Source organism: Schistocerca piceifrons, chromosome 8 (assembly GCF_021461385.2).
Source record: "Schistocerca piceifrons isolate TAMUIC-IGC-003096 chromosome 8, iqSchPice1.1, whole genome shotgun sequence".
In the NCBI taxonomy this organism is placed as follows: domain Eukaryota; kingdom Metazoa; phylum Arthropoda; class Insecta; order Orthoptera; family Acrididae; genus Schistocerca; species Schistocerca piceifrons.
In genome coordinates this window covers 132,492,991-132,565,079 of record NC_060145.1, presented here as the reverse complement: position 1 = coordinate 132,565,079, position 72,089 = coordinate 132,492,991, and the positions used below count along the sequence as shown (strand labels likewise).

At 42.3% G+C, this 72,089-nt stretch overlaps 1 protein-coding gene across 1 annotated transcript; it reads left to right on the top strand.

The window, feature by feature from the left end:
* Window positions 1-13,045: 13,045 nt before the first annotated feature.
* On the top strand, window positions 13,046-71,850 carry LOC124711410 (D-arabinitol dehydrogenase 1-like). The gene is made up of 8 exons (XM_047241468.1): window positions 13,046-13,183; window positions 29,378-29,535; window positions 39,935-40,059; window positions 41,557-41,723; window positions 48,499-48,696; window positions 59,140-59,326; window positions 69,109-69,216; window positions 71,588-71,850. The coding sequence occupies exons 2-8, from the start codon at window positions 29,383-29,385 to the stop codon at window positions 71,703-71,705; spliced, it is 1,056 nt and encodes a 351-aa protein (XP_047097424.1). The 5' UTR covers window positions 13,046-13,183; window positions 29,378-29,382; the 3' UTR covers window positions 71,706-71,850.
* Window positions 71,851-72,089: the final 239 nt, after the last annotated feature.

The window sequence follows — 72,089 nt, the reverse complement described above, 5'->3', positions numbered from 1 at the left end:
TACCACATCTCAACAAGACTCTCCAATATCACATCTCAGCAAGCACTACCTACTAGCTCATCTCAACAAACACTCTTCACTACAACATCTCAGCACAGACTGCCCTGAGTCCTCGATAGGCACTGACTACTACGAGCTCTCCCCAAGCACTGACTACTACGAGTTCTCTCCAAGCACTGTGGAGGCGGCTTAATAATACTCTTTGGCGCAATCTCTGGCGCTGTGGCTCAGTGTAGCCACCTTTCAACCTGCTCGATTAAGGAATCTAACATTCCACGCTCCGGTCCGTGAAACGCCAGTTTTATTTCTCCTGATGACAATATCCTCCTGAGTAGTCCTCTCCCGGACATCGGAATAGGGGACTATTTTACCTCCGAAATATTTTACCCAAGAAGATGCCATCATCATTTAACCATACAGGAGAGCTACATAACCCTGCGAAAAATTACGGCTGTAGCTTCCCCTTGATTTCGGCCGTTCGCAGTACCAGCACAGCAAGGTCATTTTAGTTGATGCTACAAGGCCAGATCAGTCAATCGTCCAGACCGTTGCCCCTGCAACTACTGACAAGGTTGCTGCCATTGTGCAGGAATCACGCGTTTGTCTGACCTCTCAACACATACCCCTTCGTTGTGGTTGTACGTACAGTACGGCTTACTGTATCGCTGAGGCATGCAGGCCAAGCTACCCCACCGACGGTTAGGTCCATGATTCAAGGAGCAGTGAGGGGGGGGGGGGGGGAGGAGGAGGGGGGACGGAAACACGGCATAACCTTTAGCCTTGCTAATGGAGCAAAATCAGTGACGGATAGAGTTCACAAATTCCTTTAAGTATGACATAACCAGCTGAAGCCACTCATTGATGGATGGATTCTGGAGGGATACCAAATTGCACAGATGGCGATTGTTACGTTTCATCTACCGTTCCAAGTAGTACCAACACTTCATGGCATTAAGATCGAATGTTTTTGTGGACCAGTGAGGTACGAGGGTAATCTCAAAAGTAAGGTCTCCTATTTTTTTATAAGTACATAGACCTGTTTATTTCTACACTGGTTTACATCGACTTACAGCTTGAACATTTAGCTATTTTTCGACATAATCACCATTTCTGTCGATGCATTTTTGTAGACGCTGTGGCAGTTTGTGTTAGCCCATGTCATACCAGCTCGCCGCCATGCTGTTCAGAAAGTTATGAACCTCTACTTTCACCTCGTCGTCGGAGCTGAACCGCTTTCCGGCCAAATGTTCTTTTAACTTAGAGAACAGGTGATAGTCACTGGGCGCCAAGTCAGGGCTATAGGGTGGGTGGGTGATAATATTCCACTGAAACTGTTGCAGGAGAGCAACGGTTTGCCGAGCGATGTGTGGGCGAGCGTTGTCATGGAGAATGTGTACGCCCATGCTCAACATTCCTCTACTCCGGTTCTGATTTGCCCGTTTTCGTTTTTTCAGAGTCTCACAGTACCTGTCAGCGTTAATTGTGGTCCCAGTGGGCATAAATCCGACCAACAATACCCCTTTCCGATCTCAAAAAACCGTTGTCATGACATTACCAGCAGCTTGTGTTTGAATTTCCGCTGCTTTGGCGAAGAAGGATGCTGCCACTGGCGTGATTGTTGCTTGGTCTCAGGTGTAAAGTAGTATGCTCAGGTTTCGTCACCCGTGACAATTGAGTCCAGAAAGTTGAGATCGGCTGCAAGGCGGTGAAGAAATGCACGGGAAGCATCAACTCGCGTGGCACCCATCTTGCGCACACCTTCCGGTAGTTCAATGTTTCCGTTAAAATTCTGTGAGCAGTGCTTCGGGAAACCTCAGGAACCAACGTGCAGAGATCATCCAGGGTGATCCGCCGATCTTCACGCATGCTTTGCTCAACCTTCTACACTGTCTCCTCAGAAATTGACGGTCTTCCGCTCCTTTGTTCGTCCTGAATTTCGGTCCGACCAGCTGCAAACTCTCTATACCACTTACGAACATTTTTGACATCCATGCACGATTCACCATACACTTCCGTCAGCTGGCGATGGATTTCAATCGGCGCAGTGCCCTTTGCGTTCAAAAACCGAATAACTGCGCGCAGTTCGCACTTGGCGGTTACATCCAACGGGAGCTCCATTCACAACGGCTGCCAAGCCAAGACTGAGCGCCTCAGCGCGGCGTGCGCATGTTTACACACAGCGCGTGAAGCACTCTTCATAGCAGTGTCACCAACTGCCACACAAACTGAGTAGTGTACTTATAAAAAAATAGGAGACCTTACTTTTGGGATTACCCTCATATAATAGTACCTAAATATTCATCAAACCAGGAACGTGAGCTCACCACTTGCAGCATAGTCGACAGGACCGATTGCGGACCTTTGGTACAGAGCCGAGTGGAGGTTCTGAATCAGAGGCTCAGATGGTTCTGCGACTGTGCTCGCTGCAGGTTCCTCGATTTGCGCAATAGGGTAGTTGCGTTTTGGGTTCCGCTGAATAGGTCAGGAGTCCACTAGACGCAGGAGGCGGCTACACGGGTAGCAAGGGCTGCGTGGCGTGGACTGGGCGGTTTTTTAGGTTAGAGGGTCTCAGGAAAGGGTTTCAGTCACAAAGGGCGCAGGCCGAACACAGGAAGAACGTAGATACAGGAACCGTCGATATAACAGTTGTAAATTGCCGTAGCTGTGTGGGGAAACTGCAGAGCTCCAACCGCTAATGGACAGCACTTAAGCTGAAGCCGGATATACGTTCAGCCGAAATGTTTGCGAAGAATCGGAAAGGATAGGTTACACACAGTTGGCGGTGGCGTGTTTGTTTCTGTTAGAAGTACTTTGGCTTGTCGCGATATTGAAGTAGATAGCTCCTGTGCGTTAGTCTGGGCAGAGGTCATTCTTGACAACCGGAATAAAATAATAATTGGATCCTTTTACCGACCTCCCATTTCAGATGATGCAACTGCTGAAAGGTTAAAAAAAACTTGAGTTTGACTTCAAACACGTACCTGACTCATACAATTTTAGTTGGTGGTGACTACTTTACCCTCGATATGTTAGCGAAAGTACATGTTTTGTTCCGGAGGTAAGCATAAAACATCATCCGACATAGTGCTAAACGCATTCTCTGAAAATTATTTCGAGCTGTTAGTTCATGAGCCCACGCAAATTGTAAATGGTTGTGAAAACACACTTGACCTCTTAGAAACAAATAATCCTGAGCTATTAACGAGTATCAAAACGGATACAGGGATTAGTGAACACAGAGGTCTCATAGCGAAATTGAATATTGTAACACCCACATCTTCCAAAAATAAATGAAAAATATACCAATTCAAAAAAGCAGATAAAAACTCACTTGACGGCTTCCTAAGAGACAATCTCCACTCCTTCCAAATTAACAATGTAAGTGTAGACCAGATGTGGCTTGAATTCAAAGAAATATTATCGGCAACAATTGAGACATTTATATCAAATAAATTAACAAACGACGGAGCTGATCCTCCTTGGTACAAAAAACGAGTTAGAACGCTGTTGCAAAAACAACGAAACAAACATGCCAAATTTAAACAGACGCAAAATCCCCAAAATTGGCGATCCTTTACAGAAACTCGAAATTTAGCGCGGACTACAATGCGAGATGCCTATAACAGTTTCCACAACGAAACTTTGTCTCGAAACCTGGTAGAAAATCCATAGAGATTCTGGTCGTATGCGAAGTATGTTGGCGGCAAGAAAAAATCAATGCCTTCTTTGCGCGACAGCAATGGAGATACTATAGAAGACAGTGCTATCAAAGCAGAGTTACTAAACACAGCCTTCCGAAATGCCTTCACAAAGAAGAAGAAGTAAATATTCCAGAATTCGAATCGAGAACAGCTACCAACATGAATAACGTGGAAGTAAATATCCTCGGAGTAGTGAAGTAACTTAAATCGCTTAATAAGAGCAAGTCTTCTGGTCCAGACTGTATATCAATTAGGTTCCTTTCGGAGTATGCTGATGCATTAGCTCCATACTTAACAATCATATACAATCGTTCGCTCGAAGAAAGATCCGTACCCAAAGACTGGAAAGTTGCACAGGCACACCAATATTCAAGAAAGGTAGTAGGAGTAATCCATTAAATTACAGACCCATATCGTTAACGTCGATATGCAGCAGGATTTTGCAACATACATTGTGTTCAAACACCATGAATTACCTCGAAGAAAACGGTCTATTGATACACAGTCTACAAGGATTTAGAAAACATCTTTCTTGTGAAACACAACTAGCTCTTTAAACAGACGAAGTGTTGAGTGCTATTGACAAGGGATTTCAAATTGATTCCGTATTTCTAGATTTCCAAAAGGCTTTTGACACCACCACACAAGCGGCTCGTAGTGAATATGCGTGCTTATGCAATATCGTCTCAGTTACGTGATTAGATTTGTGATTTCCTGTCAGAGAGGTCACAGTTTGTAGTAATTGACGGAGAATCATCGAGTAAAACAGAAGTGATTTCTGACGTTCCCCAAGGTAGTGTTATAGGCCCTTTGCTGCTCCTTATCTATATAAAAGATTTTGGGAGACAATCTGAGCAGCCGTCTTCGGTTGTTTGCAGATGACGCTGTCGTTTAGCGACTAATAAAGTCATCAGAAGATCAAAACAAACTGCAAAACGATTTAGAAAAGATATCTGAATGGTGCGAAAAGTGGCAGTTGATCCTAAATAACGAAAAGTGTGAGGTCATCCACATGAGTGCTAAAAGGAACTCACACTAATCTAAAAGCCGTAAATTCAACTAAATACCTAGGTATTACAATTACGAACAACTTAAATTGGAAGGAACACATAGAAAATGTTGTGGGGAAGGCTAACCAAAGACTGCGTTTTATTGGCAGGACACTTAGAAAATGTAACAGACCTACTAACGAGACTACCTACACTACGCATGTCAGTCCTCTTTTAGAATACTGCTGCGCGGTGTGGGATCCTTACCAGATAGGACTGACGGAGTACATCGTAAAAGTTCAAAGAAAGGCGGCACGTTTTGTATTATCGTGAAATATGGAAGAGAGTGTCACAGAAATGATACAGGATTTGGGCTGGAAATCGTTAAAAGAAAGGCGTTTTTCGTTGCGACGGAATCTTCTCACGAAATTCCAATCACCAACTTCCTCCTCCGAATATGAAAATATTTTGTTGACACCGACGTATATAGGGAGGAACGAAAATGGTTCAAATGGCTCTGAGCACTATGCGACTTAACATCTGTGGTCATCAGTCCCCTAGAACTTAGAACTACTTAAACCTAACTAACCTAAGGACATCACACACATCCATGCCCGAGGCAGGATTCGAACCTGCGACCGTAGCAGTCGTGCGGTTCCGGACTGAGCGCCTAGAACCGCGAGGCCTCCGCGGCCGACTAGGGAGGAACGATCACCACGATAACATAAGGGAAATCGGAGCTCATACGGAAAGATATCGGTGTTCATTCTTTCCGCGTGCTATACGAGATTGTAATAATAGAGAATTGTGGAGGTGGTTCGATGAACCCTCTGCCAGCCACATAAATGTGATTTGCAGAGTATCCAAGTAGATGTAGATGTAAGTGACGCCTCTTCTTCTATAGGACTGTAGAACATTCACGTGTGTCAAGATTTTATGGAGACCGAATACCCCCTCAGTAGGAGAATTCCGCAAGCGTTCGCCAGTTTGCTCTGTTCGTTCATGTGACCGAGAGGGCTGTAAGTGGCGGAGCCCAGGGTAATGCGTTCCTTAACATTCGAGAAGATTTTGGTACCGTACCAAATACTCGCTTCGTAAAAAATATGACCTGCTAACATAATATCGAAAACATTTTCGACTAGATTGAAAACCACCTAGCAAACACAATGCAGTATGCCATTCCTCAACGTACATGAAGCTAGTGTAATGCGCGTAAATCGCCAAAAGCGGTATTTTTAAGTTACTCGAGCGGTGGGCAGTCTCTGGAATCACTCATAACCGTCAAGAATCTACACTCCTGGAAATTGAAATAAGAACACCGTGAATTCATTGTCCCAGGAAGGGGAAACTTTATTGACACATTCCTGGGGTCAGATACATCACATGATCACACTGACAGAACCACAGGCACATAGACACAGGCAACAGAGCATGCACAATGTCGGCACTAGTACAGTGTATATCCACCTTTCGCAGCAATGCAGGCTGCTATTCTCCCATGGAGACGATCGTAGAGATGCTGGATGTAGTCCTGTGGAACGGCTTGCCATGCCATTTCCACCTGGCGCCTCAGTTGGACCAGCGTTCGTGCTGGACGTGCAGACCGCGTGAGACGACGCTTCATCCAGTCCCAAACATGCTCAATGGGGGACAGATCCGGAGATCTTGCTGGCCAGGGTAGTTGACTTACACCTTCTAGAGCACGTTGGGTGGCACGGGATACATGCGGACGTGCATTGTCCTGTTGGAACAGCAAGTTCCCTTGCCGGTCTAGGAATGGTAGAACGATGGGTTCGATGACGGTTTGGATGTACCGTGCACTATTCAGTGTCCCCTCGACGATCACCAGTGGTGTCCGGCCAGTGTAGGAGATCGCTCCCCACACCATGATGCCGGGTGTTGGCCCTGTGTGCCTCGATCGTATGCAGTCCTGATTGTGGCGCTCACCTGCACGGCGCCAAACACGCATACGACCATCATTGGCACCAAGGCAGAAGCGACTCTCATCGCTGAAGACGACACGTCTCCATTCGTCCCCTCCATTCACGCCTGTCGCGACACCACTGGAGGCGGGCTGCACGATGTTGGGGCGTGAGCGGAAGACGGCCTAACGGTGTGCGGGACCGTAGCCCAGCTTCATGGAGACGGTTGCGAATGGTCCTCGCCGATACCCCAGGAGCAACAGTGTCCCTAATTTGCTGGGAAGTGCCGGTGCGGTCCCCTACGGCACTGCGTAGGATCCTACGGTCTTGGCGTGCATCCGTGCGTCGCTGCGGTCCGGTCCCAGGTCGACGGGCACGTGCACCTTCCGCCGACCACTGGCGACAACATCGATGTACTGTGGAGACCTCACGCCCCACGTGTTGAGCAATTCGGCGGTACGTCCACCCGGCCTCCCGCATGCCCACTATACGCCCTCGCTCAAAGTCCGTCAACTGCACATACGGTTCATGTCCACGCTGTCGCGGCATGCTACCAGTGTTAAAGACTGCGATGGGGCTCCGTATGCCACGGCAAACTGGCTGACACTGACGGCGGCGGTGCACAAATGCTGCGCAGCTAGCGCCATTCGACGGCCAACACCGCGGTTCCTGGTGTGTCCGCTGTGCCGTGCGTGTGATCATTGCTTGTACAGCCCTCTCGCAGTGTCCGGAGCAAGTATGGTGGGTCTGACACACCGATGTCAATGTGTTCTTTTTTCCATTTCCAGGAGTGTAGTATTATCTATCTGAAATGTTTTTATTCAAAAATGTTCAAATGTGTGTGAAATCTTATGGGACTAAGGTCATCAGTCCGTAAGCTTACACACTACTTAACCTAAATTATCCTAAGGACAAACACACACACCCATGCCCGAGAGAGGACTCGAACCTCCGCCGCGATCAGCTGCACAGTCCATGATTACAGCGCCCAGACCGCTCGGCTAATCCCGAAACGTTTTTGATATGGAACGACTGCCTGTGGGGAAGGACTGTGATTTACCGACGAAGGTCGCTTAGAGAGATCTCATTCCTCATTTCGCCAATTATTCAGTATTGTTCGTTGAACTACCAAGTTGGAGTAATCGAACAGTGATTGAGAAATTCTAAGAAGAGCTGCTGGTTTCGTAACTGATCTGTTTAGTCGACTCAAGAGCTACACATAAATGCTCAGTGCACTCTAATGGGAGACGTTACAAATGCAGGGCCTGTTTAACGCCCAAATGACACAGGTAGCTTCTTGGGGCGCCAACATAAAAAGGGCTCCAGCGACACGCAAGTGCAAAAATTTTAAAGGTCTCGCCAAGACATAACATTACCAATAGGCAATTTTCCTTCGGAATTTCTAAAATCTTTGGGGGAAGTGGCAGGTAAACAACTATTCGACCTGATTTATAGAATCAATGAGTCCACAGACATGTCATCCGACTTTTGGAAACATATCAGCCCGACAGTCCCGAAGAAAGCAAGGGCAGATAAGAGCGAGAACTATCAAAAAAATGGCTCTAAGCACTATTGGACTTAACATCTGAGGTCATCAGTCCCCTAGACTTGGAACTACCTAACCCTGATTAACCTAAGGACATCACACACATCCATGCCCGAGGCAGGATTCGAACCTGCGATCGTAGCAGCCGCGTGGTTCCGGATTGAAGCGGCTAGAACCACTTGGTCACCGTGGCCGGCCTTAGAACTATCGCACGATCAGCTTAATAATAAATCACGCATTCAGGTTACCGACAAAAATAATATACAGAAGAATGTAAAGAATCTGTTAGATGTCAGTCAGTTTGTCTTTACGAGAAGGCATCAGAGAGGCAGTTCTGACGTTGCGCTTGATAACAACAGTAAGATTTAAGTAAATTCAGGACATCTTCATTGGCTTTATCAACCTAGAGAATTCGTTCGACAATGTGAAATGATGTCAACTGTTCAAAATTCTCAGGATAGCTAGGGAAAGTCGGGTAGTAATAGTATGCACGAGAAAGAGGGGAAAATAGGAATGCGGTACCAAGAACGAAGCGCTCGGATTCGAAATAGCGTAAGAGAGGGATGTAATTTGTCGCTTCAGCTGTTCAATCTGTTCATCGAAGAAGGAATGACGGAAATAAATGAAAGCATGAGGAGTGTGATTAAAATTCAGGGCGAAAGGATGTCAGTGAGAACATTCGCTGATGACATTGCTATCCTCAGTGAAAGTAAAGTAGACTTACACGATATGCTGAATGGAATGAACAGTCTAATGAGTACAGAATATGGATTGAGTGTAAACTGAAGAAAGGCGAAAGTAATGATGAATATCAGGAATGTGATTAGCGGTAAACTTAACAACAAAGTTGAGGGCCGGGAGGTAGATGAAATGAAGGAATCGGCTACATTGGAAGCGAAATGAGATATGATCGACGAAGCAAGGAGGACTTAAGAAACATATTAGCACATAGAAAGGCGGCATTCTTCTTCATCGCCCGCCGGTGTGGATGATCGGTTCTAGGCGCTTCAGTCTGGAACAGCGCGACCGCTATAGTCGTAGGTTCGAATCCTGCCTCGGGCATGGATGTCTGTGATGTCCTTACGTTAGTTAGGTTTAAGTAGTTCTAAGTTCTAGGGGACTGATAACCTCAGATGTTAAGTCCCATAGTGCTCAGAGCCATTTTTCTCTTCTTCATCTGAGGAAGAAATTTCCGAGAATGTACGTTTGCAGTGGAGCATTGTTTATGGACGTGAATCATGGATGATAAGAGAACCGAAAAAGAATCAAAGCATGTAAGATGTGGTGTCAGAAGATAGTGAAAATTAGGTGGACTGATACAACATACGAGGATGTTCTGCACAGAATCGGCGATTAAACACGTGGACAAGAAAGAACAGGATGCTTAAAAAAGTTATTAGGAAGGCAAAAAGTATGTGGTATGCAGATAGAATAGCTAAGTCTCAGGATAAAATTAAAACCATATGGTCAGTCGTAAAGGAAGTGGTTGGTCTGCAGAGACAGGTCGAGAATATAGAATCAGTGCGTAGTGGGGATGTCCGTGTTACTGATAAGTCGCATATATGTACAGTACTTAATAATCACTTTCTGAATATAGCAGGTGAACTAAATAGAAACCTAGTCCCAACAGGGAATCATATAGCGCTCTTAGAAAAAAGTGTTCCGAGACTTTTACCTGAAATGCTCCTCCATGATACTGACAAGAGGGAGATTGAGTTAATAATTAAATCACTAAAGAACAAGAACTCTCATGGATATGACGGGGTATCTAGCAGAATACTGAAGTATTGTTCCACGTGTGTTAGCTCAGTACTTAGCCATATCTGTAACTTTTCCTTTAGGAGTGGTCGGTTTCCTGACCGATTAAAGTACTCGGTAGTGAAGCCACTTTATAAAAAGGGAGACAGGGATAATGTTGACAATTATAGACCTATTTCTATGCCATCGGTGTTTGCTAAAGTTATCGAGAGGGTTGTATATACAAGGTTAGTGCAGCATTTAAATTCACATAATTTGCTGTCAAATGTACAGTTTGGTTTTAGAAATGGCTTAACAACTGAAAATGCTATAGTCTCTTTTCTCTGTGAGGTTTTGGACGGATTAAATAAAATGTTGCGAACGTTAGGTGTTTTCTTTGATTTAACGAAGGCTTTTGACTGTGTTGACCACAGAATATTACTGCAGAAGTTGGAACATTATGGAGTAAGGGGAGTAGCTTACAATTGGTTCGCCTCCTACTTTAAGAACAGAAAGCAGAAGGTAATCCTCCGCAATATTGAGAGTGGTAATGATGTTCAGTCCCAATGGGGCACTGTTAAATGGGGCGTTCCCCAAGGGTCGGTGCTGGGGCCACTGCTGTTTCTTATTTATGTAAATGATATGCCTTCTAGTATTACAGGTGATACAAAAATATTTCTGTTTGCTGATGACACCACCTTGGTAGTGAAGGATCTTGTGTGTAATATTGAAACATTATCAAATAATGTAGTTCATGATATAAGTTCGTGGCTTGTGGAAAATAATTTGATGCTAAATCACAGTAAGACTCAGTTTTTACAGTTTCTAACCCACAATTCAACAAGAACTGACATTTTAATCAGACAGAATGGGCATGTTATAAGCGAGACGGAACAGTTCAAGTTCCTAGACGTACGGATAGATAGTAAGCTGTTGTGGAAAGCCCATGTTCAGGATCTTGTTCAGAAACTAAATGCCGCTTTATTTACCATTAGAACAGTATCTGAAATAAGTGACATTTCAACACGAAAAGTAGTATACTTCGCATATTTTCATACGCTTATGTCATATGGTATTATTTTTTGGGGTAATTCTTCTGATTCAAAAAGGGTATTTTTGGCTCAAAAACGGGCTGTTCGAGCTATGTATGGTGTAAGTTCGAAAACCTCTTGTCGACCCCTATTCAATAGTCTGGGAATTTTGACATTGCCCTCACAGTATGTATTTTCTTTAATGTCGTTTGTTGTTAGCAATATTAGCTTATTCCCAAGAGTTAGCAGCTTTCACTCAGTTAATACTAGGCAGAAATCAAATCTGCATGTGGAATGCACTTCCTTGACTCTTGTGCAGAAAGGAGTGCAGTATTCTGCTGCATCCATTTTCAATAAGCTACCACAAGAACTCAAAAATCTTAGCAGTAGCCCAAACACTTTTAAGTCTAAACTGAAGAGTTTCCTCATGGCTCACTCCTTCTATTCTGTCGAGGAGCTCCTGGAAGAGCTAAAAAATTAAGCAAATTCCAGTGTTACATTCTCGATTTTCTTTATTTAAACTAACGACTTGTCGCCTGAATATGTTTCTTGTATTTCATTTTATCTGTTTCTACAATCGTGTTATAATTTCATGTATTGACTCGTTCCATGACCATGGAGACTTCTCCTAAATGTGGTCCCACGGAACAATAAATAAATAAATAAAGAAAATCCGACTTGAATTCAGACGTCAAGGTATAATTTCCGTGGTACTGTACTAGCGGAAGCCGTATAATGGGAAAGCTGCAAGGGGAATGTAGATTGGAATAGATCCAGCAAACAAAATACTTTGGGTGATAGTACTACTCTGAGAAAGGTTGGCACAGTAGCAGAAGCGGCTCGTGAGTATACATTTTGAATGTTCAGAATTTTTTTTATTCATATAAACTGTAAATAAAAAGTGAACAGCAACTGCTTTATAATGGTTATTATAGCGAACAAATTTATAGACTGCAACTGCAGCCACTGCCAATAATATTAATAATAGTAAAAATGACGTAACAATGATGTCCTATCTAATTTTTAATATAATGAGTGAATTCACATATCTGGGGAGTGTGCTACCATCTAACGGACATTATGCCAACAGCCAAACGAACGAAGATCACCATCTGCCGCAGTGTACTACCATCTAGCGGCACAGACTTAACTTGTAGTTGAGTAGTAAGGCGTAGCTGTACACTCCGCAAACGGTGCACATTGTTAATCAAATCCGTATGCATTTAAGGCAATTACGTCACGCCAGCTGCGCATGCGGGGAAGCTCCTTAAAACGTGTACAACTGAATATGGGCTCGTGATCCTATTGCCTAATTTCACGGAGTCTAGAGAAGCAATAGTGCGGTAGATTTAAGAGCCGTGTATTTCGGGTTACCTCATCTATGTTATATTTAACATTATTCAAAGAAAAATAACCCATAAATCCGCCAGGTGTCAAAAGTTAGGGTGTTTATGTGCTCTGACACAGCAGCCGCCACTGCACAGGAGAGGAATTCGTGGCGGGGACACATCAAACGAATGGGATGAGAGGGGAGGGGGGGGGGGGGGGGCGGACGGAGGACGGAATGCCAACTGATAATTATTGGGGAAGATGCAACACTTGCGTGGAAACAGCTGGCCCCGGTGCTGCTAAGAAACCGGTGTTGCTAAGAAGCAACGTTCCAACATGAGGCAAGAAACGAGTTACTTTCCGCAAATTAGATTTCGTTTGATAACAACGAGGGAAAATTAAAGAAATTTCGGAATATACAAATGAGTACCGATAATTTTTCTTCCCGTGTAACACCTACGAAGGCGGGAATTATTCTGGTATATCTTGTACCCTCCTCCACACACTCACAGACGCCTGCGGCGTAAAGATGTATAACGGGTGAAAAATTATCGTTAGCTACCGTGGTGGCTACACCTTCAAGTATGTTAAACCTAACGCTACCGACACATCGTTTCGTAAATCATGCATGCAACCACTTCGGAGATTCTAGCACCTATATTACTTCTTATGTCGTTTGAAAGCAGTGAGCTGCACCACAAATCAACACCCTCTGTTCTGCGAGATAGGCTAGGTCTGTTTCCAAACGCGTTGGAATGCCGCTTGGCGTCATCGGATCAACCGCTTCGGTTGGTACAACGCATCCCTCCCCCACTCCTGGGCGCTCGGCTCGCTTGCCGCAGGGCTAAGGCGACGCCAGCTGTAGTTGCCTAGCGTCAGTCGGGCGCGGGAGTTAGTCTGCGGCGGAGCACGAGAGCTACTTCGAACGGTAAGAAACATTCCGTATTACGACGAGTTTACGCGCAGATCAAATCGCACAACAAGTAGAGCCGGCCGCTTATGAGCTCGTATTAAATCTTGTCGTTTTCCTCCTTAATGACAGGACCGCCTTCAAGTTGTAAAATCACAGAGAGACAAGCCCCTTTTGCCTTGTTGAAGCACGATTTTTCTCCGTAAACAAATATATACTAGTTTTTTCAGTATGCACTACTCAGTTTGTCTCTGCCTAGTGTGTCAGAACAATTTACTTTTTTTGCTTCTGAAAGAATATCACTTTAATGATAACTTTCTTGTCTGTAAGGAAGAAATACCCAAACATCAACATATTTTACCTATGAACCCACGGAATTCATTGTTTTACTTGTATTTTAATTCGAACTTCCATTGTATGCTACTGTAAAACCACTCTTACTAGAGAGACATCAATGAAAAGCTTACTTATCTCCATGAAATCTGTGCAGTATAATAAAAATACAAAATAGCTGGTATCTTAAAATAAGCTCTTGCTTTCCTTTTGCGCTATCTACAGTTTTTTCTGCTTGTAACTCATCAGTGTATTACCCACTGGGAAAATGGTCTACTATATGTAGAGAGCCTTATTTTAGAGAATAATTTCTTGTGGAACTGGCATGATTCTGGATGGGAATTCCCAATCAGCTGCTTTATGTCTGTGGCAGCTTGCGGATGTAGACCTTCACTGGGCAGTACAGAATCCCACCTAACCCCACACAAGCATACATTTTTTATCTTGTGATGATGTATTGCATACTTCAAAATTCACCTAAAACTACTATAATTATATAGCAAAAGCTATATTTCTTATACTAGTGATTGTATGTGGTACTTTAAAATTTTCTCCAGATATGGGCTTGAACCCAGATACCTGACTTTCATAGGCAGGTCATTATCAATTTACTATATGAGAGTGCCTCAGAGACCAACTCGAAAGCTCCACCAGGCTTTTTCATACTCCTTCCGAATACAGCAGATGCTCTCCCACAACCATACAGGCTCACGTTAAGCTGAAGCTTTCCCACTCTTTGATGTATGCTCAGGTAGCAGAATGTCACCAGCTTGTGGTCTAGTGGTTCGTAGAACTGCCATTAGATCATGGAGTCTTGGGTTCCATTTCCAGTCAAGTTAGAGAGGTTTTTCACTTGGGGCCTGAGTGTTTGCATTGTCTTAACCATTTCATCTCATCTTGATTGACATACAGATTACCAAAGTGGTGACAATTGAAAGACTTGCACCAGGCAGCCAAACAACCCTGGACGGGATCTGCCAGCCAATTCCACATGATTGTTTCAGGTAGCATAATACTCTGTAGTGCAGTGGCCATGAATTTCTTAGTTACAACCTGATGTTTAGTATTCCTAAACAAGGAACAGAACACTAGGAATGGTATGCTTGGCCTACCAACCCACCTTGAGACATACTTTTGTGATGAAAGTAAGTTGAAATGGTTTCTTGGCACCTTAACAATGTTTTTACATCATTTTCATTTGTCCATGTGTGCATGCAAAATCTTGCAAGTTTTACTTGCTGGGTGCCCATTGTTATTTAGGTCTGAGATACAGGGCTCATAGTCATTTATTTGCTGTCACATAATTTTTGTATTATATTCACAGAAATTACTTATGAATGAACTGATTATATGTCCACTATTCTTTGTTGTGATTGATATCATGTAGTTCAGTCCATTTGTGGATATGCTCTCATCATTGGTAAAATTTCCATTCTTGAAAAACGCTTCAACACGAATGGTGGATCATTTATACAGTGCGACTAGAGGAGAGGCCATATATTAAAAGTATAGGAACACATAATTTCAAGTTTTCTTATTCTGGATTTAGTTTTGAAAACCCAAATATAGTTTGCAAATGTGGAAAGTTGGAATCGAAGCATCCAACCACAGCAAGATAACAATTTACTTTCATTTATCTTCTCTTTGAAATTGCAGTGAGATGCTGTTATTTAAGAAAAAACTATCTTGAAACAATGGAAATTGATAAACATATGTCAGTTTGCCCAAACTTAATACTGAGTGATCAGACTCACCACTTTTAATTGCAGATATTACTCGTAATCTCACCCAGACCATGCTCTAAATAGACCGTCCTACTCACATTCCCTATTTTTTTCTTTATTTCAGCTAGTATATTTTCACTTGCCCTGTTAAAAAAAAAACTTTTTACATTTTATAATCCCAACTACTTCACTTACCTGCTTAATTTCATATGTTTGTGATGTTGAAGTCATTAAAACAAAATTATTTTATACAGCCACCTCTGGAACATGACAACAAAGTTTATTGTTCAATTTATTTTCTTTCCAGAACAGTTGTTGTGATTTGTTTTATAGTTCATTATTTAATGTGTAATACTTTTTATATAAGTTCAATAGTTTTTCATCACATTTCCACTGAAATAATTCCTCCCATTTTACATCTAAATCCAACATTAACAGCTGTCATCTTTGTAAACAAACTGGTATACTTTCTAGAGGCACTAGTTTAAAATCTTTGCTCCTACAAAATTACACAGCCACACATATTTATCATGGTACCTGATGATGGCGTGACAGCCAACAACCAGTTTGCAAAGGGAAAGAACAAATATTGCACCAGTGCTGTGCACGTTTTCGCTCATTGTCATTTCTGTGCTTTTTACCCATTGTAAAAATGAGAGCAAAACATTTATTTCATTGAAATTGACACAATTTTTGTTTCCAGTACATGTTGCATTGAAAACAAAAATACAACATGTATTGAAAACAACAAACCACATTTTCACTACATATTTCATAGTAGCTTTGGTAGTCTATGAGGAAGAGCCTGTGAGCAGCTAAAGCTCTGAGTCAATCTGTATTGTGTAACTTGAAAGGAAAGTTGGTAACACACTCCCCTTGTAAGGCAGACATAGGAATTTGAATTCCAGACCAACCAACAGTTTTAATTTGTCACATAGAATCAACTTCGCATTTCTTCTTCATCTTCGTCTTTTGTTTTGGCCATCTTAGGACCACGTTAATTCACATCATCTTCATTTCTTCTGGTCTTTCTTCTTTCCCAGTATTCTTTCATTCTCCTACTTTGCAATCTTCTTTGTCCTTCTGTCCAAGATGATTTTGTTCTGGGTCTTGTTCTGTCCTTGAAAGCTTTGAAGGTCTGATTTTTTTATTTAAAAATCACCTTGTTGTTTATCTCTGGTTCCTGTATTCTCATTTCTTCCAGATCTCTTTGTATCTCTTGGATCCATCACACTTTGGTTTTCTTGTTCATCAGAAATTATGTGATTTGCTGTGTTAACCTCCCCTGGTCCATTCTGTGGATGTGACTGAAGAACTTGCTCCTTCTTTTCCTGATGACGTCAGAAATTTTTTATATCTTGGTATACAGTTCCTGGTTGGCTCCGTTTCTAAGTTGACCATCTTCTGTTCTTCGAGGTCCTAATATTCTCCTGAGATTCTTTCATTATATCAGTTCTAGCCTCTTGATCATTCTGGTTCTTGCTAAGTTGAGAGTTTCTGCTGCATATCGTGCTTCAGGGTGGATCACTGTTTGGTAATGTTTATATGCTAAGTTCATTTTGTTTATTCGTGCTCCCATTGCTTCTTTTTTGGTCAGTCCAATGTCTGTCCATTCTCTAAAGTGTTTGAATCTCTCCACCTTCTGAATTTTCCCTCCTTCTCTTGTCATCAATCTAGGAGCTGTCATGATGTTTGTCATATATTGTCTCTTCTCGATAGAGATCTGTAGGCCTTCTTTAGCTACCTGTCTCTGCAGTTCTGTGGTTTCCTTAACTGCCTCTTCTAGTGATTCAGACAAGATCACAATGTCATCTGTGAATACTAGACAATATACCCATACCACTTTATTCTTACACCCCAGTCATATTCCACCCAGTCCTTTCAATCCTTGTCGCCACTCACTGATCACCTTATTCAGGACACAATTAAAGAGCTGTGGGTTTTTATGTCTATAGTGACAGTCCACGCACCAAAAATTCCAACTTATTACGATAAGGCACTTTTATTACGGTTCGTATAATAACAGAAACACAAGAAAAACAATGCACAATTTCACGACACGTGTATCACTAGTCAAGACGCAGACGGGACTACCAAAGAAGCTCGAGTCCCCAAAGACCTTTTACTCTGCGCTTCGCCGGTGAAGTTACTGGCAGTCGACTGTCGCCACAGAGCCCCCCCCCCCCCCCCAGGAGTACGGAGCACTGGGGAACAGACGTGGGTGTCTTCCTGTGTAGTGGCGTTGTGGGATGCTCGCTGGTTGATAGCAGCGTGTGCTAAGTGTCCATACTGTCTGTGCAGGGTGGACTAGCGCTCGTATAGTCCGCCATCCAGTTAGGGGGACGGACTGGTCGACCTGTGCGCGTGAACTGGACGGGCACAGGAGATGTTGTTGCAGTACCGGCGGAGAGGGGGATGCGAATCTTGAGCATCCCGTCGGTGCTGAACGTTGCGTTTATGGCAGCCGTATCCACCCCATTTGGGATAGGGACTGTGCGCAGGATGGTGATGTGTGACGTGGGTGTGGACCCGCGTGAAGTGTCCCCTATGCGGAGGACGAAGATGGATCCCTCATGGAGCTGCAAGGAAAGCTCATCGCGTTGGCACTCAGAGGCGTTGATTGCGATGCAAATTTCGTCGACAGTGGATGTAGGGTGCACTAGGGGGGCTGGGGGCAAAAAGTAACGTAGTTCAGGAGAAACATTGGAACACTCTGTGGGGGTATTGGGTACCAACACTTGGGACAGTGTAATGTCACACGCAACATGAGGTTGAGCCTGAGATTGTGGATTGTGACACACAGTGCCTGTTTGGAACGAGGGTAGCATATCATCGTACGCAACCGCTGAGTTGCCCTCGGGTGTAGGCTCGGTGCACATACGATCATGGTGGGACGCAGGAGGGTGGGTGGTCTGTGTGGGATCGAGGTCGTCACCATCTGCTGGAAGAACACTCGACTCGGGGGGGGTGTGTTACAGATTCTTCGATCGTCCAGGCTGGTTTCACGCGTTGGAGGGAAACTGTCTGCCAGCGACCACTGACGAGAATGTCCATAGTATTGTCCCTGCGAGACACTACGCGATGTGGGCTAGAGTAGGGTGGTTGTAATGCCGGTTTGACCATGTCATCCCGTAACATAACGAACTCACAAGAGTCCAGTGCCGCATGCCTGAACTTGCGAGGGCGGGTATGTGGCCGTGGAGGAGGCGTGCGGATCGCGGCTACGTGTGTCCGGACCAGTTCAGCTAGCATGAGGAGGTCGGACAGGTCGGCGATTGCTTCGTCGTTGACGAACTCTGCGGGGAGGACTAGGGTGTCGCCATATAGGAGCTCTGCGAGTGAAGCCTGGAGGTCTGTCTTGTAAGCCGTGCGTATTCCTAGCATAACCCAGGGAAGGGCATCGCACCACTCACCACCGTGGCACATGAGTGCCGCTTTCAGCGTTCTGTGCCACCGATCGACCAGTCCATTGCTCTGGGGGTGGTAAGCCGTAGTGCAGAATCTATCCACCCCACAGAGGACGCAGAGTTTGTTAAACAGCAGGGATTCAAACTGTCTTCCCTGGTCGGTGGTGATGGATGTAGGACAGCCAAATCGAGCTCTCCAGGAGGATACAAATGCACGTGCTATGGAATCTGCTGTGATGTCCTGCAGGGGGATTGCCTCCACCCAACGTGTAACACGATCAATGCCGGACAGGATATACCTGAAACCGTCCGACACAGGTAATGGCCCTACGAGATCCACATGTACATGACGGAAGCGGCCTTTTGGGATGTCGAATTTACCTAGACTGGGTTGTGTGTGCCTGCCAACTTTGCTGCGCTGGCACTGTAAACAAGCACGAGCCCAAGTATGACAATCCCTCTTCACACCTGGCCACACAAAGCGTTCTGTAACCAGGCGCGTAGTAGCCTTAGCACCAGGATGTGCCAGGTTATGTAAAGTACTGAACACTTGGCGACGCAGCGCAGGGGGAACAATAGGCCGAGCGGTGCCCATGGATGTATCACACCACAGTGGCTTGGCCGAGCCCGGTAGGTTGCATGAAACGATCTGAAGGGAAGTATCTGGGTCCTGTCGGAGGTTGTGCAATTTGGTGTCACTGTCCTGTAAGTGGGCCAATTCATCGAAATTAATGGGGGATGAAATTGCAGTGATACGTGATAGGTAGTCAGCCACCACATTTTCTGACCCTCGAATGTAACGGATGTCTGTTGTGTATTGGCAAATTAAGTCCATTTGCCGGAACCTACATGGGGGAAGGTCAGTAGCGGGGTTATGGATAGCCTCCGCGAGGGGGTGGTGGTCCGTGAAGATTGTTATATTCCTTCCTTCAATGTCTGTGCAGAAATATTTTACAGCTTCATAAACTGCAAGCAATTCTCTGTTGAATGCTGACCATTTATGCTGAGCTGTAGATAATTTTTTGGAAAAAAAACGGAGTGCTTGAGTCATGTCATTGACATGCTGTTGTAGGACTGCACCGATTGCGAAATCACTTGCATCCGCTGTAATCGAGATGCAGTCATCTGGCAAAGGATGGGCGAGAGTGACACCACGTGCTAACGCTGATTTAAGGTCTTCAAAAGCTCTCACCATGCTGTCAGACCATGGTACTCGGCGACTGCCTGAGGTTTGTTTTTCGGCCAATGCATCAGTCAAAAGGGGTTGAATTTCTGCCGCCATCGTCAGGTTACAGCGGTAGAAATTGACAGTTCCTAAAAACCGGTGTAATTCACGAAACGACACTGGGAGGGGTAGCTCACGAATGCAGTCAACCCACTCCTGCGGAGGGCATATACCATCCAAGGAGACTGTGTACCCCAGAAAAGTGACAGCGGTTCAGTGGAGTTGTGACTTGTCATTATTGATCTCAACTCCGTTACGTGTCAATAAGCCCTGTATCGTGGCCAGGTGGAGTTCATGTTCCCTGTCAGAGGGGGAGAAAATTAGTATGTCATCGAGGTATGCGTAGCAATATGTGCAGTTAAAAAGAAGTGAGTCTATAAAACGCTGCCAAGTTTGGGCCGCGTTTTTGAGACCATAAGGCATGTAGCAAAATTCGTACAGGCCAAAAGGTGTGATTACTGCTGTCTTTGGGATATCACTCTGTTCCATTGGTATCTGTAAATATGCCTTGTGGCAGTCCAAGACACTGAAGATGCGTGCTCCGCTAAGTACTTGCGCAAAGTCTTGTATGTGAGGTATCGGGTAATTGTCTAATACCGTCCGCGCGTTGAGGTGACGATAGTCGCCGCACAGGCGCACAGTGCCGTCCTTTTTGGGAACTAAATGTATGGGGGAGGACCAGTTACTGTCCGATGGGCGAACAATGCCTGTCCTTAGAAGTTCCTCCACTGTGGCTTTAGCAAGGCATAGTTTATGTGGTGGCAGTCGGCGCACTTTATGGCGCACTGGAGGCCCATCTGTCGTGACAATTTTGTGTGTCGTGCCATTCGTAATAGCGTTCAGCTTGGCTGGCGAACTCATTTGGGGCCCGTCGTGAACGGGGATCGGTAGCACACAAGAGTCACTAACCTGATGTGCCAGGGAAGCAGTCTGCTTTGGTGTCGACAAAGTTCCAGGAGGTGCATCTCCGGTGTCAGGTGGTGGTGGCGTTGGCAGGCGTTGTACGAGGCGTCGTGCCTCGGTGAGGGCTCGCGTAGCCGATGATCTGGCACGGTTCCATTCGACGTTGTGAGGACGGAGATCGTCGACTGCAGGGCGTTCAGGCTGGAGATGGGCGGTGGAAATCGTGAGGCTGTCTGCCGATGAAGAGCACTTGATGGGAGCTGTGCCCAGGTCGTCGGGCAGCTGAGGGGGAGGGGGGGCCGAAGAGGCGACTGAACATGCAATGTGCGTGGACGAGGCGTGGTGCAATAATGCGGCTGACTGAAGATCTGGAGACAGTCCGAAGTGGAAAAGAAAGTCAATGTCTAATACTGTATCTTCAACATCAGCCACGTAGAAGGACCAAGTGAACTGTTTACCAGGTATGAGTTCAATAGGTAACTTGGCCAAACCCTCGACACGAAGTGTCGACTTATTTGCTGCTTGAAGAGACAGTTTGGTTGATGTCGTGTCCTTTACAGAAAATGTGGGAGGTATGACACTAACGTCTGCTCCGGTATCGACGAGAAGATACCGGCGCGAACCTACATCCAAGGCGTACAGACGTCCTCGTAGGGTGGGGGATCTGACAGAATGCAATGTCTGTGGGCGCCCCTGCCTGTATCCGCGGGCCGTGGTACCTACTGCGGCCCGCGTGCGGTGTTTGGGAACGTGCAGGGCGGACGGCAGTTGCGAGTGGCATCCCTGAAAGTGGTGTGAAACCAGCATATGCGTGAATCAGCTATACTCGTCCCGCCAGCCGAAGCGTCAGGCGTGGAGAAGGCGGGGCGGGCAGGCGCTCGCCCGGTTGAGGTGGGGAGCGGCTGTTGCCGACCCGCTGGCGGTTCCCGGTCTTGGCCGCTGGGTGGCTGCTGTTCCGTGTGCTGTCCGCGATACACATGCGCCCGGCCTCTACCGCCCGACGGTGAAAGTATACACACAGGGTTACCAACCTCGGCGGTGTTAGACACTGTGCTGTGTCGAATAATGGCGTATGCCTGATCCGCCAGCCGTAGTTTATCCTCGAGTGACGCTGCGGTATGTGGAAGCAAATGTAACTGTAGTTCTTGTGGCAGCTTCACCAACCACAATGCCCAGAGCGCTAAGTTTGGCAGGATCTCAGTACCGACCTGTGCATGCAAGCGTCGCCACAGCTGTGAGGGTGTTCTGTCGTCTAAAGTCTCGTCGTAAATTATGTTGTGAATAGTATTGGCTGGCGGGTGAGAGAGGCGTTCGATAAGTAATGCGCGAGCAGAGGCATATTTGTTGCTCTTAGGAGGGTTCGGCAATAAGTCACTGATGAGATCAGGGTGGTCGTGCAGGTGGTTCACTAAACACACAAAACGGGTGCTGTCATCCGCAATACCGTGTATGTCCAACATGTTGTCCACCAAGGTAAACCACGTCACTGGGTTGTCCGGTTGTAACGGTGGCAGCATCAGAAAACGGCCGGGGGCCAGTGTTTGCAGGGCTGCAGGAGGGGCACGAAACGCACGGGGATTCTGCACGGTGTTCACTGGTGCAAAATGTGCCTCAGTGGCAGGCGATGTGTTGCGTAGAACGTCTGTTAGCTGTGTAGGTGAGACGTGGTATCCAGTCCATGTAGGCAGGGAATCTGTGCGGCCACACGACAAGCATGCACGGCAGGCGTGGGTGGGTCAACTGCCGGTGCAGCCGGAATCTCGAGCAGAGGCGCGAGATCGCGATTAAGCGCCGAGTGATGGGGCGGAACCACAGCAGGTGCATCGCCCGAGGTGTGCGTGGGGCGGCAGGACGGGTAGGTGTATAAATGGTCCGGCGCAGTTGGCGCAAGTGTCCCTTCGACCGGCGCGAAGGGGGGCATGTTAAACGGCAGCCGTGCATGTGGACCCAGAAATCTGGCCAGCCGCGTGGTCCATGCTGTGCGGTAGAAACTTGGGGTTTCCGGGGTCCTGTGCTGAAGGGGCATTCTGTTGAGCGTAGAATGCCGTAGAAGGTGTCTGCGATGATGTGTACAGCGCCCGGTGTGGTATGCCGGGGGAGGTTAGAGTCGTCCGGCCAGGCGAGGCAAACATGGGAGATACGAACATTCCCGGTGTATTAGTGGCACACAGGGTGAAGCGTTGCGCTTCACAGTCGAATGTCCACTCTGCAGTCATGGCGTCGTGCACTGCCGTAAAAACTGGAGGCTGCAACATTGTTTATTGGCGCGAAACCGGTGATATACAGTGAGCGACTGCAACGTATTTTCGTGACTCGGGGTCACCAATGTGTGTTTTTATGGCTATAGTGACGGTCCACGTACCAAAAATTCCAACTTATTACAATAAGGCACTTTTATTACGGTTCGTATATTTACAGAAACACAAGAAAAACAATGCACAATTTCACGACACGTGTGTCACTAGTCAAGACGCAGGCAGGACTACCAAAGAAGCTCGAGTCCCCAAAGACCTTTTACTCTGCGCTTCGCCGGTGAAGTTACTGGCGGTCGACTGTCACCACAGAGCAAAGGGGAGAGTCCATCTCCCTGTCTCACCCTGGTTTTAGCCTTAAATGACTTTACTGTATAAAAGTATAATAATAGTAATAATAATAATAATAATAATAATAATAATAATGCTTATTCAACATGAAGTAGTATCACTCAGTCCCTAAAATAAAGTTCAGGACAGTAGACAGATTTTTCTCTTGAATTCAGTTCAGAACTGTAAGTCTACTGGTGACACAAGTATATTAATGTTGTGGTCTTCAGTCTGAAGACTGGATTGATGCAGCTCTCTATACTGCATCCTGTGCAAGCCTCTTCATCTATGAGTAACTATTGAAACCTATACCCTGAGTCTGCTTACTGTATTAATCTCTTGGTCTCCCTCTATGATTTTTTCACTCCCACATATTTCCCTCCAATACTAAACTAAATTGGTGATCCCTTGATTTCTCAGAGTGTATCCTATCAAGTGACCTCTTCTTCTAGGCAAGCTGTGCTACAGCTTTCTTTTCTCCCCAGTTCTGTTCAGTACCTTCTCACTAGTTATTTGATGTACATTAATATTCAGCGTTCTTCTGTAGCACCACATTTCAAAAGCTTTTATTCTCTTCTTGCCAAAATGATTATCATCCATGTTTCAGTTCCATACATGGCTGCACTCTAGACAAATACCTACAGAAAAGACTTCCTAATATGTAAGTCTATATTCATTGTTAACAAATTTCTCTTCTTCAGAAATGCTTTTCTGGCCATTGCCATCATCAGTTATTTTGCTGATCAAATAGAAAACTCATCTACTACTTAGAATGTCTCATTTCCTATGCTCATTCCCTCAACAGTACTTGATTTAATTTGACTACATTCCATTATCCTTGTTTTGCTTTTGCTCATGCTCATCTTATATCCTTCTTTCAAGACACTGTCTATTCCAGTCAACTGTTGTTCCAAGTCCTTTGCTATCTCTGACAGAATTACTATGTCAAAGGCAAACCTTAAAGTTTGCATTTCTTCTCCCTGAACTTTAATTCCTATTTCAATTTTTCATTGGTTTCCTCTACTGCTTGTTCAATGTATAGATTAAATAACATCAGGGACATACTACACTCCTGTCTCACTCCATTCTGACCCCTGCTTCCCTTTCATGCCCCTTGTCTCATAATTCCCACCTAGTTTCTGCATAAGTTGCAGATAGGCTTTCACTCCCTCTATTTTATCCCTGTCACCTTCATAATTTCAATTCCAGTCAACATTGTCAAAATCTCTCTCTAAATCTGCAAATGCTATGAACATAGTTTTGCCTTTCCTTAACCTATCTTCTAAGATAAGTTGTAGGAGCAGTATTGCCCTGCATGTTCATACACTTCTCGAAAATCCAAACTGATCTTCCCAGAGGTCAGCTTCTACAAGTTTTTCCATTCTGCTGTAAGGAATTTGTGTTACTATTGTGCAACTGTAACTTATTAAATTGGTAATTCAGTAATTTTCACACCTGTTAGCAACTGCTTTCTTTGGAATTGAAATTATTACCTTCTTGAAGACAGGGTATTTCACCTATCTCATAGATCTTGCTCGTCACACGGAATAGTTTTGTAGTGCCTGGTTCTTCCAAGGCTGTCAGTAGTTGTGATGTACTGTCCTCTATTCCTGGTGCTTTGTTTTGACTTAGGTCTTTCAGTACTCTGTCAAATTCTTTTTGCAGTGCCATGTCTCCCATCTCATCTTCATCTGTGTCATCTTCTTATATAGACCCTCTACAGGTTTGTTCCATCCATGCAGTAGAGCTGCATGTCCCTGGAAAAAATTATGGCTGCAGTTTCCCCTTACTTTCAGCCATCCACAGTACCAGTACAGCAAGGCCATTTTGGTTGATGTTTCAAGGCCACATCAATCAATCATCCAGTCTGTTGCCCTTGAAACTACTGGAAAGGCTGTTGCCTCCGTTCAAAAACCACATTTTTGTCTGACCTCTCAATGGATACCCCTCCGTCAAAGTCCATGGTAGTTGGGGGGAGGGAGGGGGGGGGGAAGGGGGAGTCAGGAATATATTAAATTACTTACACACACACACACACACACACACACACACACACACACACCACTATGGCCATTAAAATTGCTACACCAAGAAGAAATGCAGATGATAAACGGGTATTCATTGGACGAATATATTATACTAGTACTGACATGTGATTAGATTTTCACGCAATTTGGGTGCATAGATCCTGAGAAATCAGTACCCAGAACAACCACCTCTGGCCGTAATAACAGCCTTCATATGCCTGGGCATTGAGTCAAACAGAGCTTGGATGGCATGTACAGATACAGCTGCCCATGCAGCTTCAACACGATACCACAGTTCATCAAGAGTAGTGACTGGCGTATTGTGACAAGCCAGATGCTCGGCCACCATTGACCAGACATTTTCAGTTGGTGAGAGATCTGGAGAATGTGCTGACCAGGACAGCAGTCAAACATTTTCTTTATCCAGAAATGCCTGTACAGGACTTGCAACATGCGGTCGTGCATTATTCTGCTGAAATGTAGAGTTTCACAGGGATCAAATGAAGGTTAGAGCCATGGGTTGTAACACATCTGAAATGTAATGTCCACTGTTCAAAGTGTCATCAATGCGAACAAGAGGTGACCGAGACATGTAACCAATGGCACCCCATACCATCACGCCAGGTGATATGCCAGTATGGCGATAATGAATACACGCTTCCAATGTATGTTCACCGCAATGTCACCAAACATGGATGCTACCATCATGATGCTGTAAACAGAACCTGGATTCATCCGAAAAAATGACGTTTTACCATTCGGGCACTCAGGTTCGTCATTGGGCACACCATTGCAGGCGCTCCTGTCTGTGACACAGCATCAAGGCTAACCGCAGCCATGGTCTCCGAGCTAATAGTCCCTGCTGCTAGAAACATTGTTGAACTGTTCATGCAGGTGGTTGTTGTCTTGCAAACGTCACCATCTGTTGACTCAGGGATCGAGATGTGGCTGCACAATCCGTTACAACCATGTGGATAAGATGCCTTTCATCTTGACTGCTAGTGTTACGAGGCCATTGTGATCCAGCACGGCGTTCCGTATTACCCCCCTGAACCCACCAATTCCATATTCTGCTAGTAGTCATTGGGTCTTGACCAACGTCAGCAGCATTGTCGCGATACAATAAACCGCAATCGCGATAGGCTACAATACGATCTTTATCAAAGCCGGAAACGTGATGGTACGCATTTCTCCTCCTTACATGAGGCATCACAACGTTTCACCAGGCAACGCCAGTCAACTGCCGTTTGTGTATGAGAAATCGATTGGAAACTTTCCTCATGTCAGCATGTTGTAGATGTCACCACTGACGCCAACCTTGTGTGAATGCTCTGAAAAGCTAATCATTTGCATATCACAGCATCTTCTTCCTGTCAGTTAAATTTCGCGTCTGTAGCACATCATCTTTGTGGTGTAGCAATTTTAATGGCCAGCATACTTTTAAATTAATATACAATTTCAATTGTGCCAGACACAACCCAGCTGATACTTGAGCAGGACTTTTGTTGGTTCACAGCAAACAGTTAATCTGAATCTCACAGAGACTTATATTACACAGTTTTATGTGAATAAAAGTTGTGTGTAGATTTCATAGACTGCTATTAATGGCCATACACAAGACAAAACAATGTGTGTTAAATTCCTTGGTGCACTGTGGAAGGTACTTTGTTCCACAGTCAATTATTCACTTTCTACTCCACTCACTAATGAAATGACAAGAGGAAGGCCTCAAACATGACCACGTGATTTGGGTCATATTTGGCAGGTTGCTTGAGCACAACCTTAAATGAAAGACCATAAGATGCTTTGGCTCAATAACTCCTGTTTTTGAGAACTATCCCTAACATTCATGACTCACATTCAATTCAGGCTTAATGGGCTTGATAGATAATTGAAAACTGAGCATTTATCATCTACATACATGCGCCCCGCTTATGCATATTTTCCTAGAAATCAAGGGCAGATACTTTTTTGGCTGCCACTTATGTATCCATAAGGTAAGAGCTATTCAACAATAGTGCCACTGGTGTGGCAACCAAGGCATGTGGCTGTGGAGCAGAGAATCTGTGTTTGGCTCCCAGTTATAGTCTGAAATTTTTTTTAATTTTAATTTTTTCTGTTTTGAAATTGGTAGATTGAGGATAATTAATAAGGCAAGTAAATCAATAGGAAACAACAACAAGGTAGGCAAATTTCTCAAATGATGGCAACAATTTTCCAGATACTTGGATGGAATATTGTGCTGTCTATGGATGTGTTATTTTGTGTACACTACTTACTGTGACAAGGGTTTTTCTCCCTTCTGCAATGACAGGCATTGACTGCCTATTTTTGCAGCAATCTTATCTCTAATTGTTTTCATTCAATGAGGCTTAAAAATCTTAATTCTTTGCTAATCCAAGTAATTTGAGTAGTTAGTTTTCCTACTTGTTTGTTATTCCTTACTGATGTACTTACCTTATTAACCTTCCTATTCCTACCAGTTTTGTGGCACAAATAAATGCAAATATAAAAAGACATGTAGACTGCATTTGGGAATCGAAGACAGATTCTCTGCTTCCCTTCCAGATGCCTTGGTTGCTTGCCAGCAGCACTTTTGTATAATAGCACCTGTCTTAAGCATACATAAATAGGAGTCAAAAAAGTTTCTTCCCTCAATTTCTAGGAAAATTTGCACTTGTGGACCCCATCTATGTTGATGAAAAATGCTCTGTTTTCAGTCATGTATTGATCCCATCAATTCCAAATTGACTGCACAGCACGAAGTTTTGCAGTAATTTTCTTAAACAAGGCGGCAGGGGGTGGGGGGGAGGCAGAAGTAGAGGGAGTAAAAGTATCTTATAGAGTATTTCATTTTAGGTTGTGCACAAGCGACTTTCAAATATGAACCAAATTGGTTGGCCATGTGTGTGTCTGAGGTCTTCCCCTTGTGAGAGTGAAATTATTGCTTATGTGGTTCTATATAAGCCCTGATCATGCTTATATTGCTATCACAGTCCTTGTAAGGGATGGAAATTGAAGGCAGTAGAATTGTTCTATCGTCTGTTGCCAATGCTGGTCCTCTAAAATTCCTCAACAGCATTTAGTGAATACATCTTCTCCTCACCAAGAATTCCCACCTAAGTTCACACAGTATTTTCATAGTTAACCTACAAACTTGGTTGACATCACTGCAGCATTCGATTAATGCAGGAATGTTCTTTCTGTCCTTCAACATTAATTAACATTTATCCACATTTAAAGCACGCTACCATTCATTTCATCAGAGAATTTTTGTCAGAGTCATCCTGAACCCACCTACAGTCACTCAAAGATGAAGTATGTTGATACACAAAAGATTCCACAGCAAGTAGTATGAGATTGCTGGCCATAGGCTGGTCCCAGCGGAGGTTCGAGTCCTCCCTAGGGCATGGCTGTGTGTGTTTGTCCTTAAGGATAATTTAGGTTAAGTAGTGTGTAAGCTTAGGAACTGATGACCTTAGCAGTTAAGTCCCATAAGATTTCACACACATTTGAACATTTTTTTGCTGGCCATATGAGCTGTCAAATTGTTTATCTACACACATGTGCATGCACATATGAGTACATACACCACACCACACACACACACACCCAATTTTTCAGAATCTGTCATGTGACATGGTGATTATTCATGTATGTGCTTCTCTCCTTTCTGTGCTACAGCCAAACTAAGAAAACGAACTGCGTCTAAAAAATACAAAAACAGGCAGCCACAGTACAGATTAATTATGTCAGTCACCTAGGCACACTAAAAGATTGGAAAATTATATTGCCTCAAAATCTAGTGCAGTTTTCATGTCTTTTGGTGTTCATTTGTGCCATCCATCACTCATTTGCAGGAGAGTCACTGTCTGGCCTTTTCCCCCTAAAATTTCCATGTTCATTAATCATATGTGAGCTAATCTAGCAAGCTAAAGTAAGCATTCTTATCCTTTTCATACTATTTGTAACCAGACTGCACCTAATTAAAGCTTCTTCTTTAATTCCAAGGTACAATGGTGAATCAGACAATGGAAGCATTGCAGTTCAACTCCAAAACACAAACACTTTCACTAGTAACAGAGAAAGTACCATCAGTCAAAGAAAATGAAGTACTAGTCAAAGTTGCATATGCAGGTGTTTGTGGAACAGACCTACATATTGTAGAGGTAAGTCTTCAAATTTATTTCTTGGTTTGTTAATGTTGAGAGAGAGAGAGAGAGAGAGAGAGAGAGAGAGAGAGCATACAATACAGGGTGTCTCAGGAGGAATGGTCAGTGGTCAGTGTTTGGGAATATGACGGGAATGATAATTTGAAGCAAAAAACTTTGTATGGACATATGCCCTATTGCAAATGGTTTCTGGGATAGAACACATTTAATGTTCATTGTTATTTATTTTCTGTATTATTCAGTATATTGTCAGGTTTACTCATGTACAACAGTTAGTAAACATTACAACATGGTTTTACAAAGTATCTGTTGAAAAATACATATTTTTAACACATTCACCTCTACGCATTATTGCACACATCACATTACAGGTTTTGTACAGTTTGCAATAAATATTTGAATATCCCACTGTCAACTTCACTGTAATTATGCACTCTTGGGGGAACATGTGTTGCTTGCCTGAGAGTCTCTGCACATTCCCTAAGGAGGGCAGCAGCATCCATGATGTGACCAATCAGTTCATCTCACATATTCACCTTCCGTTTGTACACCTCAGATTTCATCTAATTCCATAAACAAAAATCTAGCAGTGTAAGGTCTGGCAATATTGGTGGCCAGTTAACTGTACTACTATGACCAATCCAGTGGGTAGAGTAAGTATGGTTGAGATGTTCCCTCACATGTCTGGTAAAATGTGGAGTGGCTCCATCATGCTGTAAGTACATTGCAGTCTGTGGGCCAAAGAAACATCCTCAAAGCCAATCAACAAACAAATTTTCCAAAAAATGATGAGAAATAAACTTGGAAATTGGTTTTCACTGTAACACATGGATTTTCCTGTGGCCATCAATGATTATTATGTGTGTTGTTTATTCCACACCTTGTAAATGTGGCTTCATCAAGGAATAGCATTAATGGAAGCAAATTATGATTGTCATTCAACCAGCAACAAAATTCAAGTCATGTGTCATTATCACCAACGTGAAGATTGTTGAGATACTGTATGTGAAATGAGTACAAGTTTTCTGCATTTAATATTCACCATACATGTATTCATTGTACATTGGTACATGCAGAAAGTCTTCATGTGCAAGTAGTAGGGCTCCATTGCATCATTTCAAAAATGTGTTTCTGTTCCTGCACAGGTTACTGAATTACACATTTGGATGAAAAATGGGTACTTGGAAGAATACTTGTTTCATGTGATGTGTGAGAACTCTGGTAAACATACTACAATCAGGAATTCTTTGACAGCAGCAGGAGCTCTACCATCTCATAAGTTGTAAACATTTACCATATCTGGATATTCTCCATTGGTGTAGACATGTGGCATTTTAGACAACTCATGTACAAACACAGTTAACTAATGCTTTTCTTGGATACACTCTCAGTCCCTGCCACTACTTCACTAACAACACACCATGGTCAACTACAGGTTCAACAGTCTAGTTTAATGGCAAAAAAGACACTCTGAGCAAAGAGGTTGAAAGCAATGAGGTAGGTAGAGCCAGAATAAAATGTCACAGACGTGTGGTGGGAAAGACGTGTGTGTGCTACTAACCTAAAAGTAATTGTACATTAAACATATTCTATGTCAAAAACCTTTTAGAATAGGCCATATGTCCATACCAAGTCTTTTGCTTCAAATTAGCATTCCTGTAATATCCCTGAATATTTACCGTTCCTCCTGGGACACACTGTACAACAACAGTATTAAAATGAAGCATTGAAGGATGGAATTGCCCATATATGGAAAGTGAGCCAGTGCAGCCTACATGCTGAATAATGTCTCAATACCTAATACACAGTTCTCTCACATTTTGACACTTCAAACCTTCCTATTTCAGTCTATAAGACAACAGTTTTGGGTTTTCTTTCTTTCTTATTCCCTCCCTCCCCCCCTCCTCCCCCCTCCACCCATACCACTTCAATGTCCCCCTGCGGGTCCAGGGTAAGAATAGGCCTGAGGTATTCCTGCCTGTCGTAAGAGGCGACTAAAAGTAGTTTCAACCATTTCGGCCTTACATGTAATGGTCCCCCTTGGGGTTTGACCTCCATTTTTCAAAATTCTACAGAAGTACGAGCCTTTTGGGGAAGGACACCTTACATGGTGTACCACTGGTCCTAAGTGCACTAAGACCTTGGCACTCAGCATTGCACCGGCGTTGTAACCATACCCACTATTCCTCAAATTGGGCCTAAACGCCTGATGGGTTGTCCAAGTTACGCCCATAGTGCATCTCCATCTGCACCAGCGATCATGATGGACTTTCCATGGCACCAGAAATCCAGCACGGTAGCCAGCCCGTTGTGGTGGGGTCGTCATGTACCCTCTAGGTTGTAGCCCCCTGACAACACAGGGATCGTACTGCCGATACCTGAGCTGCACCCTCCCCGCGTCGGCCAAGGAGTAGATGCCTGTCTCCTTGGGGCATCAGGACTCCCGGCAATGGTCATCCTGCCAGGTGGCCCTTGCTGCGGCTGGGTGGCGCCTGTGGGGAGAGCCCCTGGTCGGAGTGGGTGGTATCGGGGCGGACGTTTCGCAGGTGAAACGTCAACATGTATCAGGTCGCTCTGCGGCCGAGTCTTTCAAAAGAAAAGGTACCGTTTCTAGTTCTGGTTCTCCTGCCCTTTCCCCCTTGGCCACTCCATGGGAGGAGGGACAGGCCCGCCGGCTTGGGGCGAAGTACTTCCCCCGCTATTTGGTCTGTTCTCGAACCGATGGGGGGACGTTCGCCACCTCCAAGCCCATGTTCTTTGTTCAGCACATTGAGGACGTCTTCGGGGAAATCGAGGCTCTCAGCAAGATGCGTTCAGGGTCCGTCCTTATCAAGACCACCTCTGCCACACAGTCGGCGGCGCTCCAGGCGTGCGACCGCCTAGGGGACATCCCAGTATCCATTGTCCCACATCTGGCACTAAATAGGACGCAGGGGGTTATTTTTCATCGTGACATCCTGCTACAATCTGATGAGGAGCTCAGGGCCAACCTGGAGCGTCGAGGCGTGCATTTCGTCCGGCGAGTCCAGCGCGGCCCCAAAGACCGTCGCATCGACACCGGGGCCTTTATCCTCGCCTTCGAGGGGGACGTTCTCCCGGAGAAGGTAAAGGTGATGTGCTACCAGTGTGACGTGCGACCTTACGTTCCGCCTCCTATGCGCTGTTTTAGGTGTTTGCGCTTTGGGCACATGTCATCACGGTGTGAGGCTGAGCCCCTTTGTGGTGATTGTGGACGTCCTCTTCGTGAGGAACATACATGCACCCCACCACCTCGGTGCGTTAATTGTCCTGGCGTCCACTCGCCTAGATCCTCAGACTGCCCCGCATATCAGAAGGAGAAGAAGATCCAAGGAATCAAAACTTTGGATCGGCTCTCTTATTCTGAGGCCCGGAAGAAATACGACCGCCTCCATCCCGTGCCATTGACCACCTCGTTTGCCTCAGTTGTGTCCACTCCTTCTGCGGTATCCTCACCCCTCTCCTGTCCCCCCTCCGCCTCCTCCGCCCATCAGGGGGCTCTGCCTCCACCTCCCAAATCCCTCCCTTCCAAATCCTCCTCCCCCGTGGCCCCCACCCCCTCTGCCCCAGGGGCCACCCTTCCTCCTCCTCCTCCCCCCACGCCACCTGAGAAGCGATCCTCTTCTCAGGCGTCCATCGGGGAAACGTTCCGGACCCCAGCTTACGAGGTCCGGCGTTCCAAAACGGACCCCGCGCGTGAGGACCTTCTTCGGGTCCAGCCCACCATCCCTGTGCCTCCTCGGCCTTCCAAGAAGGCCTCCAAGAAGAAATCTCTATCCCCCTCTCTACACCGGCGCGTTTCGTCTGACGCTCCATCCGTGAGTCGCTGCTCCCGGCCGTCCTCAGTTTCGCCGGGACGCTCTGCTGCCAGGCGCTCAGCCGGCCTTTCGTCGGCAAATGATGCGGCCCATTCTACACAACCAGGGACAGCGGCCGCAGCTGGTGACGAGTCAATGGAACCGGATCCACCTCCCGTCGGTTGTAGCGTAGTTCCCTCGCAACCTGGCCCTCCGCGGCCGTCGAGGTGACCAGCTCTTCCCCCGTCTCGTTCCCCCAACCTTTTGACTAGCGATGGCGTTGTTTCATTGGAACATAAGAGGTATTCGATCTAATCGGGAGGAATTACAACTGCTCCTCCGCCTGCACTGTCCGCTCGTCCTTGGTCTCCAGGAAACCAAGTTGCGCCCGACTGACCGTATTGCCTTTACCCACTATACCTCGGAGCGGTATGACCTCACCCCTGTGGACGGTATCCCAGCTCATGGTGGGGTCATGTTGCTCGTTCGGGACGATGTTTATTACCATCCCATCCCATTGACCACCCCACTCCGAGCAATAGCTGTCCGCATTACTCTTTCTGCTTTTACTTTTTTAGTTTGTACCATCTACACTCCACCATCATCTGCTGTTAGTCGGGCTGACATGATGCACCTGATCGTTCAGCTTCCCCCGCCGTTTTTATTGTTTGGCGACTTCAATGCCCATCATCCCCTTTGGGGCTCTCTTGCGTCCTGTCCAAGAGGCTCACTCTTGGCGGATGTCTTCAACCATCTCAATCTTGTCTGCCTCAATACCGGCGCCCCGACTTTCCTCTCGGACTCTACTCATACCTACTCCCACTTGGACCTCTCGATCTGTTCTGCCACTCTTGCCCGTCGGTTCCAGTGGTATGTCCTTTCTGACACCTATTCGAGCGACCACTTCCCCTGTGTCGTTCGTCTCCTACACCACACCCCATCCCCACGTCCTTCGAGCTGGAACATACTGAAAGCTGACTGGGGACTGTACTCCTCCCTGGCGACCTTTCCGGACCACGATTTTCCCAGTTGTGACAGTCAGGTCGAATACCTCACGGCTGTTATCATCAATGCTGCCGAACGTTCCATTCCTCATACTACTACTTCTTCTTCACGTCGCGTTTCCGTCCCCTGGTGGAACGAGGCTTGTAGGGACGCTATCCGTGCTCGACGACGTGCTTTACGCACCTTTCGCCGCCATCCTACGTTGGCGAATTGTATAGAATACAAACGACTCTGAGCGCAATGCCGTAGAGTCATCAAAGACGGCAAAAAAGCTTGTTGGGCCTCTTTCACCAGCTCCTTTAACAGTTTCACTCCCTCTTCTGTCGTTTGGGGTAGCCTGCGCCGGCTGTCGGGCATTAAGGCCCACTCCTCGGTACCTGGCCTGACCTCAGGTAATGAGGTCCTTGTTGATCCTGTGGCTGTCTCCAATGCCTTTGGCCGCTTTTTCGCGGAGGTTTCAAGCTCCGCCCATTACCATCCTGCCTTCCTTCCCAGGAAAGAGGCAGAAGAGGCTTGGCGACCTTCCTTCCACTCGCTGAATCTGGAAACTTATAATGCCCCCTTTACTATGCGGGAACTCGAACGTGCGCTTGCACTGTCCCGGTCCTCTGCTCCGGGGCCAGATGCCATTCACGTTCAGATGCTGGCACACCTTTCTCCGGCGAGGAAAAGCTTCCTTCTTCGTACCTACATTCGCGTCTGGATCGAAGGTCAAGTCCCCATGCGTTGGCGTGACGCCGTTGTTGTTCCTATACCCAAACCCGGGAAGGATAGACACCTCCCTTCTAGTTACCGCCCCATTTCTCTTACAAGCTGTGTCTGTAAGGTGATGGAGTGCATGGTTAATGCTCGGTTAGTCTGGATTCTTGAATCTCGATGACTACTTACTAATGTCCAATGCGGCTTTCGTCGCCGCCGCTCCGCTGTTGACCACCTTGTGACCTTGTCGACATTCATCATGAACAACTTTTTGCAAAGGCGCCAAACGGTAGCCGTGTTCTTCGACTTGGAGAAGGCTTATGATACCTGTTGGAGAGGAGGTATCCTCCGCACTATGCACAGGTGGGGCCTACGCGGTCGCCTGCCCCTTTTTATTGATTCCTTTTTAACGGATCGAAAGTTTAGGGTACGTGTGGGTTCCGTATTGTCCGACGTCTTCCTCCAGGAGAACGGAGTACCTCAGGGCTCCGTCTTGAGCGTAGCCCTTTTTGCCATCGCGATCAATCCAATTATGGATTGCATTCCACCTAATGTCTCAGGCTCTCTCTTTGTCGATGACTTCGCGATCTACTGCAGTGCCCAGAGAACATGCCTCCTGGAGCGCTGCCTTCAGTGTTGTCTAGACAGCCTCTACTCATGGAGCGTGGCAAATGGCTTCCGGTTCTCTGAAGAGAAGACAGTTTGTATCAACTTTTGGCGATATAAAGCGTTCCTTCCGCCATCCTTACATCTCGGTCCCGTTGTTCTCCCATTCGTGGACACAACTAAGTTTCTAGGGCTCACGTTGGACAGGAAACTGTGTTGGTCTCCACATGTCTCTTATTTGGCGGCCCGTTGTACACGTTCCCTTAATGTCCTAAGAGTTCTTAGCGGTTCATCTTGGGGAGCGGATCGCACTGTCCTGCTTCGCTTGTATCAGTCCATAGTCCGATCGAAGCTGGATTATGGGAGCTTCGTCTACTCGTCCACTCGGCCGTCCCTCTTACGCCGGCTCAACTCCATCCACCATCGGGGGATACGTCTTGCGACCGGAGCCTTCTACACTAGTCCTGTGGAGAGTCTTTATGCTGAAGCTGCCGAGTTACCATTGACCTACCGGCGCGACGTACTGCTGTGTCGGTATGCCTGCCAGCTATTGTCTATGCCCGACCACCCCTCTTACGAGTCCTTCTTCGCCGATTCTCTCGACCGTCAGTACGGGTTGTATGTGTCTGCCCTGCTGCCCCCCGGAGTCCGCTTCCGTCGCCTGCTTCGACAATTGGATTTTGCCCTCCCTACCACCTTCAGAGAGGGTGAGAGCCCGACACCACCTTGGCTCCAGGCTCCGGTTCCTATTTATCTCGACCTCAGCTCACTCCCGAAGGAGGGTACTCCGGCTGCAGTGTATTGCTCACGGTTTGTCGAACTTCGTGCTCGACTTGCCGGTCACACCTATATTTACACCGATGGCTCCAAAACTGACGATGGTGTCGGCTGTGCCTTTGTCATCAGGGCCACCACCTTTAAATACCGGCTCCTCGACCAATGTTCCAGCTTTACGGCCGAGCTTTTTGCTCTCCATCAGGCCGTTCAGTATGCCCGCCGCCACCGCCATTCATCGTATGTACTCTGCTCTGACTCACTGAGTGCTCTTCAGAGCCTTGGAGCTTCAACGGATACAGCAGTCCCTCCATTCTTTCGCTAATAATGGTGGTTCTGTCAGCTTTCTGTGGGTTCCCGGACATGTAGGAGTGCCTGGGAATGAGGCTGCGGATGCTGCAGCCAAGGCTGCAGTCCTCCTGCCTCGGCCAGCCTCCCATTGTGTCCCGTCATCTGACGTTCGTGGGGATGTATGTAAGAGGCTTGTGTCGTTGTGGTGGGATGCTTGGTCATCCCTCCAAGGAAACAAGCTCCGGGCAGTAAAACCGCTCCCAACTGCTTGGACAACATCCTCCCGACCATCTCGGCGCGAGGAGGTCCTTCTGACCAGGTTGCGGATTGGGCATTGCCGGTTTAGCCACCGCTACCTGCTCTCCGGTGATCCAGCCCCGCAGTGCCCGTTTTAGTCAATTTCGTGTTATCCTGTCCCTGCCATCTACTTTACCGGCTGTTTTAGCTGATGACGCTCGAGCAGCTGCTCGTATTCTGCGTTTTATAACTTTAACAGGCTTGTCCAAAGACATTTAACCTTTTTACTTATTTTATCCGCATGTTTGTCAGGTACTTCTGGTGTCCCCCCATCCCCTTGAGTTTTAGCAGATTCCATTTGCTCTAACACCAGTGACTGGGCGCTAATGACCTCAGCAGTTGAGCGCCCTTAAACCCAACCAAAAAAAAAAACCACTTCAATGTGTGTGTTGTTATGGGCAAATAAGAATCTCATTTTTTTCTGAAAAGTCAAAGGAATGTCATTGAACCCAAAGGCTAGAATTGTTCTACTATTCAGCCATTATATTCGAAGAAATTCTGTAACATCTCTGACTCAAGATCTTAATCTTGCTCATTAAGAAATTCTTCATGCTAGCTTCATCTCATCTCATTCAGAGAAACTTGCTGGTATCAAACATAGGCCATCATTTGAGGAAGAAACTCTTGAGAATGCACATTTGGAGCACAGCAAGAAGAGCATCAAAACATTTGAGGTGTGGTGCTACAGAAGAATGTTGGAACTTAAGTGGACTTATGAGGTAAGGAATGGGAAGGTTCTCTGCAGAACTGGTAAGGAAAGGAACATACAGAAAACACTGACAAGTAACAGGGACAGGATAAGAGGACATCTGACAAGAAGTAGAGACAGGATAATAGGACATCTGTTAAGACATCAGGGAATAGCTTCTGTGGTACAAGAGGGAGTTGTATAGGGTAAAAACTGCAGAAGAAGACAGAGACTGGAGTACATCCAGCAAATAATAATGATTTAGAATGAGATTTTCTCTCTCCAGTGGAGAGTGCACTGATATGAAACTTCCTGGCAGATTAAAACTGTGTGCCGGACCGAGACTCGAACTCGGGACCTTTGCCTTTCGCGGGCAAGTGCTCTAGAGCAGAGGAAAGGAATTCATGGCAGGCTGCATAAAAATAGTCAGAAGACAGATTATGTAAAAAGAAGTCTTTCAACTGATTGCTCTTGTAGTTGAAGATAAGTAATTAATATTTAAAGTCAGTTTATGAGATACCTTACAAGGGAACTTCACCAACTTGGCACCTTATTTTAAGCAGAGAAAGGCACACTTGCAAGGTTCAAGCCCCAGATATCAGTCCTGTATCAAAATTTGGGGCATAATTCTGACAGTACACAGCTATGGTCCTCAAAATATACAGATTTTAAATGTTAGTGAACACTGATTGTTTGTCACTCACTCACTTCCTCACTTTTTCATTCCTGCCTATTGTACCAATGAAGCTGTTCAACAAATGTGATATGGTGAAAGGGCAACCTCATTATCATCACCATCATGTACAGAAACATCAGACATCAGTCCTATATCTTGTTTTATATCAAGCACCTCTTCATTAGTGAAGATGCCTGTGTGATTTCTGCAGTGAAATTGAAAGGTACAAATAATAGCAGAAAGAGAGCCCCATATACTTTTGTTTGCCTTTTTACAACAGTTAGTTGAAAACTGCATGTAATGATGGTTACCGGTGGTGTCTTATGGGAGATCTCATTCTTTGGCATTTAAATACTGTAATTTAACCATCATTCCATACCACTCCCGGAACTGCCACACTATCACTCATTGGTTTACTGACTTAATGAACACAAACTGTGTACTCACTCTTACTCACACATACACAACCACTGTCTCTGGCCACTGAGTCTGCTCTCAGCAGCCAGAGATAGTGGTCATGTGTATGTGATTTGTGCTTGTGTGAATGTGTGTGTGTCCTACTTTAGAAGAAAGCCTTGTGGCCAAAATCTCAAATGTATAGCAGATTTTTTGTTGTGCCTGTCTGCAACTCAACATCTCCTCTACATGGTGGGTAGCAATCTATAGTTTCCATAATATTGTTGTGGCACCTTGATCAGTTGATAAGAGACAAAATTGTGGCCCGTCGGACCACACTGCTGCCTCCACTTATATAGTTTCGAGGTTTGTATTCTTTGACCTATTTTAAATGTGTAGATTTATGTGCCTTTCTGAGAAATGGCCTTTTGCAAGAAATCTGACTTAAAAGTGTTCTTTGCATGTGGTCCTCTTTGTAATCTTCACTCACAGTTGGTTGAGATGAAGCTGCAATCACTGACAGCAACAAATCCTGTTGGGTTGGAAACTAATTGTTGTTGAAAAGGTATGTTTCGTGTCCCCTGTCCCTGTCCCTGCTGATTGGGATGCTAACAGCCACTGTTCTTACATCATGCAAATATTCATTGTAGATGCAGACAGTTCATATTTATAAAACAGATCAGGTAACTTTATTCATAGTGTCATCATATGTATGTGCAAACATGGTACCTCCTTTCTACCATTCTGAAACATCTCCACACCAGCCCATGTCAGAGGCCTGATTGGGTACAACCATGATTTACACCAGAGTTGGAGGGTCACATGACTGCCTCATAGCAGCTCTTCTCCAAAGCGGCTATAATGCTCTTTTAAGGTGATGAATAATATTTTGCCTCGTTAGCGTAGTTACTTTGGATTTTAGAGAAAACTCCATTAAGTTTGATGTGCCTATTTCAGTACTAATCATTTCACAGTTATAACCATTTACATATCTCTTTCTAATAACAATAAGAGACTTTCCTGCATTTTTCTGCTGAACAACCCATATTTTTTATTGACAAAGTTGTTTTGAAGGTGAATTAGTGTCAGTTAAGATAAATACCAAATATATATTTTTAGAACAATTATAAACAATTGTATTCTCCACAGGGTTCCTTCCCATGCACTGATCAACCAGTGATACTCGGTCATGAGTTTAGTGGAACAGTCACAGCAGTTGGATCTAAAGTAACTAATGTGAAAGTGGGAGACAAGGTAGCTGTTGATCCAAACAGGTAAGATCTGTTAATATAAAAACTGAAGTCACCTCCATATATTCAGCTATCATTAATAACTTTTCTCCATAAACTTACTAAAACACATCTGTGTCACTGAGTTTGCATGTTTGCAACACTTTGCAGTTAAAAAGTGAAATCCAAAAGCTACACTAATTGAGCATAGAAACAAATTATTGTGATTATGTACTGTGCCCCGGGGAAAGATAAAGTAAACAGCCTGATATTTTTCTCTTTATAGGTAAGTTAATGGAATGATAACAATAAATTTGTAAACACCTTGATCTCCTAAATAGTCATACAATTATCAGTTATTATTACAGTTATAAATAAATATCTGAGGAGTTCTTGCAAGAAGAGTATAAAAGCAACCAGTGTTAGAAGTGATAGTAATAGTAGGTCTTGAAAAGTGTATAATATTATATTGCAATTAAGCTACATCATTTGGAGAAATGGAATCATATCTGTCAAGAAAGATGCTGAATGCATTCATGATGGGAAGTCAGATTAGCCAGAATGGTAGCCAAAAGACATCTGATTAATCCAATTTCCATACAGGTGCTACACGAACTCTGTATGAATTTCCACTCTATTATTTAATTCTCCTTCTTCCTGTGTGTCAAACTCTCCCCATCCACTTCTCATTCACCAACTCCCTTTCTTTGCACCTTTTCTCCATTTATTTCTTTACCTACCCTCTCTCCACCTCTCTTTCTCTTTGCCCATAACCTTTTCTCCACCTTTCTCAATCTCTCTCTATTATTCCTTCATCTTACCTTTTCAACAGTCCCTAACAATTATATGTTGCTCCCTTCTTCTTGTTCTGTTCTTTCCTTTGTACTCCTCCTCCCATCTGTACATATTTCTTTGGTCTATTCCCTGATGTAAATATGCCTGCCATCCTGCATGACATTGGACATTATACTAAGATATTTTCCTCATTCTGTCACTCTTGCTTTTCTATAGATAACTTAACCATTATACATCCTGTCTGTGTCTTATTTTGAATTTTGGTGTAATTTTTGGCAAATTGGGGAATTATATTAGATTTTAAATTGTGCACAGTCACATTCTTAAATTTATTCTCGGTTTTAACAACTTAACTCAGTTATATTTTTCCTTTTGTTCAAATCAAATTTCTTGTCTTTTATGCATTTATTATCTCTTAAGCTTGTCTTTATGCTTTGAACTAGCTTAAAAATTTTAAAAATCATAGTATCTAATAACACAGTAAGTCACATTATTGTAACTGTAAAAATTGTAATATTAATTGTTTCTGCGTGTGTGGTGTGTGTGTGGTGTGTGTGTGTGTGTGTGTGTGTGTGTGTGTGTGGTGTGGTGTGTGTGTGGTGTGTGTGTGTATGTGTGTTGGTGTGTGTGGTGTGTGCATGCATGATGGTGTGCAGTTTGAAAACAAGTTTCTTGCTTTCGTTATGGAATGCATCACTTTCTGGACTTCCTGTGCTACAGTTCTTAAAGAAACAATTTTTTTTCCAGTGGTTGCAACACCTGTGGCCCATGCTCTGGGGGACAGTACCATTACTGCAGTGCTGGAGGCATCAACTCAACAATAGGCATATACTGTAATGGTGGATGGGCACAGTACTGTACAGCTCCTGATACACAGGTGTACAAATTGCCAGATAACATTGCTCTAGAACAAGGTGAGAGCATGAATTTGTACATTATGTGGAGAAGAGTGGATTAGACAAATTGAAGATGAGGATGAGCAGTGAAAAGCAAATAGTGAATAAGTTAAAAGGATTTGCTGCAGTGACATTCTAATAGTGCATCTGTTGTGTACAACTTGTTGCAACTACAATCACCAATTGTGTCTTGTTGCTTTTTTTTAAAGTTATGATAAAGCATTATAAAATCATACAAGCAACCCTCATTGGTCAGTATTTTCAGCCAGTTTCTGTCCACCATCAATAAACCTGGAGCTCTAAGTTATTTATAATGGTTCAGGCATGATCACAGATTTTATTCCCAGACTACAGTGATATGATTTTATCTCCAGTAAACTACAATTAAATTGTCATAAGAAAATTAATCTAAAGTCTATTTTTCTCACAACTTTGATCTTTGTTGATGAAGATATTGTAATTTTTGTTACTTTTCTGACTAAAAAGAAATGTCAATTCCTCATCAAAGTGAGAAATTGTGTCTTGAAAAATTTTACTCTGTGGCTGAAGCTGTTCAGCTAAAACTCAGTTACAGCCTATTAATGCATTTCTCACAACCTGCAAATCTATTTGCTCTATGATCTTGAAGTAGATCTTTTATTTGTTTTGAGAGAAACCAGTACACAGTCTGCGCAAGAAATGGTGTAATATATTGATTTGAATAAATCTCACTTGTCTTTGATTCATCCGAGCTGCTCACTAACAGTGCCAACCTGTGTGTAAATTGTTTCCACATTGCACTTTCATAATACGTAACAAACTCTATCTATCATCCTAGGAACATGTGCCATAAAGTTCAACTAGTGTGGTATGGTTGTACGTACTAGTTTATAAAATAGAAGGTTCTGCAGTGGTTTAATGAACTTTGTGTAATACCCATTCATTCTAAGAAAAGAGGCAATTAGTTGAATATTATATTTTAAATGTACCTTGCATCTTTTTGTTATGTATGTTGTGAGAAAACCATCTGTGCACTGCACACCTCTTCTCCCTTCTTTCTCACTTGTTCACTCCACCCAGACAGCAAATATCAATCTGTGTGGATCAGTTTTCAATGTGTCCATAAAAAGGTGTTTTTTACTGCCATACCTCATGACCAGATCATCCAGAGAGATATTAATAATTATCTACCTACGATTGAAGTTTCAAAATTTCTCAGAATGGAACAGAAGGAAATGACTTACCTCAGTGAAAATTTTCTGTTTTTGAGTGTAGTCACTATGCATTCTCACGTGCTTGGTGCAGCAGTGTTCCAATGCCTTGGTCCCAGCTCAAAAATTAGATTCCTCTGGCCTGCAAAATACCCATCAACTTCAGCTGTCAGTTCTTTCTTTGAAAAGATTCTCCATCCACTGATGAAAATTTTGAGTTTTGGGAAGAGATGGAAGTCTGATGGAGCCAAATCAGGTGAATAAGGCAGGTGTATCAACAATTTCAACACACACACACACACACACACACACACACACACACAGTTCATGTATTTTTTGCAATGGCAACAACATATATGTGTTGCTCACATTATCTTCATGAAAGACAGTTTTCTTCCTTGCCAGACCTGGCCTTTCTTCATGTATCTTTTGCTGTAGTTGGTCCAAGAGGTTAGCATTGTATCATCCAGCAATTTTATGGCCAATTGGAAGATAATATATCAGCACAATCCTTTTCACACCCAGAAAACTGGCACTTTGACCCATCCAGCCAACCATATTGCCTTTGGTTTCTTTGGTGGTTGTGAATCAATATGTTTCCACTCATTTGACTGTTTTGTCTATGGGGTATAGTAGTGGGCCAAAGTTTCATCTGTGTTCACATACCAGTGCAAAAAGATCTTGTTTGTTGCTCTGAAAAAGGGTTAAAGATTGTTTGGACATTTCCATGCCGATGCATTTTTGATCCTGTATTAATAATCACTGCAGCCACTTAGCAGATGATTTTTTCATATTCAATTCCACTTTTAATGTGTGACATTCCCATTTAGAGGACTTCCCTATAGCTTTAGCAACTTCTCACATTTTCAGTCAGCGACCCTCCATGACTGTTTTATACACTGTTCCAATAATTTGTGAAATAATGGGACATCTTGGCAGGCCTCTATACAGATTATCAAAGTGATTCCGACCAAATTTCAACATATTTTCCCATTTGCAACAACTCAATATGAAGGAGCACAGGCCTCCACTGTGTTTTGAAAATCAGCATTAATTTTTTGTGCATTCATACCTTTCTTTACAAAGTACTTAATCACTGCTCTAATCCTGATTTTTTTTTCCTTTCTTTTTTCCCCCATCTTCAGAGATCACTACACAGGCACAACAACAGAGATGTCTACATAACAGATCTCTGTCCAGAACACTGACACATCACATGTTCAAACTATCTCATATCAACATCATGTATTGTTACCATTTCTGAAACTTTTTATGCATTTCTTTGCGTCCAAGGTCTTACTTGCTATGACTCCACATGATGAAGGCATCACCCTTATTTTCATACCATACAATGATCTCAATTACAGTGCCATGTTTTCTGAAGTTTACATTAAGGGATTGAAGCACTGGAATAAGTAGATTTCCAAAAGGGATAACTATCAACGGCTCATGGAAGCACCTTACTTCGCTAACTTATTTACTTGCAGTTGTTTGAACATTCAAGGTCTCTTAAAACCATTTATTACATTAAGTGGTGGTTATCCACTACTGTATTATACAGAGACAGTTGAAAACATGTACATCACTCTGTTACTGTTTGTTAGTACTGTGAATGTTCTTCTCTACAACCTGCATGTACCCATGAGAAGGCAGGGGTGTGGGGATGAGATATATATCTTATGAAATAGCACTGTCTGCATTGTCTGCAGGTGTCAGCTGTGAAATAGACCTCCCTTTATTCCAATATCTTGCATAGTGATTCATTAATAATATAGAAAGAAACTGTTATTTTCTGGGTGATGAATGGCTAAACTCTTTAAATGTGTAGTAGAATAATAATGAAACTCCTACAGCACTCTGAGGAGTATTAACTGTCACTTAACATATTACAATACTAAGTGCTTTGTCACCTGTTGCTTCATACAGAAAATAAAAGGAGTTTCACATGATTTTCTGTGATAAACACAAAAGGCTATACATAGGAAAGGCATACAACAGACTGAGATTCATTGAAAGAATCCTTGTGAAGTGTAGTCCATTCACCAAGGAGGTGAAACTCGTATTTGACTGATACTTGAGCATTGCTCATCAATTTTGGATCTGTACCATATGGGACTGATAGAGGAAATGGAGACGATTGAAAGAAGAGCAGCATATTTCACTACAGGTTCATTTAGTAAGCATGAAAGTGTTGCAGAGATGCTCATCCTGTAGCAGCCCTACCACAGAAATGTGTGAATAACAGAACTGAAGTAAATCTCTTACCGTTTGTACAAAAATTTTGCCAACAGTGTGAGGCAGATTGGCTTGAGGCAGACAGTAGATTGCAAGCTGGAATCAATACTGTGCAGGCACGATTCCTCAATCTGATTATGCTAGCCATGGGGCACGTGCATAGAGCTACCTTGAGCTCCCCACCAAAAGTGTACAGGAAGCTTATTTGACACCATTCATTTGGTTTTGTTTTCTCACATCCTCGAAGATCACAATGGCATGTGGAATGAGCAGGTAGCAGTTTGTTTTTGAGTAGGCCACAAGTCCATTGTTTTCCTATGGTCATGCAATCAGGCGACATGCTTACAACACTGGGGAGTATACACCCTCCAGAACCAGTGCTCAAGACCTGTGACATGTGAAAAGAGTGAACTATTTGTGCTAATGACAATTATCATGGGCACATAATCATGAATGCAATGACATTTACATACAGAACTTATATGTCAGTTGCATACTCATTTGTGATGAATAAATGTATTTTTAGCAAACCGAATCTTTTTCAGCTCCTGTCAAAATTGCATCCTCCTTAAGTAAAGTGCATGGGTGCAGCAAAAAAGCCAGATCATCACATGGCTGAGTTGTAAGCAGTTATGTTCACATATTCCCATTTCAATCTAATTCCAATGGCAGACACTGCAAGAAAAGCATTCTTCACGGAGTGTTTAGTGTTAAAATTCTGAGAGCTTAAATTGCTAGAATATTCAGCTAATATATTGCTTACTTGTACATACACTGAAGCACCAAAAAAATCTGGTATAGGCAATACAAGATATGTAAACAGGCAGAATACGGCACTGAGGTCAGCAACGCCTATATAAAACAACAAGTGTCTGGTGCAGTTGTTAGATCAGTCATGGCTGCTACAATGGCAGATTATCAAGATTTAAGTAAGTTCAAACGTGCTATTTAGTCAGTGCATGAGCAATTGGACACAGCCTCTCTGAGGTAGTGATTAAGTGGGGATTTTCCCATACGACCATTTCATGAGCGTACCATGAATATCAGGAATCCGGTAAAACATCAAATCTCTGACTTCACTGTGGATGGAAAAAGATCCTGCAAGAATGGAACCAATGATGACTGAAGAGAATCGTTCAACATGACAGAAGTGCAACCCTTCTGCAGATTGCTGCAGATTTCAATGCTGGGTCATCTACAAGTGTCAGTGTGTGAACCATTCAATGAAACATCATCGATATGGGCTTTCGGAGCCCAAGGCCCACTCATGTACCCTTGATGACTGCATGACACAAAGCTTTATGCCTTGCCTGGGCCCATCAAAACTTACATTGGACTGTTGATGACTGGAAATGTGTTGCCTGGTCGGACAAGTCTCATTTCAAATTGTATCGAGTGGATGGATGTGTATGGGTATGGAAACAACCTCATAAATTCATGGAATCTGAATGTCAGCAGGGGACTCTTAAAGCCAGTGGAGGCTCTGTAATGGTGTGAATGGTGTGAGTCATGTGCAGTTGGAGTGATATGGGGTCCCTGATATGTCTAGATGTGACTCTGACAGATGACATGTATGCAAGCATCCTGTCTGATCACCTGCATCCATTCATGTCCATCGTGTATTCTGACAAAATTGGGCAACTGCAGCCAGACAGTGTGACACCTCACACATCAAGAATTTCTACAGAACGTCTTCAGGAACACTCTTCTGAGTTTAAATGCTTCTGCTGGCCACTAAACTCGCCAGACATGAACATTAGTGAGCATATCTGGGATGCTTTGGAGTGTGCTCTTCAGAAGAGATCTCCAACTCCTTGTACTCTTACGGATTTATGGACAGCCCTGCAGGATTCGTGGTGTAAGTTGCCTCCAGCACTACTTCAGACATTAGTAGACTCCATGCCATGTTGTGTTGCAGCACTTCTGTGTGCTTGTCGGGGCCCTACATGATATTAGCCTGGTGTACGAGTTTCTTTGGCTCTTCAGTCTATATCTTGTAAAAAAAATCATGAAGATAAAATTAGAGAGATTCAAGCACACAGAAACTTATCAACAACTGTTCTTCCCATATGTCATTTATATCTGTAATGGAAAGAAGGGAAAAGGGGGGGGGGGGGGAGGGGCAGGGTGAGTACGGTACACAGAGTGCTTTTCATGACACACCATGAGGTGCTTTTGGAATGTAGATGTAGATATATAATAAAGAAAGGAAAACTGAGAGGGGACAAACATCTGCTAAAAAAATGTGCTGCTAATGGTTCTATTTGGTGCCATAATTGCTTTGATAAACTGTAATGGAAAATGTAGAAATTTTAGACAGATATTCACAGTGAGCAACATCTACAGTAGAAATATACTGTAACATTTTCACACTATTTAATTAAATGATTATTGGAAAACATATTATGTACTGTTACAAAACAAGAAAAAAAATATGGTGTAATTTCATGATACTACAGTAAATGACAGTGACAGTAGCAGCCTCTAAAAGAAGAAAAAGAAGAAGAAGAAGAAGAAGAAGAAGAAGAAGGGGGAGGAGGAAAGCAGAGTAATGTAAATACTGAATTTCTAGCACCCAGAACCGAGGAAGGATTCCAGTGGTATGGACATCTCATGTGAAGAGACCAAAGACACCTTGAAAAGAGATTGATGGAGATAGCAGATGAAGGATGCATGGAAAGAGAAGGACTTAAAATGATGTAGGCAGACTGCATTTGTGAGGGAAAAACAACTGACAGAGGGCAACACGCAGGACCAAGAAGAGTAATGGTGGGAGAAACTTGCCATAAACATTGACCCTATGAAGATATCGAAAGACGAAGACAAAGAAGAATATGAAACACAGATTTGTTTCTTTTGTGTAGCGTCTCTCTTATAACACATATGGTATTAATTGACTCCCTTCAGTCATACGGATCAGATCTATTTGAATGTTATATTCTCTTATTCATCGCACTCCTCAGAAGGAAAAACTTGAAACTGAAATTTCCATTTGCAGTTTTTAAACATGTGTATATGACATTCCATCATAATTGTTTTACTCAGCTTAATTTAGACATAATAGTACCAGAAATTTATGTAATGACTAAATATAATCACTCAGAATTGATACTGAGTTGTACATAAGTGTAAATATGGTAACTCAGCTAACAAATACAGTTTGTTTTTTGTGTGTGTGCGCGTGTGTGTGTGTGTGTGTGTGTGTGTGTGTGTGTGTGTGTGTGTGTGTGTGTGTCCTATTGTATGCACACATCTACCATTCTGTGCCACCACTATATGGTGAATGATTAATTTATTATTCCATTTCTCGTATTCTACACGATTTCCAGTATTGTATTAATAAATAATTATGATAATTACTTTTTCAGGTGCATTAACAGAACCCATATCATGTCTCTCCCATGGCTGGGACAGAGTTCAGCCCATCCCTGTGGGCTCTAGTATCCTTATCACAGGAGCTGGCATTATAGGCAACTTATGGGCATGCCTACTCCACGTTCAAGGACATCGAAAGGTTACAATAAGTGAGCCCCTAGAGAGCAGGCGCAAAATTGCTGAAAAACTTGGTTAGTAATGCCCGGTAATTTATTTCACAGTATCCAAAGTTCAACATAATTTTTTTATTCAGTTTTGTGGCCAGAGACTGCTGTTTTAACAGAGTACTTGATAGAAAATGCATATGCATAGATAAATGTCAGAGAACCCCTAGAAACAACACTTATGATGGCAGGTGTACTTGATCAATGGTTATTAATCCAAGTTGTGGATTGTAATGTTTCAGGATATTTGCAAACATTCCAACACACTATTGAAAATCTGTAGACAGGAGATGCTCATGAATAATTTGAATAAGGATAAATGTAGTGGGAAAGGGAAACTGTGTGTTTTCCTTTCTTGTATCCAGTGAATGTGGAGCAGTGGTGGAGCCAGCAAGAAGGGGACCAGTAAAAATGGTGTTACAACCACTGGGAGGCACTTGTCCAATGGTGTAGCAAGTGCTTGTATCTGAGAGCCATGGACTAAATGATGCACCAACAAGGATGTAATGAACAATTACAGAGTGGTAGTTGTTTTCCTGGTTTTTCTCTCAGGTCCTACTGTATGCATGTACAGACGTTTGAATGTACTCAAGAGAGTGGTATTACCATAGAAATTGTTAGTTGTGTTGTGAAAAGTAATAACGAAAATGTTGGGCAAAATATACCCCTGTTTGTGAGAAGAGTGGCTATTTATTTAGTAGTGCAATAGAGAGAACTGGTGTAAGCATTCCAAGGATTTTCATTGCAGTTGGATTGATAGGGAAGTGGCGTGGGAGGACCAGGACCACCAAAAAAGAAAAACTATTCTGAAAAGAGAGGATAAAGGTAATACTACTTTCATCTGGTGGTGTATTGGGTCAGCACAATACTGCCCTGTTATATCAGCCAGGGACACAACTTCCCACTAGCACTGGTATAAGATCCACCACAAATCTTACAAAATAAACAACAGCAGGAAAAGAAGGAAAAATACACCCCAGGGTCCATCATTTTTTAGTCACCACCTTGTCTCACGGGGTATGTAATAAGCAGTAAGTTACACATGCAGATCAATTTAAATGTTTTTTATACCCATCACAGTTTTGTAGAGTCTACATAAACATGGCTCTTTACAAAGTTGTGTATATATGACTGAATGTGATGGACAAGCCTGGTAGAGTTCTGGAACTTATCTTCTGGTGTTTGCTTCAATATCCATCTTAATTATCTCCAGAATAGCCTAAGATGATCCAACATGTTAACAATATAACTCTGATTTCAGATGAGTGAAAATAATGAAGTTAAATAAGACCAGCTTTGAGATTTGTGTTACCTACATTCAGTACTGCTTTTGACCAACTTACTGTGAGAGGTGCATTTTGTAGTACTAAGCATCTGCAGGGAGTTTTTGTTGGACATGTTCAAGCAGGATCTACAAAACTGAAATGTAATAGATACTAATACAGTTTTAAGTGAAGTGAGGTGGACCAGATGTTAATATACTATTCAATGCTAGTGGCAGGAAAATATTTCTATTGTATTGCCACAAAACAATCAGCCCATCTTCATGAACTGGATAGTTTCTAAGCCGTATATGATTCTTTACTTTTGGGACTATGAGTGAGCTAGAATTCATTGCAAAAAATGATGAAACCTAGATAGGGCTTGCCATATTCCACTAAAGATTTTATTTCTTAACAGTTTAATAAAAAATGTAGATGCATGATCTAGTGATGAAAAAAATACATAGGAAACATTGTCTACAATTCTGATCTCCCATAAAATTAACTCAATAATACAATAAAAGATTTCAATCAAACTTTAATAATGAATATGTCCACTGTGCACAGGAATACAAAATTCCTCAGAGTTTTTGCTGGCTTGATATGCTCTGTTTGAATGAGCACTATAATTCTCAAGAATGTTTTCCTGATTTTTCCTCAGCAAGCACAACAGTCAAAATACGTTGTTCTGTACCTCTGAGTTGTCATGGCCTTGTATAGCACTTTATTAAGCATTGTTTGTTCTGCAAGAGAGAGATCGATGCCTGAATCACTCAAATTACACATTTTTAGAGATCATTGTCATCTCCTCTTTGACCAGACCATAGAAATGGTCTGCATGGAGTGGTAAACCCAGTTCGGCAGCCATGCATGTTAAAGTACCCACTTCCAGGATGGGGGAGACATGCTGGTGCCAGTTCAAAACTGCCCAGCATATTGACAAAAAGGGCCAGTGTGCTGGCTAGTCTGGATGTGGTTTTGAAGCAGCTTCCCACATCTCATTAGGTGAATACCAGTCTGATACCAATGTACCACCTCAGATACAAGCTGCAAAACACATTTAGAAAAATTTTTCAAATTGCACACAGAATTTCCTCTAGATGTAGATAGATTGGGTACACTGATTTGATCACGGGGCATGAGGATCAGACTGATGATCTTAGATGTTTAATCTCCTTAAACCTATAACCAGGAGCCTTTTGGAGCAGTGAAGTTCATATAGTTTGGATGAACCAAAATTCGTCCAGTAGCCTTATATTTTCTCTAATATTACATTCTCTTAACGTTTATCAAATCAGGATATCATACAATCATCCTGAGTGATCTCCCCATTTCTAAGGCCTTTTCATATTTATCTTACATTGCATGGACTATCAAATAGAAATATATACTTTTAGACAGGTCTAAAACTTTCCATGTCATATTTCCCTTCTTTAGGTCATAAATGCTCAGAAGCATGGAGTGTGTTCATGGAATCTATGTAAGTATGTCATAAAAAGAATTACTTCACTAATCCAGTGCTCATAATTGATGCCAGTGTAATTTTTATCTGTGTAACAATAAGATAACAACAAAGCATTTGACTGTGTAATTGTTTCAAAAATGTTTCAAATACTAGGCTTTATGCGAATACCAGAGCATCATACATAAAGGTAATCAGAAATCTGTACAAAAAGTAAGAAGCAACAGCAAAAATACAACAAGGATACGAAGAAACTTTCAGGAAAGGTAAAGGCGTCGGACAGGAATGTACAGGGTAATTATAATTAAAGTTAAACTATCAAACCACTGTAGAAATAACACCACTGGTTAGAATGACATCAAATTGCAATCGAATATTATCAGAGAAGGGGAAAAATGTATGGCAGAAGAAAAATAAATAGTTACAAAATGTAGCAGTAGATGGTGCTGTAAGCATCATAATTTAATAGTGGCTGACTGCAAATGACTAATGAATCATACAACAATGCCTAACGTGTAGATCTGACATTAAACAAACTGTACTACTCAGTGTGCATGGGTGTACAGGTGTGATACTTTTAGTTACGTAAGCCTATCCACCACGGCAAGGTCATATCACATCAGATGGGAAAATTCGATTTTTAATCGTCCTGAGGTCAAAAACTCCATAAAAAGCATCACTCACGTCAGTTTTTAATTGTCCTGAGACCAAAAACCATATAAAAAGCATCAATCACATAGGTTTTTAATTGTCCTGAGGCCAAAAACCACATAAAAAGCATCAATCAAAGTCAAATCGGATTATTAATTCCATCTGACAGGCACAAAACATGTTCAATATGGTGTCCACCATTTTCTGCAACAAGTTGAAATCGAGAAACAGCATGTTCCACAACTGATCAAAGTGTGTCCAGAGTCATGTTCAGAGTGTGTTGCACAATGTGTGCCTTCAATGCAGCTAAATTTGCAATCAGGACACTGAACACAACATCTTTCAGATAGTCCCACAGCCAGAAGTCACATGGGTTAAGATCAGGTGATCGGGACAGCCAGGCTGTGGTGAAATGGCAGCTGATAATTCTAGCATTTCTGAAGTGGTGCTTCAGCGGCTGCTTAACTGGATTTGCAATGTGCAGAGGGGCACCATCTCACATAAAAATGATCCCATCCACACATCCATGCTGTTGGAGAACTGGAATGACAAGGTTGCACAAGACACTCATCAGCGTCAGAGACAATGCCCACACAGGAACCAGAAATGGAGGCGGAGGCAGCTGCAGCACTTGGTGCAGTGGGGGCAGTTGAGGACTGGGGGTGGAGCAGAGACCCCAGACAGCACTCCACTAGGCAGCAACCCCTCTGTGATGCAAACTGGACTGTCTGCAACACAGGAACAGGCACCAGCAGCTGGGAGGGGGGGGGGGGGGGGAGGCAATGCACCAGAACAGACCCTGCTATGTGCAGCTGCATCTGTTCGAAGTGATGGGATGTCCACCCATCAGGAATGTGGACAATGTACAGGTGCTTAATGATGGCAGGAACCCAGTTTAGCCTGCAGCCGAACCCACGAGTCCAGACAGGGGCACTCAGCCAGAACGTGGCAACGCCAGCGGATACAGCATCATATGCAGCAGGTGAAGGAGAGTCTATGGTTGGCATCCACATACCAGCTCCGCCATGGTCTTGTACCCCACTAGTATGAAACAGTACAAACTCAAAAAATGGTCTAAAGCAGCTTTAGACAGCCTGCCAGAATACATACTACTGCAAATGAGTTTTAAATGTCCAAACCATACGTTTGACCTCAACATTAGATTGAAGATGAAATGGAGGAGCTGTGAGATGGCAAGCACCACTAGTCTGACAGAAAGATGCCAAGTCTAAGAAACAAACTGGGGGCTGTTATCAGTAACCACGATAGATGGAAGTCCCTCATTTGCAAAAATCTTAAGCTGGACCAAAATAGTGGCCGCCATGGACATGGTCAGACAACATGGGAAACTTGGAATAAGCATCCAGTAAAATGAGCCAATACTGATTTAGGAAGGGCCCATCAAACTCGACATGTAGATGCACCCACAGGTGCTGCAGAATCGGCCAGAGGGAGAAAGACACCCACAGAGCCCCCTGTTGCTGAACACAGTGAGTGCATGTGGTGATAAGCAATGTTGCCATCTATGCCTGGCCAGCACACATGCTGGCGGGCCAAAGCTTCGGTGTGAGAGATCCCCTAATGACAGACATGCAGAAGCTGCAGTACATTATGGTGTAAGGAAATGGGAATCATAACCTGGGGAGCAGCGTCCTCCTTAGCTAGCAATAGAACCCTGTCAAACACAGAAAGATGATGTTGAAAGGAGAAGTAATTATGCAAGGGATCCAAGGCACAACTGAGGGTTTTTCTGGCCATCCATGTTGCATAAAAGATAGGATCCAACTAAGTATAGGATCCATAATGACGGCTGATACTATTGTGGCACTAGTGAAGGGAAAACCAACAACCATGTTCTGGTTTGCAGTACCTAAATAGAAAAAACGTAACTTGTCCTGATTGAATGCTGGGTCTGACTGGATCAGAAGGTGAGATAAGTCATTGGCGTTAGTGTGTTGCACTGTTAGCTGGTTAATGGATCTGATCATGATAACAAGAGAGGAAGAGAGCCCACCACTACAAACAATGTGTCCAGAACGGTAGCCAAAGGGTTATAAAGAGCAACCAATGACGTGTGATCCATGATTAAATGGAACTTAGAACCATACAAAGAGACGTGGAACTTCTTGAGGGTGAATACAATCGCTTAAGTCTCCTTTGCAGTCTGAGCATACCACTGTTGAGTGGGATTTAAAGTCTTAGAAGTGTAAGCAATGGGTCATTCAGACCCATCCATGTATTTGTGCACCAACACTGCACCAAGACCATGCTGAGGCCAACACGAGATGCTGACACAGCTGAAAAGTTACCAGACAGGGGAAAGACTGGAGCTTAGATTTAAGCAAAGTGAATGCTCAGCCACAAGGGGGACCAGAAAAAAGGCTCATTCTTACACAAAAGTGTGTGCAGGGGCTGAGAAACAGTGGGTGCATCCAGAAAACTTATGATAGTATGAAATTTTACCTAGAAGTGCTTGCAGTTCCTTAACAGAAGTGAGCCACAGCAAAGCTGCAATTGTGTCAGCATGATGACTGATTGGCTTGACCCATGAATGAGAGACCTCGATACCTAGGTACTAAACTGACAGCTGAAAAAATTGAGATTTTGCAAGATTGCACTTGACACCTGCAGACTGCAAAACAGAAAACAATGATTGGAGTTTGGTACGGTGGTCTTCAGTGGGAGAACTTGAAACAACAATACAGTCCAGGTAATTGCAGCAGCCAAGCACAGAGATTGTCAGCTGTTCTAAGAAATGTTGAAAACTTCCGGGTGTACTAGCGACACCCAAAAGCAACCATTGATATTGGTATAGGCTGAAAGGTGTACTGGCAATGATAAGGTGCCCAGTGGCCTCATCCAAGTGGAGCTGGAGTTATGCTTCTAACAAATAAGCCTTGGAAAAGTAGTGGCCATCTGCCAATTTTGTGAGCAACTCATCATGGCAGAGCAAATGGTATGTATCTGTCAGGGACTGTGCATTAATCTCGACACTGAAGTTACTGCAGGGGTAAAGCTTACCCATCGGCTTCTTAACAATGACCTTTGGTGTAGCCCATTCACTTGAAGAAACAGGCTAAATGGCATTGAGAAAATGTCAAATGGTCTAATTCGGCCTTGATAGACTCACGCAACATGACTGGCATCTGCCACACCCAAAAAACATTAGAACGGGTGGACTCTTTCATGGTAATGCAGGCCTGAAAACTGATACCACAATTAAAACAAGGGGAAATGAGTGACAAAAACAGAGCAGAAGGACTCCAGCTGTTGATACAGAACTCGATCTGACACAAAATTTACCTCATCAGCAATGGAGAAATCAAAATCATTAAATGCATCTAACCCAAACAAGTCTCCGGTATGGGAATGATCCACAACAAGGAAGATGAAAGGGGAACAATAGATAATTGACATAGGATCAAAATCTGCTGTTTATTGTAGCTAACCTGTGTGAGGGGAGGGGGGCCCAAGTCCATGTATGTTTTTGGGTTTACTAAAATCACTGCAGATACTGTGTCCACTTGCATTTTTAGCATTTTATTAAACACACACATGTCAATAAACAATTTTTTTGGGGAGATGGTCATTGTAGAGATACAGTTTATGTTCGTCGGTACTACTGTGTCCATCACATTTGAAGAGGAGCTACACACTGATGTAATATGGCCTTGCTTTTGACATTGCAAACAGCCCAACACTCAAGGCACACAGCATGCTCATTTTGGAAGAAGCAATATGGGCAAGACAGAAGGGGAGCACATGGCCACTGTTGTTACAAGGCCCATTGCTGCTGTGGCCGTAACTGATGCTGCCTCATCCAAGGCTGAGTCAAAGGTTGTACTACTGCAGCAGCTTCCCCATCATCCTGAACACTTACAGCATGCTTAACAGTTGTTGATTGAACAGTAATCTGATTGCCTGCGGCTCGTGACACTTCAAAGGACTGTGCTGTATGAGCAAATTTGTAAGTGCTGGATACTTACATTGAAGTGCTTTTTCACAGACTTCCCTATTCAGGGCCAGACAGGTAATAACGTCACACTCCATATGATTAGTATAAGATTCGTGATGGGTACTAGTGACAAATTTACGATGACAGCTCAACCCATGTAATTCTGCAGCATAGACTTTGTCAGATTGGCTTAGGTGTTTCTGACAACATTAAAATGCCACACATGTTGCAATTCCATGGGTTCTGTCACAGTAATAGATTGAGAAAAGCTTGCACATTTCATCAAATGATAAGCTGGCCATATCATGCTAAGGTGCAGGTTGGCACAACAAGTGATACATGCACAGGAAATATCAGGAAAGAAAGAAAGCCCTACATAGGTTTATATTGCCCATACCAAAAGACCTGGAAATTTTGGTGTAATCATGTCTTCTAGGAGTACCAATCATCACATGCCAGAAAGGGCAATGATTGCATTGATAGAAGAGTAACCTGCTGTGAACATGCAAATGCCACTTGACTGAGAGTGGTGGTGAGAGCCTGCTGTTGTTCTGTGAAAGCTCGCTGCTGGGCATTGATATGTTGGAGTTTTTCTCGTATCAAGATGTTTGTTGGGTTACTTAGCACTGACACTAATATGCTATGGAAATGTAACCTTCACTAGTCGCCAAGCTTGTTACAGTAACAACAAATGTGATTTATGGAACACAGTATTTTATAGAGCCATCGTAAGATACAATTAAGTACAGGTTGCACATAGCACTGAACACATTGAATGGACAACAGCAATACTGGCCAAGCACTAATTTGTGAATGCTTAAATAATACTGCTTCTTTGGCAGCTCACCAGAGTGCACCAGAGGGGTGACCCAGGTGGCCTCTATAAATCAGACTGTGAACTGTATGGATGCATGATCTCTGAAATTGCGTGCATTACGAATGGAGGTACGTCAGTTTCTTTTCATTTAGTATGGTAATTAAGTAATGAACAGGCATGGAAACTGGAATTAAAATTGTCAGGGTGGGGATGCATTGAACCAACAACTTAAGATGTGCAGATGACACAAAGCGTACAGCAGGCAGTAAAGGAGACATTAAAAGTATGCTGAAAGTGAAAAATTTGGCCTAGGGCTAAGTTTGAAGAATTTGTTGTCAAAATTTTTGTTTTCTTTAAATTTAGCCCTAATTTGCTGCAAATATATATATATATATATATATATATATTATATATAAATACAAAGATGAGGTGACTTACCGAACAAAAACGCTGGCAGGTCGATAGACACACAAACAAACACAAACATACACACAAAATTCAAGCTTTCGCAACAAATTGTTGCCTCATCAGGAAAGAGGGAAGGAGAGGGGAAGACGAAAGGAAGTGGGTTTTAAAGGAGAGGGTAAGGAGTCATTCCAATCCCGGGAGCAGAAAGACTTACCTTAGGGGGAAAAAAGGACAGGTATACACTCGCACACACGCACATATCCATCCACACTGTATGTGTGGATGGATATATATATATATATATATATATATATATATATATATATATATATATATATATATATAAAAATGACTAAATCACTGAAATTTTGATCTTTCCTGTAGTCTTGTACAGATGTGAATCATGGACAATAAAAAGAAATGGATTCCAAGAAAATCTATTTTTTTAAGATGTGGGTTTGAAGAAGAATCCTGAGGACTTTGTGGGCTGAAAACAGAAACAACTATTCTGAAAGAAAATAAAGCCAAAAAATCTTATGAGACAAAGTACTGAAGATGACATTACATCACATTGGGCATATCACAAGAGCAGAAGACTCACTAGAAAGAGCTGTAATGCTCCGAAGAACTGAAGGTCAAAGAAACAGAGGAAAACCAAAGAGAAGGTGGACAGAAGACATCAAAGAAAGCATCAGAATGATGCTGGAAGAACTTAAGGCCAGGAGGAAATGGAAAGAGATAGTTCATCATGTGCTGAAGAGTTGGAGGATACTTGATGATCCTAACAACAATAAGAAAAATGTGTTTTTATAATTGACTGCCAGAACAGTTATGTTATTACACCTGCATTGTATCTTCATTTGCAATAGAGCAAGATATGTATTTAGAGCAGTCACTAGTTGTTTGACATGCCACATAAAGATCTGACTCATTAGTTATTTACAATAAGTGACAAATAGTCAAAAATCCAAGAACTCTCTGGGAATTCAATAAATTCACAGAATTATGGGAGACTCTAGGGGAAATTGAACTGTTTTTTGGCAGAAATAAATGTTCTGAGTTTCTTATTACAAATAGTTCTGAGATTCTGCTTAAGAAAAAGTGAAATGCTTTGAATTGTCGTAATGTTTGTTGCTAGATCACATCTGCATGTCACATCCTCACTGCCTGTGTGAATCTTCATTATTTTCTGTGGGCCCTTAGGCTTCCCGTCCATCTCCCATTGCATCATCAAGAGTGTTCATGAGATTTTGTCATATAGCCATGAACTCACCATTCGCACAAAATCAAAGATGCTACTTTAAACTGAAAAAAAAGTGTGTCCATATTTAAACATAATATTTGCAGACTGGTACTGAATACTCAGGCTTTATTTCCTTTTTACTAATTTCAATGCACTCTAGTACTTTGCCAACTTACAGTATTGTGCATTAATTTAATACTGATCATAGTGTGAAGAACATGTTGCTTGATATAAGATATGTCATTGCTATCAGACTCTATTCATATTACATTCCAGTGAGAACAGATCAGATCATGTTCCTGTCAGAATTTCTCATATGCTTTAGGTTACTGCACAGTGACATGACCTCACATGACACGGAATTGTGGCAGATGACAGTAACAGTGGAATTTACAGAGGTTGCAAGAGCTTATAATTTACAGAATTGTTGATGAAACTGTAAATCCCAGGTGAACTTGAAATAATCACTAAAAGGTGAAGTGACAATTCAAAAAATTTCAGTTGTTGCCATAAAAAACTAGTAATGTGAAACTTGTTCTCACATACACTAAAGTATCGTTCAGGGGAACCTGGATAGGGAAGCTGATAAAACCTGGTAATCTCAGGGAATCTCTTGATGAAACATCACCTGTATATTTCATCAAAATTTTTCAATTGTACTCTCTTTTTCAGGAACTGGATTTCAAGTTGTTAGCCCAGCTGAACTGAAAGAGCAAAAAGAGAAAGATCCAGAATTGGGTTTTGATGTTGCTATTGAGTGCAGTGGTAATGGCAGGGCAATGGAAGATGCTCTCTGGATGCTCAACTGTGGAGGAAAACTGTGTGTCTTTGGTGTTGCCTCTCCAGACACAAGAGTAAGGTAAAAAGCTACATGTGAATTTCTTGCTCTTTACTACAAATTAAATAGTTATTTTTCTAAAGATACTGTGATCAGCATTTCTGAATTCTGCTTCCATCGAAAGACTTATGAGCTATGCACACACTACCTTCAAGGGCTGACTGCCATCTTTGTTTCCTATCTTTCTCCTCCTTCAGCTGTGGAAATTTAAAACAATTGATGAATATTTTTTGCTATTGTGAAATGTCATGAAAATTGGCTTTGGCATGGAGGAGCAACATATTTTAAGCGAGGAAGCCCTGTGTTATAGAGGTCTGAATTATTTGAACCCTGTCCATCGAGTCACTGTAATAAGTAGCATTACTAGTTCTATATTACTACAAGAAATCTACCTTAAAGTGCACTTTGTAGAAAAAAATCTGTTTCCAGAACTTTTCTGATTGATGTACAAAATCTTAACACCTCTCTAGACTTCTTGATACACCTATGATCTGTTGTGTGGTGGTATATCTTGGTCTCGTCACAGGTTAATAAACATAGCGATACCTCAAAGGAATGTAACATTTTGTTTCATAATTTACTAATAGAAACTAATAAAATGCAGTCCCCTCTCATCAGTCAGTGTTTCAGTATTCTCAAAGTGGTTTGGACCTTTTGTGCTAATTTAAATCTTTTTAAAAATGCAGATATGTTTGATACTTGTTTTTTTGATAACATCAATTGTTGAAATTTTGTATGGAATCACATTTTTTCTCTTGGTACAACTATTTTATACGTGTGTTTAATAACATCACTGCTCCATATTTCTCACATAATCTATACCATATATAATTACATTTATATCCATGGCACGCTTCATAATGATTTACTGTGCAGTGTCCCAACGGGTCTCACTCTTCTAAACACTAAAAATAATTGAGAAAGAAAAATATTCAAGATGACTGCGTGGTGGAGAACTTCAGTGATGACCATCCACAGAAATGCTCCTTCTCACCTGTGTGTCATTGTTGGACTCAGGGAACAAACACTGATGAGCCAACACACCATAGTCCAATCAATGATGATAAGAAAAGGTCAAATGCAAGAAATAAATTGTGTTGTCACAAATTTTCGTACAGTAGTAGGAAGGAGTGCCATGAACAACATACTAAAAGTCCCAACCCCTGAGGAAGGGGAGTGCATCTGAAAAAGAAAAGTCAATTATTGATAAAATTGTTTAACTGGATAAATAAAAGATCTACTCACCAAGCAGCAGCAGAACACACACATAAAAGACTGTTGTGATTGGCAAGCTTTCAGAGCCAGTGGCTCCTTCTTCAGGCAGAAGGGTTGAGGGGGAAGGAAGAAGGGCAAAGGAAAAGGACTGGAGAGGTCTAGGACAAATGCTAAATTTTGGGAAAGTCACCTAGAACTGCTGGTCAGACACAATAATTTTAGTGATGGTATACATTTTCTTTCAAATATTCATCCACAGTATAAAAAGATTTCTCTGTCAGGTAATCTTTGAGAACTTGTTTAAATTTTGGCAGTTCTGTATAAACACATTTGATATGTGGTTGGAGAGCATTGAACAGCTTAATACTGGAGTAGAAAACTCCTTTTTGTACCAGAGTGAGACGTTTCATTTTGAAATGTAGATGTTTTTGTTTCTGGTGCTATAGCCATGGAATTTACTGTTGTCTTGGTAGATAGAATAATTTTTGCACACAAAGGTCAGCAAGGAAAAAATATAGTGTGAGGCAGTTGTTAGCATACCTATCTTCCGAAACAAGTGCCTGCAAGAGTGTCTTTGATGGACCCCACACATTATTCTGATTGCTTTTTTTTTGGATGGTGAAAACTATTTTTGCAAGTGGTTTGTTCCCCCAGAATATGATAGCATATGACATCAATGAGTGGAAGTAACCAAAGTAGGCAACCTTAATGATGTGGACTTCAGCCACTGAAGAAATTACCTGCAATGCAAATGTTGCCGAGCTAAGTTTTTTACATACATGAAGAATGTGAACTGACCAATTACATTTGCTGTCTATATAAGCACCCAGGAAGTTTGTATCTTCAACTTGCTGTAATGGTTGATCTCTACATTTTATGTTAATTTCATCAAGATTACGTTGTGATGTATGGAACCTCATATAATGAGTTTTATTTGCATTGAGAGAGAGACCATTTGAGGAGAACCAATTTAAGATGTCATTAAAAACAGTATTTGTAGTTTGTTCAAGATTGTGATCTATCAAATCATCAAACAGAATTGTGGTATCATCAGCAAACAGGGTAAATTTACTGTTTGTCTCAGAACAGAGAGGAAGATCATTAATGAAGATGAGGAAAAGCAGTGGGCCCAAAACGGAGCCTTGAGGCACACCACATGTTATTGTGCCCCATTCAGACAAGGCAGGTTCTCCAGAAGAGCCATTTAACAATACAGTCTGATTCTGATCCTTTAGATATGATTGTAGCCACAAGCCAACAGTACCACCTAAAGCATAGTATTCTGCCTTTTTCAAAAGAATTTGGTGGTTTACACAATCAAAAGCTTTCGTAAGATCACAAAAAATACCCACTGGAGACATTTTTTTATTAATGGCTTCCAAAACTTGGTTGCTGAAAGAGAATATTGCCTGTTCAGTACAAAGACCGGCACAAAAACCAAACTGATTTTTGCTTAAGATACTGTGGAAGTTGAGATGGTCTACAATCCTCCTGTGCATGAGTTTTTCAAGAATTTTTGAGAAGGTAGTTAATAGGGATATTGGTTGATAGTTTGTAACAATGCTTTTATCACCTTTTTTAAAGAGAGGAATCACTACAGCCAATTTTAGTCTGTCAGGGACAATCCCTTCTTGTAGGGATGTATTGTATATGTTGCATAAGATGGGACCAACAAATTTATAACAGTGTTTCAGTTTTTTACTAGAAATATTGTCCACACCAGCAGAATTTTTATTTTTTTATGATCTAATTACTCTTGTGACTTTGCTTACAGTAACTGGAGGTAAAGATAATTGTGGGATTCTGTTGCTAATAGCTTTCTGTAGGAGGGACAGTGATTCTTCCATAGAACCATTACAGCCTGTCATCTCTGCTGCTCTCAAAAAGTGGTTATTAAATATTTCTGCAACCAACTCAGGTTTCTTTATGATACTGTCCCCTGTTTTAATCTCTACCTGAGACATGTTCCCTGTTGTCCTGCCAGTTTCCCTCTTTATTACATTCCATATAGTTTTAATTTTATTTTCTGAGCTTTCAATTTCTGATTTTATGCACATACTTTTAGATTTATTTATAACCTTCTTGAGAATGCTACAGTAAAGTTTGAAGTGTTGTCATTTCTTTGGATCACTACAAGTCCTGAGAGAACTGTATAACATCCTCTTTGTTCTAATTATCCATGTAGTGATCCAAGACTTCTTTGCATTGCCTATATGACTATTTCTAACTACGTTTTTTTGGAAAAGATGGACTCAAATACAGACATGAATTCATTTAAAAATGAATTTTACTTTTTGTTTACATCTGTTTCCCTATAAACTGGGCTCCAATCTCTCTCTTTTAGCCTGTCATTGATTTTTTTAAGGCCCTCTTCATTTATTGTCCTAAAAGATTTCCAAGAATGCTCGGAACTGTTGCCCACACTAATGTAATTGAGCCTTAGCAACTGACCACCATGATCATAAAGGCCAAGGATTGGATGTACAGTGATCTCATTGCATTTAGACTTATCTATAAATATATTATCTATCAGACTTTTACTGTTAACAGTAACCCTAGTTGGGAAATCTACTATTGCCATCAGATTATAAGACTCTATTACATGTACTAAATCAGCTTTACTATTGCTCTCATTTAGGAAATCAATATTAAATTCTCCAGTAATTATCAAGTTCTTAGACTTTGAGTACAGTTTGGATAATAAAGAATCTAAGTGCTTAAGAAATACATTCAAATTCCCTGAGGGAGATCTATACAGTACTAACACTATAGCCGTGAAGTCATTTACAGTAATCTCAACACCACATACTTCAATTTGTTGCTCTATACAATGGCACTTTAAATCTAATGCACTGTAAGATATGCTGTTTTTTACATAAATTACCACTCCACCTTTTTCCATGATGGTTCTAGAGTAATGCACTGCCTGACAGAAACCACTTAGCTGCAACCTTTCAATATCTTTCACATGATGTTCACTAAAACATAATACATCAGTAGCTTTTATTCCTTGTGCTTCCTCTAACACAACAGTAATGCCATTTACTTTATTACCAAGCCCTCCCACATTTTGGTGAAAAATTGTCATTTCTTTGGAATTAGAGACAGATGTAAACTTTTGCCTAAAAAATTATCTGTAGCTACAGACACAGTACATTCATTACTAACAAATTCCTGAAACATTTGAGTTTGAAACTGAGTCTGACTTGATGGCTGGAGCCATTTAAGTGCAATTAGTTCCAACTTTGGGGTACATTTGTGGACTTCTTCCAATATTTTTGTCTGTAAGAAGGTACCTAATGCTTTTTTCCTGATCTGATCAGGTGCATACCATGTCTTGTAAATAATTCTCATCCAAAACTGCTTATATCTACAATACAAGTATTGTTAAAATGCTTACACAACTTTGCTAACGTAGAGTTTGTTTGTGAGATAGCCTCATTTACATAGGACTGTGGGATTTTGTCTCTTTGGAATGTTCACAACAAATACCTTAGACTGACAAAGCGCCGATATTTTCCTGAGTGACTGTATGACATCGTTCTCTTCATTGCAAGCAACGTTGTTTGAGCCACCTATTAAGATCACACACTCATTTTTTACTTTTTCTGGATATCGCCCTGCTAAAACTTCTTGAAGTGTAGCACCTGGTTTCACCATTCCACAAATGTCAGCAGCATTAAAACTGCTTTTCACTATATCAGCCGTGCCTCTACCATGACTATCAGCGAAAATGTTAAGACGATTTGTTGATGTTTCACTCACAGCAGACTGGATCACGCCACTGCCACTTTCAGTGCTGTTAGCTGAACGTTGTGACTTTGGAAGATCAAACCTAACCTTTTTCCGATAGTTTACCAGTACACTCTTCTTATGATTGTTTTCACTTTCTGTGAGACTATTACTAGAACAAAGTACATTAAAATTGTTTACATTCTCAAACCTTGAAACATTTGCTGTATACGACGTTTTAATGCCGAATGTTTGACGCTTGTTGTGAACTATCTTCCATTTTGATGATTTATCAGCATCATTTTGCGGCAGTGTATCCATGTTCTGCAAAAGTTTTTGTCCTTCTGTCTGTCTTGAAACAATGGATCCATGTTTCGCTTCAACTTCAGTTCCATATTTTCGGACTTCAGGCTGTCGATTTCTACACTTAGACTGCTGATTACACATTGTAAACTAGCAATATGTTCACTTTACTTTAAGAGTTCACTTTTGCACTTTACACACAAATTTTTAACGGCTTCACTGTAACTTATTTTTGGAGTAAAATCGCGGATATCTACACACGCCGCCATCTTAGTCTTACTGTAGGGGATAAGAAGGAAAGACTGACCCATGGTTCTGGGTGACTTTCCTGAAATCTACCCCTTGTCCTAGACCTCTCCTGTCCTATTTCTTCACCCTTCTTCTTCCCCCTCAACCCTTCTCCCTGAAGAAGGAGCCACTGGCTATGAAAGCTTGCCAATCACAACAGTCTTTTATGTGTGTGTTCTGCCACCACGTGGTGAGTAGATTTTTTTATCTATCCAATTAAATAATTTTATCAAAAAGAGAAGTGCATGACCACAATCCAGTGACCTAAGTTTCCTCATGATTCTAGAATCTACCCCTTCCCTCCCCCTGCTACCACCCTGTTACACCCCCCAGAATATAACTTATCCCTTAATACAGCTCTACTGCACTTAGATGTGGTACATACATTTAATATTTGTTTTTAACCATTTCACTTAGCAACAAAATTAATATTATACCATTGAAACACTATTTTTAATAATTTGTGATTTTTTGATCCCTGCATTACACAAACTGTTACTTTAGAGAAAAAATTAATAGTACCTTTTTGTGAGAAATTTATTATAGTTTTATTTTTCACTGGTATATGTTTTTGCTAGAGGCTGTGGTTTGCGAGGTATTAAAGAAACATATAAAGTGATTTTTGAAGGCCTCCAACCCCCACCCCCACCAACTGCTCATACCCTACTGGTAGGACTTTTTAGTACATTGTTCTGCTGTACATGATATTCCCTTCTATCACTGCACAAGAAAATGATGACTATACAATTTATGTCCCCTCTTCTTTTTTTTATTGGCTGGATTATTATGACCACTTGCTTAATATGTTGCTTATTGCTTGGAACATAAAAGCAACAATTCTACATCTTATGGATGCAGTAAATCCTTTGTAAGTTGCCAGAGGTATGTGATGCCAGACACCTGTGCAAAGGTCACAGTTTCCCTAAATTAAGGGCCACTGTTTGCGGGTGAAGCTCTGTTGCTAGATATCCTCCCAGATATGTTCCATTGGATCCAGATAAGGCGAATTTGGTGGCCTAGAAATCAACAGAGTTCACTATTGTGCTTCTCAAAACCACAAGCAAACAGTTTTGGACTTGTGACGTGGGTGGTTACCTTAGTGGAAAATGCCATTACCGTTGAGGAAGACATCAAGATGCAGGTGGTCCACAATAATGTTCACATAGTCCACAGCTTCACAATGCCTTCAATTACTGCCACATGTCCCATGGAATCCCAGATAAATGCCCTCATAGCATAATACTGCCTCCCGCCTCCCCCCCCCCCCCCCTGCACCCACCCACCCAAATTTATTTGCATCCATGGCGCAATGCATGCTCCAAGCGTCTGTTAATCTGTATGACACAGTATCCAAACATGACCATCAACCTGCTATAAAATATATGTGATTCATCCCACCAGGTGACATGTTTCCATTGTTCCATAGTCCAATCTTAGTGATCCCATGCCCACTGCAGTCATAATTGATAATGTCATTGAGTCAACATGGGAAAACATGGGGGTTGTCTGCTGTGGAGCCCCATTTTCAACAAAACATGTGTGCCTATACCAACATTGTACTCTGTCATTAGATCTGCCACAGATTGCCAACTGCCCTGCTTTGCAGAGCAGACAAGCCTCTAACCTCCATGTTTGATATACTGTTCAATTTGAATATAAATTGTTGCACAACTTAATGTCCTGAGGTACTTGTGCCATTTTGTTCCTCTGATAAGTGCAGAAAATGTATATTAAAGCATTTGAATAATTGTCTAAATTTTATAAAGTATTCTTTTGAAACTACAACAATATACAGCTATAGAAAAAAGAAATTACTGCTAGGTGGCAGCGTATAAATGGACTCAAAAGCTGAAAAATCAACAAGTGTTTTGCATTTCTTCCCCTTCATACAGAATGTATAAAAGGGCTGGAGGCAGTTGGGCATTTTTTTAAAGACTGAATATGAAAGCCACACAGGGTTCTGAATGAAGGAGACACTGATGTTGTCAGGTGAAAGCTAGTAACATCATCATTGATCTATAATTCCTAATGGAAGATTCAAGTATCATCATACAGGCATTTTCATTGGTGACTCAGGAGTATGATGTCAGAGCACACTTTGTGGCCACAAGTAGGTCAAGTGTAATCACCCCAAAACTTAAGTTTGTGTTCTGCCTTACGCCAGGTCTTGTCATGGGGGAACCTTGTCAGAGAGGTCCACTGCATGAGCGTCTAGGGAAGTGATTCCAGTGGTGGTTTCCCATTGCCTTCCACTGATGATGATGAAATGATAATGAGGACAACACAACACCCAGTCCCTGAGTGGAGAAAATCTCCGATCCAGCCGGGAATCGAACCCGTGCCCCTTGGCGTGACAGACCGCCACGCTGACCACTCAGCTATTGGAATCACCCAAAAAGAGGGGTTTGTCATAAGTGCTTATCTTCAAGCTCATTTTACAACTAACTTGTTGAGTCGGACTCCATAATAGAATTTGCTACTGTCCTTGATGAATTACCTCCATCTAATGTAGTGTTTGGTGAGCTCCATTTATTTATGCTTGGCACAATCTTTGAAGTGGTGTTCTCTTGGCAATTGTGTTGGGGAAGATGGGAGTGGTTTATATGATGTAAGTGTTCTATCAATTGAAGACAATGTTCCTTGAAAGTGGCAGTGATAGTCCATAGCTTCACCGTATTGATGGCTATCTCGTTTCTCACATGATCCATGTAATGCCTAGCTCATTCTGTAAGTACTGCAGATGACAGGTGTTGAACTTATGTTCTCATTTTGCGTATGATGTCCAAAAGTCTTGTGGTACACACAAAGGTGCTCAGCATACAAGCTTGATAGATGACTGTTTTTGTGGCCTCTGTAAAGTGTTTGTTGTCCCACACTCTTCTGTGAGACTCCCCAAAAGTATTCACCTCTTTGTCAATTCTCGCATTCATTTTGTCATCCAGAGAGAAATCTTCTGACACTAGAAAGCTGGTGTGGCATAATTTCTCAGATATATTTAACAAGGAACCATTCAGTCTTGTGACAGACATATCTGTGTATCACTGTGCCATAATTCAAAGATATAGAGAAAATCTTCTACACAGTAGCAAATTTATGCATAAACCTTCAGGAAGGGGGGGGGGGGGGGGGAGGGGCTTGTTGAGCAAATGCTGCATCATCAGTGAATGAAACATTGCTTACAATTAAATCCTTATAATAACACTTGGATATGAATAGCAAAATGTTGTAAGGTTTCTCACCAGTTCTAGTATCCAGATAGATGCCCAGGTTGTTTCACTGAAAGCAACTGTGAAAAGCAGTAAGAAGATTATACCAAACGTGGTAGGAATCAGTACACAATCTTGATAAACTCTTCTGTGTAAAGAGGGCTTTGTCGAGGCTGTGTACTGGCTCCTGTCTTATTTGGTATATTCTTCAAAATACTTCTCAAAGAGACTTTTTTGCCAAACAAATCTGGGCATTCACCCACATACCAGGGCTGATGGGGAACTTCATACCATCTCACTACTCATATCCAAGTGCTATTTTTAGGACTTACTTGCAAACAACCTGACAATGCAGCATTCATAGCATATACTCAAGACGATTATAGACAAATTTGCAACTGCATGCAAGCTCTTCTCTATGTCTGTGAATGTGAAGAAGACTGTGATTATGGTGCAAGGATACATGGATATGGCTGCCATAAGATTAGATGGTTCTTTGTTGAATGTAGTTGGCAAATTCTGCTACCTTGCCTCACAGGTGTCCGAAGATCTCTCTCTGGACAATGAAATAAACATGAAAATTGGCAAAGCACCAAATACTTTCAGGAAGCTTTTTACAAGTGTATGTGACAACAGACACCAAAAGTGACTAAAAAATACTTGTTTATCAAGTGCAGAGCAACTTGTAACAACAAATTATCAGCAAAGTTGAGATCAGTAGCTCAGGAAGCTATAAATGGCGGTGATGGAAAATCCACCAGTGAGATACAAGAAGAGGTGTAGAAAGTGAATATATTCAAAACAGTTTTAATAGAGATGTAAAATATAGAAAGAGGAGCCACCAAGAACAAAAGATGCAAAGTGGTGTAATGGCATGCAACTGGGCATATTAGCTCACTCTACAAACTTGCATTCTCCTTCAGAACAGAAACCTATACACCTAGTCCTGCTTCTGCTCCAGAAATGTGTGTGTGTGTGTGTGTGTGTGTGTGTGTGTGTGTGTGTGTGTAAGTAACTGTTCACCAGCATATTATTTGATAACTACTCTTATTCTTCCAGTGTATCACCATACCATCTCTACAAGCAAGAAATCACTATTATTGCAGTGAACATTAATCCATTCAGCTTTCCAAAAGCTTTGGGTTTTATCGACTCCATGGGTACAAGGTAAAATGTTTATTTACTTTCACATTTATTTCTAAATGTTTTATAAATCTGAGTTATTTTCTGTCCCCTTCCTTATTTTTGTGATGTTTAAATTGTTTAGGAGGTATAACATATTTCTGATAACCCAGTCCCAATGATAAGAGATGTTTATGAAGTAGACAGTGTAGATGAAAAAATTAAATCTTCCTACAAAGTACCCTTACAGCATTCTAAATCTCATTTTTGTCTTCAAAAGATAAAAGTGAGATGGATGACACATGGATTAAAGTGCCTTTTACAAGGATGAGGGAGTTCTGTCTAATTCAGAGGACAGCCTGAAGCCCATGGCCTTTCAACAGTTTCTCTGGTTTTGACACATTGATATTACAGAATGACAATTATTGTACTGTATGAAAAAAATGTTAATTAGTTACAAACTACAGCATCACACTTTATTCAACATGTAAACATCACTACAGATATTCAGATTTAGGTTATAACATGTTCAATATGCCTGCCATCATTAGCAATGATGTGGCACAGACAAATAGCAAAATTCTGCATGACCCACTGATGTGTTTGAAGATTGATGAGTCAGAATCCAAACATCAATATGCTCCTCCAGTACATAAACACTCTCCTGTTTCGATGGGGTCAAGATTCGTCTTGCATGAACCACATGTTGTTGAAATCTGTGTCACTTTGGATAACGGAGATGAAATCATCTTCCAAAACTTCATGTACTGTTCGGTAGTCACCATGCCATCAAAGAATAAAACACAGATTATTCGAGGACTGGACATTACACACCACACAATCACCCATTGAGAGTGAAGAGACTTCTTGATCATGAAATGCGGATACTCGGTTCCACAGATTTTGCTTATTGATGAATCTATCCAAATGAAAGTGGGCTTCATCGCTAAACCAAACTTTGCACATGTGCATACTAATTCCCATCATACCACATGGCCAACCGTAAAACTGTTCAAAAGTTATGATTTTATTTCATATAGCTCAATAATTGTCACCCTGTATCTTCACTAATTGGATTCATGATGAGTTTCAACTCCCTGAATTTCCTAGAACATATCAATTTATTTTTCATAGATAAGATTCATTTGACAATTTTTGGAATGGCCTTTCACCAGCTCATCTGGTTTTGACACATTGATAATATCTTCTCTAACTGGATTCATGATGAGTTTCAAGTCTCTGAATTCCGTAGTATATATTATTTTCATAGATGAGATTCATTTGATGATTTTTGAAATTTTTCACCACTTTCTTTGACTCTGATTTCCACCTAACAGATGTGCAGTTTCATACGTCAGTAAATGTCGAAACCACCAACAGCAGCACATTTTGCACATGAAACACTTTTTCCCCTAAAATACTGAAAACTATGAGACAAACTTTCCTCACAGCAGTACCTTCATCTGTTACAGTTACACTACTGATCCAGTAGCAGGCATTTCATACTATCTCAGACTCCCCCAGAAATCCTGTCAAATATCTGAAGAACAATCAATAAGCATGTTGCACACTGGTAGCATAATTTTATCTTGATCTGTAATCTGTCAAGAAGTTTCTTCACCACAGTTATGGTTTTTACTGTTTTATATGAAAACACTACAGTCTGCTGAAGTTACTCTTATATTCCTCATTTGCACTTATTTCCTTCTGTTCTTTTAATATGCCTCACATCTGTGTAAAAATATACACTGAAAATATGTCATATGTACCATTACGCCACCAGCATGTCAATCTCCATCATTAGTGACTTTATTTCGTGAGATAGACATTTCATCAAATATAGATTTAAGTGCTAGGAAACCATTTCTGAAAGTATTTACCTGGAGTGCAGCCTTCTATGGAAATGAAACATGAATGATAAACAGTTTAGATGAGAAGAGAATATAAGATTTTGGAAAGTGGTGTGCTTAAGATTGGGGGAGGGGGGGGGGGGGGGGGGGTTGATCATGCAACTAATGAGGAGACACTGAATAGGAGTGGAGAGAGAAGAATTGGAGCTTCCAGCAAAAGGGTTGAAGGGGAAGGAAGAGGGGTGTCATTAGTATCATTTTCCACCAAAATATTCCCATAGAGATCTCAAGAAGATCAAAAGTGAATCCTCATTTTAAAATATGTGACAAGTATGAAATAAAAAATTAAAGACGACTGTCATTATTGTATGGATTCTCAAAAATTGTTGAAAGAGTAATATAAAGACCATCAGATTTTCTGAATAAAAATGAAATTCTGTCCTATGCACAGAATGTCTTCATTCATTTATTCATTCATCATGCTTTGTACATCTTATCAATGACAAATTTGTTTTTTACGAATGTTATTTTCTGAACTGTGAAACCAGCGATATAATATGTTGCAGGTATCTGGAATATGAAAAACTGGGAATAAAGACATTCCCCCTTAAGCAGCACAAAGAAGCCTTGGAAGAGTTGAAAAAAGGCTCAATTGCAAAAGCAATCTTCAAGGTGGAACATTAGGCAAGAATTTAAGCCTGTCTCTTCAGAAGAGAAAAACAATAACGCTTGCCAAAGGCTCATATTTGTACCCAGTTTTAAATCGCCACTACAGTTTTCCATTTAATGTGATGGCTGGGTCTAAAACAATAAATCAAATTTATTAGCATAATATTTTTTAATCCAATAAAACATGCATATTTACCTTTAAGGACACTTTGAATTGTGCTGTCATAATGCTTTGTGATTTTATTACAGCTACTACCAAATTTTTTAGATTCAACAACAGAACACAAAAAAGATAAAGCTAAAAACTGCCAGCAAAATACAAATGAATCGAAAATATTCACATGCTGTCTGATCAAATGTATCCACATACTCATTAATGGACATTAACAAATAGTGTGT

Excerpts from the sequence above, each read along its gene's own strand:
- LOC124711410 (XM_047241468.1), top strand. The coding sequence starts at position 29,383 with ATGGTGAATCAGACAATGGAAGCATTGCAGTTCAACTCCAAAACACAA. Across the intron at positions 41,724-48,498 it reads TAACATTGCTCTAGAACAAG|GTGCATTAACAGAACCCATA; the intron begins GTGAGAGCATGA and ends TTACTTTTTCAG. Across the intron at positions 59,327-69,108 it reads TCTCCAGACACAAGAGTAAG|TGTATCACCATACCATCTCT; the intron begins GTAAAAAGCTAC and ends TTATTCTTCCAG.